This window comes from Felis catus, chromosome E2, assembly GCF_018350175.1.
Source record: "Felis catus isolate Fca126 chromosome E2, F.catus_Fca126_mat1.0, whole genome shotgun sequence".
In the NCBI taxonomy this organism is placed as follows: domain Eukaryota; kingdom Metazoa; phylum Chordata; class Mammalia; order Carnivora; family Felidae; genus Felis; species Felis catus.
In genome coordinates this window covers 32,374,520-32,444,608 of record NC_058382.1, presented here as the reverse complement: position 1 = coordinate 32,444,608, position 70,089 = coordinate 32,374,520, and the positions used below count along the sequence as shown (strand labels likewise).

The 70,089-nt window shown below is 49.9% G+C and overlaps 1 protein-coding gene and 2 long non-coding RNA genes across 5 annotated transcripts; 1 reads left to right on the top strand and 2 right to left on the bottom strand.

Moving 5' to 3' along the window:
- Window positions 1–23,403: 23,403 nt before the first annotated feature.
- IRX5 (iroquois homeobox 5) lies at window positions 23,404–43,171 on the bottom strand. 2 transcript variants are annotated; one of them, XM_023245199.2, is made up of 4 exons: window positions 42,698–43,171; window positions 41,226–41,631; window positions 40,279–41,058; window positions 23,404–23,518 (listed from the first exon to the last, which is right to left on the bottom strand). In XM_023245199.2, exons 1-4 carry the CDS (start codon window positions 42,944–42,946, stop codon window positions 23,454–23,456), a joined length of 1,500 nt encoding a protein of 499 aa, XP_023100967.2. In that variant the 5' UTR covers window positions 42,947–43,171; the 3' UTR covers window positions 23,404–23,453. The 2 variants fall into 2 exon arrangements, with proteins under 2 accessions (XP_023100967.2, XP_023100968.2); XM_023245200.2 differs by lacking the exon at window positions 23,404–23,518 and having other exon boundaries at window positions 39,714–41,058; window positions 42,698–43,167.
- A 1,816-nt stretch (window positions 43,172–44,987) lies between these two features.
- LOC102900068 lies at window positions 44,988–56,214 on the top strand. Of its 2 annotated transcripts, none has more exons than XR_002738450.2 (3): window positions 44,988–45,389; window positions 50,668–50,734; window positions 55,936–56,214. It is a non-coding gene; the product is annotated as an uncharacterized LOC102900068 (long non-coding RNA). The 2 variants fall into 2 exon arrangements; XR_891177.3 differs by lacking the exon at window positions 44,988–45,389 and adding an exon at window positions 45,538–45,677.
- A 635-nt stretch (window positions 56,215–56,849) lies between these two features.
- On the bottom strand, window positions 56,850–59,200 carry LOC123382270. Its single transcript, XR_006590397.1, has 3 exons — window positions 58,991–59,200; window positions 58,172–58,362; window positions 56,850–58,016 (listed from the first exon to the last, which is right to left on the bottom strand). It is a non-coding gene; the product is annotated as an uncharacterized LOC123382270 (long non-coding RNA).
- Between the last annotated feature and the right edge of the window lie 10,889 nt (window positions 59,201–70,089).

Here is a 70,089-nt window from a genome sequence, read left to right as displayed (position 1 = left end):
TGTCTAAAACGGTGTCAAAGGAGCCAATTTTCCTGAACGGGGACCATTGACAAGAGGTAAAGTTTACAGAGGACTCCCGCAGGCTTGCCGGGGTGGAAAACAAGGGCTGGGGGTGACGCAAGCGCCCAGCAAAGCGTGCTAGAATAGACTAGAAGAGAGGCGCAGACCTCGGGCTTCTTGAGGGGTGGATCTTCTTTGGGACGTGGAAGTAAACAAGGGGGTCGGCTCACAACCCGCCCAGCGTTATCAGGGAGGGGCCCCAGCCCAGGTTCAGGGAGCACCTGCCCGGCTCCCCTGCTCTCTCTCCTCTCTCTGGACCGCTTACCCTTTGCGAGCAGACGCCAATCATAATTTGCCCTGCCAGCCACCTTGCAGAAGTGAAGAAGCTTTTCTGGCAGAGAGAGAGGAAAGAGGTGTCGAAAGTAAGTGGCTGCTTCCAAGGCCTTCCACCCTCCACGCCAGCCATCAGTGGCAGCGCAGGTGACCTGTGTGCCCAATTCTGGGCAGAAGGAGCCCACAGGCACAGGGTTGGGGTGAGCGAAAGGCAGGCCGGACTGAGGTCCCCCTGTGAAGTTGGGGTCATTCTCTCCCACCCTACAGGGAAAGAAGATGAGGTCCAGAGAGCTGTCAGGCATTTCAAGCTCATGTTTGCTAAGTGGCAGAGGTAAGATCTGAACTCAGGCCAGCCTGGCCCCAAACCCAGGAGTCTTACATTGGGCCAGACACGTCTTAATTCTGACTCCACTCTGCCTCAGCAAACGCTGGCCAGAGCCCCGTGAGCAGGAACCTCAGCCGACTGTGACCTTCCCGCGGCCCCAGAGCGGTACCCCGTGCCAGCCCCGTTGCTCCTGGCCCTTTCCAGGGCCCAGACCTGAGCCCTACAGGGCAGACGCCGCCTGCTTCTGCTTCTATGAATAAAGCTTCAGAGAGCATTTTAGGAACCAAAACCACCTAGCAATCTTCCCTGCCTTTTTAAAAACAAAACAAAACAAAAGAAAACAAAACTCTAGAACAGATGTTCAAGGAACATCTCAGCGAGAAAAGCAGGCTCGCTTGGATCACATACAAGTGTCCCAGAAAACAGAGAGGTCCGGGATCGGGTTCTGGACACAGACTTCCCTCAACGTCGTTTAATTTCCCCCCAAATTTCAATCCGTTTGATTGATCATTTACCCCGCAAGAGAGGTGTCAATATGCATCTTGTTACTATCCCCTTTGCCTCTAGAACTGGTTGGGTGAGAAACTCAGGGGTTAGGAACAGACGCACTTGGGTTTGAACTCTCAGTCCCACCGTTTTCTAGCCCCGTGATCTCTGGTCTCTGATAGTCCCCACGGCGGGTCTCAGTCTTCTCGGCTGCAAAATGGAGCTAACAATCCTTGCTCTGCCTCTCTTCCATGATGAGCGTGAGATTCCTGGAAAGGAGGAGACTGTAACATACCATAGGGTTTTCCTGCTCCCTCTGACGACTTGTAGCTGTCCCAGGACAACACACAAATATAAAGCAATTGTGCGTCAAAGATTTTATTTAACTCATTAATTAAGGAGGCAACTGTCAGGGATTGCACCTGCTCAATGGAAAATCCAAAGAACCACAGACACAGGCAATTGGGACAGCTGGAATGAATTTATAAATAAATGCAAAAATAATCTACCCATACGTCATCCATCAACTGCATTCGGACCAAACAAAATTCGTTTGCATTCCTACGGACGAGAGGCATTTGAATTATTATTCACGTTCTACAATTTTCAAAGATGTAAAAATAGCTCAAAGACCGAGACGTGCGGGGATGATCTAGAAGAATGAGCCACACAGGACACACTGCGTTTTGGTTTTTTTTCCTGTTTCTTTCAAAGCCTTTCACAATGTTTCCTGACACAGTAACGTTGCCCTCCCGGCACCTCCCCTCCACTTCCAAAACAGAGTAGCAAAGAAATGTGTGTCTCTTGAGCCACTCAGATCAAGGTGGCAGGGAAATTTCACCTTAGGGATGAGTTTCAGTTAATCAATAGCAGCTAACTAGAGAGCTGTGTGGAGGAGACTCTGAGGTTGCTCAGCATGGAAGGAAATGGGTCTGACCTGGGGGGTGAGGAGCGCACAGGACTCTCCCATACCTGCCCCCCACCCCCTCCTGCATGATCCTCTGTGCTCTCTCCCTTTCTGGCTGGCCGGACTAGAAAAGGACACCAGAGTGACATTGGGAGTCAAGTGCTCTAAAGGAAAGAGCTACAAGAGGCAGGGTGCCTGGGTCCCTGGATCGCGGGAGAACCTTCCAATCAGAGATACTGGACACGAGTGAGCAATTCACCTTCTTCTGTATGAAACCGCTGAGGCTCTGGGTTTGCGTGTCGTAGCCCCCGGGATTACCTTACCCTCTACAGCCTTCGCCTACCTGGATTTGAACTCTCGTTTACTTGCTGTGTGATCTTGGAAAGGTGACTTTGCTTCTCTGAATTGTGGATTCCTCCAGTGCACAAAGCGAAGATTATGACACAACTTAGTTGGGAGAATCAAACAAGAAAATGTATATGGTAGGAGCCCATGACCTCTTATTTTACCCTCATTCATGAGGCTTGATCCCATCCCTAGCCCCCCTTTTGGGCTGGTAGTGACAGAGCTGGGAAAGCCTCAAAGGGGGTCTGTTGGGGGCACAGGTAACAACCTGTGTAGGGAGCCCCTTTCCCTTTGGGGAAGCAGAGTGTCTTGAGGATGGGTCACGGCCGCCATTTTGAAGAGCTCAAAAATGCCTGTGTATGGACACATATGGGAATATTTTTTTAAAAATGTAGGAGAGAGAGTAATCAGGAGGATAAAGATCATCCGTGGTGGTGGGGGGTGGGAGAAGGCAGAAACCATCCCAGTAAAGATCTAGGTTTGTGAGGACCTTCATGAAATAAGGGAATGGCCACGCTAACCACTCCCGACCTTTATCTCTGTTGCCTTGTCTTTTCTGAGAAGTAGCTGAGCCTCAATTAAGACACTTGACTGTTGCAACTAATAAACGAATCCCGCACAGTTGCAGGATACAAAGCAATATGCAAAAAATCAGTTGCCTTTCTATAAACTAACAACGAACTAGCAGAAACCTCAATTAAGGAAACAATCCCATTTACAATTGCATCAAACGGAAAAAAATGCCTAGGAACAAACTTAGCCAAGGAGGTTTAAAAAAAAAAATACCTCCCTGGAAAATAGAAGGCATTGATGAAAACAATTGAGGACACAAATAAACAGAAAGGTATTCCATGCTCACGGATTGGGAAGAACTAATTTTGTTTGAAAAAAGCCCACGGTACCCAAAGCCGTATCTACAGACCCGGGGCAATTCTTATCAAAACTTTGATGGCGGTTTTCACAGAAATAGAACAAACAAGCCTGACGTGTGTGTGGAAGCTGAGAAAAATCCCAAATCACCAAAGCAATCTTGAGAAAGAAGAACAAAGCTGGAGGTGTCCCAGCCCCCGATGGCAAACTATGTCACAAAGCTATCGCCATCAAAACAGAATCAAACCGACACCTAGATCAATGGAACAGAACAGAGAGGCCAGAAATAAACCCACGCATATACAGCCAGTTAATTTATGACCAAGGAGCCCAGAAGGGGGGTGGCGGGGAGAAACAGGAACTCCAAATGTTGACACCCTAATCTGGAGCCTTTGGTGTGGCAAACAGCGATGAGGAGGCATGGCGGGAGGAAGGGGCCATCAAGGGCTGGTATGACTGTGAAATTAACAAGTGGCACCATCAGCTCCCCCAGCGTGGCGCAGGGTGCTTGTACAGAAGCATCTAGAACAAGGGAGCCGTTGGCCTAGCACTGATCAGACACCTTCGGGGCTGCTGTATCATCATCAGCGCCATCGCTAGGAGGTTCGTCTTCTTCGTCCTCATCATCATGACTCCCATTACTAGCATTAATATTCATTACTACGACCTTACCAGCTGGCACAGAGTGAATACCAAGGTTGCCGAGCTGGTAAGAGGATGCTTAAGCGAGGAAAGGGAAGAGCTAACAGCTCTGTCAGCCATAAGCACGCAGGTGTCTTATTCCCAGAGAAGAACTAAGCTGAGCCCAGTTGCCTGTAATCCGGGACCAAGGGTCACCTGGTACCACGTGACAGGAAGCAGACACTGCACAGGCTGGTTCCAGAGTATTGGTGCTTCTAGCTGGGGAGACTGAAAGGGCAACTCCCTTCAGAGCGAATTGTAGGGGAACTTTATGAGGAAACGTAGACTAGAGGATAAGAAAAACTTGGGTGCCAGCCCTTACTGTTGCAACTCCCTCTCTCTAGGTCTCAGTTTCCACTTCCGTAAAATGGAATGCCAGTAATCCACATTTCCCAGGACTGTTCTAATGGTTAAACGGAGGCAGGCATGCAAAACATCTGCTGGACCAAATACTGTCTGCTGTCATTATTGGTACCCTTTATCAAATGTTATTACTCATCAGGAGATTCCCGAAGCTGGGATTGGAGCTAGGAGCGTGGAGATACCGGAAGTGGAAAATGCTGTGTATGGTCATAGCTCGTAGGACCTCAGCTGGCTTCATTGTTCATGGACGCGCCTCTCCTGTTTGCACGTTCTTCAGATGAGTCCTGGTGTGATGGTTAGTTTTTTGTCAATCTGGCGAGACTGTGTGTGATGACCGATTGTTTGGTCAAACATCAGTCTAGATGTTGATGTAAAGATATATATATAGATATATATATATATATAGATATATATATATATATATATTTAGATGTGATTAACATTTGCTCTCAATTGACATCAAGTAAAGAAGATGAGCCTCATCCAATCAGATGAAGACCCTAAGAACAAAAACTGAGGTTTTTCAAAACGGGAATTCTGCCCTCAGATCGCAACATAGCAATTCTGAGTTTCTAGCTTTTGCGCTCAAGGTTGAAACGTCAACTCTTCCCTGAATCTCCAGCCTTGCCAACGTGCCAGCCCCCCACAATCATGTGAGCCAATTCTTTAAAATAGATGTGTCTCTCTGGAGATTATGTCTATATCTATATCCATACACTTACATAATATAAACATGTATAAATAAATTTTATTATCATAAGTATATTATTATATAAAATACATAGTGTGTATACTAGAGAGAGAGAGAGTTGGGAATGCTCAGGAACCTGCAGGAAGCACTTTACTCTCAAAAGATGAGACTAAATGGAGCCTGAACCCCCAATGAATGTGGCTGCCTTTGGAGAAAATACTGGCTAAACTGTGCAACCCGTGCAGACTTCCAGTCACATTCCCTTAATATCATGACCGTGATAGTTGGAGTGACCATGAACTCTGCGGTAAGACCTGGTGATTTTCCGAGCGACCTGTCTTGCAAGCCACACTTTCTGCCTTCAGATGAGATGGTTGCTGCTCCAGTGGAGGTGGATGGAACCCACAGGTAGAAAGTAGAGTCCTTCCCCTGCACGCTGAGTGGCCACCCACAGACATGGGGACACACATCACTCTTGTGAACAGGTTTACAGCCAGTGACGGCTTCTTGGAACGGAAGCTCCACAGTTCCAAATGCATCTATCATCTTGTCAACCTCCCTGGCTGTTGGGGGAAATTTGAGAACTGACTTTTTAAATTTAAACATTCAGAATGGCTCACTCTTAAACTTGGCCACTTTGAAGTGGAAATGTACTTGGCACTCGGAATGATCTTTTACATCGGTGGCTCAAAAACTCTATGCTCCAGCCACTGAGACGTGCCATACTCTCTACCAGTCTTGCCTGCTTGTCACAGAGACTGCATTCCCAGCTGTGTGAGTCACTGGGAGAAGGAGAAGATTTGGAATGACTGGGACAGGGACTTGAGTTCTCCATCTGAACGTTCCTAGCTGTCTGACGTTGAGCAAGGTACTCAAACTCTCTCTACCAGAGTCCTTTGTCGTGTAAAAATGAGATAACAGCGATTGTACTCCCTACCTTACTGAGTGTATCAGTCAGCACAGGCTAGATCATGCTGCATAACAAACAGTTTTGAAATCCCAGTGGTTTAAAACAAAAAAGAGTTATTTGCTCACTAATACTACATGTCCATCGCATGTTGGCAAGGAGCCGTGCTCCCTAACATATTCATCCACATAGACTGACAGAGGCACCAACTGGAATACCACTGGCCATCAAGACAGGGTGAAACGAAATGTGGAGATTTACGAATTAACTCTGAGATGCTTCCGCCCAGAAGTGACACACTCATTGGTTTGGGTAGGCTGCAAAGTCACACTAACTCTAAGGGGAGAAGGAAGGGCAGTTCCTTCATCCTTCTGGAAGGAAAGTAGAACTGGATACTTGGACTACTAACCACCAAACCAGAGTCTGGGGAGAAGCATGTGGGAGAATCCCTTCGATCAGAGGGGGGCTTTGGAGACTGTGAAGAGTTTTCCTATTCATTACTGTTCTCAGAATATTCTGGTCACCGAAAGGGATGAGCACCTTACAACTGAGAACCGCCACACAGTCCAATGCCGTGCTTATTTTTGCATTTACAGTCACATTAGTGCCAAGAAACACAACTGTCGGGGCGCCTGGGTGGCTCAGTCCGTTAAGCATCCGACCCTTGCTTCCGCCTCAGGTCAAGATCTCACAGTGTCGGGAGTGGGAGCCCCACATCGGCTCTGCAGTGCAGACCCCACTTGGCATCCTCTCTCGCTCCGTCTCTCTGACTTTTCCGCCACTCGCACTGTCTCCGTCTCTCTCAAAATAAATAAATAAATAAACTAAAAGAAAAAATACAGCTGTAATCACGGAGGGCTAAAGAGAAAAGAACACAGAGAAACTTCAGGATGCGGTGGCTGCAAATGAGGACCAACCGACAGATCACGGGATGCTTCTAGAACTCCAGAAGAGCATTGGCGTAGCCGTTAGCGCCACATTCGCATTTCAGGTGGTGCTTTGGCTCGGCAAAGCAAAGCTATTCTTCATCTGAAATATTTTTATTTTCCAATTTGAATGCCAATACTTTGAAATTTGAACGCTACTGCCTTTTTGGCTAAGTTTACCTTTAACTCATCAGCGCATTTGCATTATGCAGCTATATGCGGGCCACAGGGTAGTTTTACATTTGTAATTTGCAAGGGACGCTAGCTGATCTCTTTTGCCGCCAGGGTCTGCTTCCAAATGGAGAAGTTTGACACCGCCAGTGACTTGCTTTCCCGGCCTCCCTTGCAGCTAGAGGACAATCACATGACCTGGGCCCACCAATCAGATGCGCTCTCACCAGATTTGGCTAAGAAGCTTTTTTTTTTTTTTAATTTTATTTATTTATTTATTTATTTATTTATTTATTTTAACGTTTTTATTTATTTTTGAGACAGAGAGAGCCAGAGCATGAACGGGGGAGGGGCAGAGAGAGAGAGGGAGACACAGAATCGGAAGCAGGCTCCAGGCTCCCGGCCGTCAGCCCAGAGCCCGACGCGGGGCTCGAACTCACGGACCGCGAGATCGTGACCCGAGCTGAAGTCGGACGCTCAACCGACGGAGCCACCCAGGCGCCCCGGTTTTGGTTTTTTTTAACGATGTTATGGGGACTCCTTTCTTACTCTCTGGTCTTGCTGCTCTAGGGAGACTCTTTCTTTTAAAATAGAAAGACTGAGGATGTGACAGAGGAAGGCACCTGCCAGGGTCCCCCAGTGGGTGAGCCCAGACCAGGACCCAGACTGCTTGCCTTCAGGCTTCAAGTGCCTTCCAACGAAGCGGCCCAGATGGGGGGCACACTGGCCCTCTCTGGGGCTGTGGCAGGTGGGAGGGACATGACCGTGACCAGGAGCCGGTAGTGGAACCTCGTTAGGTGCCTGCACCCCTCTGAGCATCCTGGCAAGGGGCACCCCAAGACCGGTCACTAGGGTTGCTGGCCACCGACCCAACAGCCAGAGAGGGGGTGGGGCGAGAAGCCGTGGCCCCCGGAGCCACCAAACAATCGCCCCGCAGTCCGCAGCCCTCCTGTAAACAAGCTGTTGTGCCTGAGAGAACATGTTAATAGCAGGCCCTGCCATCCTGCCCTCTCTCTATGTCGGGGTAGGTCTGCAATTACCGTCTTAACCGACTCAGATATGGTTCACAAAGGGTAGACATTTCCCGGAGCTGTATACAATTTCTGCAAACGTTCTCCCCGCCCCCCCCTCCTCTTCTAGGGCTGGGGGGCTCAGGCTCCCTCCCTCCAGCAGCCCTGCGAGGCCAGTGGTGAGGCACGCTCAAGAGAACATCACTGCAGAACCTCCCTTCCTCGCCCATAATACATCCATGGTGCCAAATTGGTCAGGCTGGAGGAGGGGGAGTTACGACGCAGAAAAGTCCCCGTCAAATGTCCCTGGCCAGACCTTCACTGTGCCTGGACTTCCTCCGTCAAAAAGAAAGCTTTCGGGCACGTCTACACGGAAAGCCGATGGTTCAGAGGCCTGGAAAGGCACACGTTCAAAAGTATATCTGTCCGGGCATGAGCCGAATGGCGGGCAATGGGGATCGGGACAGGCCTGACCTGGGTCTCTGAAAAGCAGTTCTTGGAACACACAACCCCCCACACGCCCCCACTGTACACCTCGCAGGCCCAGAAACTGGTGTCCTGGAATGAGGAGAGAGGCTGGGAAGTAGACAGAGCGGGAGCCAAGGAAACTTCTAGGCTGTCGAGAGATCCACTGGGAGCGCCTGAATCCGACCTAATCGTCGCTTTCGTTCCTCGCCCGTAAAACGGGGGTGAGAACTCTACCAGTCAGGACAAGCCAGATCATCCTGAAACCACAAAAGCTCAGAGGCTTCCAACCACACGGATTCCCTTCTCACTCGTGCCCCAAGTCCGTTGCGGGTCAGCCAGGAGTCTTTGCTAGCGGTATTCGGAACAGTTACGAGCTCAAAGGTTGCTGGTTGCTGACCTGGAGGGACAAAGAACGGCGAAGGTCTTGCTCTGGTCGGTGAATAACCCGTGTCCCTTCTGTCCACACTCGTTGGCCGGAACCCATCCCCTGACCCATCCAACCACAGGGAACCAGGAAGTGTAGTCCCACTGTGTGTCCTAGAGGGGGAAAGTCCAAAATACCCGGTGGCCAGCATTCGTGCCTACCGCACCAATCAGAGGATGTGCTTCTAGGGTCGTTGAGAATATCAAATGATTTAAATTCACGGTAAGTTCTCCAGAAGTATAGGCTGACTGTTTGGGGACGACGGTGGTGGTCGTGGGGCTTCTCAGTAGTTAAGAGTATTAAAAAAGGACCCCAGGAAGCAATCGCTGAAGGTACAAACGCCATTGTAAACTGCTATGAAAATGACATGAGAAAATCCGATGTGCCGTCCAGAAAGGGTAAATCCTGGCGCTCCCACCAAGTTACTGTGTGATCTTAGGAAAGACGCCGTCTGTCTCTGATCATCTGATTCCCCTTTTGTGCAATAACGCTCCTGGGCTTGCCACCGGAGAATGAGCCTGGGGTTCACGGGACGTGAAGCAAAAGAGTCAAGGGGTTGGCTTTGGCTCACCCCAGGACTCGGGGTGGCATCTGCCCCTTCCTTGGTGCTGAGCTCAGGAAAATCCTTGACATCGGAGCTGTCTGCGCCAGGCTTATGAATCTCAATCCCTAAATTATGGGTGACAGTGGCTTCTTAAAGAGGAAATGAATTGTTGCAACACAATCTAGCCATGTTGTATCGATATGATTAGCTAGTTATCCATGGAGTGCAGTAATTTGCTTTGATTTTTAAGTATCCGTTAGCAGCCAAGTCCTAATGAGGCGGCTCTAAATTGATTAGATACTCCAAGATACAGCACGGTTCACAGATTGTCTCAGAAAACTGTCAAGATCCCGAGACTGGCATTTCATCGGATTTAATGATTGCCGGAGAAGGTGTGCATCCCAGCCAGATACAATCACATTTGTCAGCGTGATCCTTTTAAGCACAATTCAATTAAAGTGTTATTCTCTAATTTTATTAGAACCACAGCCCAGAGCTAATGCAAGCTCCTGATATTGCGTCAGGAGGGGAGTGTGCACAATTTAATTTCCCTAATTGGAATTTAGTGATCTAACATGCTTTTCATATCTTAATTCTGGGGATAATCTCCAGTTTTTGCACCTGCTACAATTCCTTTAATGGAAACGCGGGATCAGATGCAACCAGGTTGTGCCCGGTGTGGAATCGCCGGGTCACATCTGCCTCGTTGAAGGGAATTTGCACATCTGGATCCTTTGCTTTGACCTGGTCCTTTCCCGCTGATCTTGGCCTTGCCTTTGATGAGGAGCTTCTCTAGCCTGCATACGATCCGCGTCGCCAACCCAGGCCGGTGGTCTCAGAATGAGGCTGTGGGAAGAGCATAGGCTGGTTTGGGATCTCAGCTCCATCAGGGACCCATCCATCCGCTCGATCAATACTTGGTGGGCACCTACTGTGTGCCGGCACCGTGTGAGGTGTCGAGGGTATACACGCGAGTGAGTCAGGCATGATCTCTGACATCATGGGACTCCGAGCCCGCTGGGAAGAGGGTCAGAAAATAGCAATCACATGAATCACAGGACAATCGCCCTTGTGATAAAAGATGTGTAGAGAAAGAACAATGTAAAAGAGACCTTGTTCTACTCTAGGCTTGGTTGTAGGGAGGGCCCCCGAGGACTTAATCCAAGACTCTGAGGAGTTCCTGTGGCCTTGGATGAGGGCCAGGGGAAGTGCTTGGAGCGCCCAGCCCCCCCCCCCCCCGCCCCAGACAAGGCCTATCCTCCAAGTCTTGGGCAGTATCCCAATGTTGGAAGAAACTCGGCACGTCTGTGGAGCCAGGAGTGGGCCACTTAGTTTAAATGAGGCAGAAGGCGCCAAGAAATTAGATCTGAGAGGTCGGTGGGGGCCAGATCCTATAGGACCTTATAGGTCTCCGTTGACATCTTTTGTCCCCTGCCCCGGTGTGGGAAGAAAATTACAAGGTCACCCACTCACAGGTCAAGATGGGGAAGAATATTTTATTCCTGACATTGTTTAGCGTGGCCGGGGCTTGGTGATGATACAAGGCTATAAGAAGAAGAAAAATAGCTAAGATGTACTGGGCTCTCATGTCTCCTGCTTTTCTTGGCCTTGTCGCTGGATTCTTTTGATGGCCATAGGAGGGCGCTGCGATTGAGTCCTTGCTACGGATGGGAAAACCGGCTCAGGGAGGGAGGTACCTTGTGCGAGGTCATCGGTTAGTCAATAGCGCAGCAGGCTGGCTGAGCCCTGGCTCATCCCTCCCCAGCCCTGAAGCGCGGGGCCTGTGAAACGGGGGAGTTTCCAGAACTTCACTTGGGTCAACTTAGATGTCTAGAGCCCTGTGGACCCCGCACACCCCCTCTTCAGCTCTAGACTGGCCTAAGTCAGTCTGGCTCTGGCCAGCATTCAGGGGCAGGGCGCCCGGGGCCTCCCTCATTCCTGACACGGCCACTTCTGGGAGCCGTCCTGGCAACATCAGCAGCTGCTGGCCTTGGTCGGTCCCAGAAGAAATGATGCCCTCACGGCGGTCACAGCTACCTGACGGGCACCGGTCAGAAACGGCTTCCCGTTGGGCTCAGAATCAAACCGCCCGTCCTCTCTGTGGCCCGCAAGGCTCTGGAAATTTGGCCCCCGCTCTATCTCCAACCCTCTCTCCCAGCACTCTCCCCCTTCTTTGCTTCGGCCACTCTGGCCTCCTTTAGGCTACCGCCTTTCTTCTCAAGACCTCTGAGCTCCCTGAACCCTCCACCTAGCACATCCCCTATCTAGAATCGTCTCCCCACAGATCCTTTTTCAAATCTGAGCTCAAACATCACCTCTCACACGGGCCTTCCCTGACCGGCCAGCCGAAACTGTCCCTCCATTCTGAATCCTGTCCATCCATCCGGCACCCGTAACTATGAAAAATGATCTGCCGTACGTATTTATTCGTTTATCGTCTCTCTCCCCTGACTAGAATGTAGTTCCATGAGGGCAGGCCTAGTCTGTCTTATTTTATCCAGCACCTGCTACAGTATCTGGTCCACAGGAGATGATGCATAATCGTTGAATGAATGGATGGGTAGGTGAATGGCTGGCTGGCTGGCTGGCTGGCTGGCTAGAAAGATGAGGACGTATATTGACGGATGTCACAGAAAGAGCAACTGAAAAACCATAGACTACCAGGTCTCGAGCCATCTTCAGAAAGAAGCTGAAGTCCTGAGAGCAGAATTGACTCATCCAAGCCCGGAAACCCGGCTTACAGTAATGCTTTTGATTCTGGCCCCCCCCCCCAAAAAAGCTGACGAACCAGAGGAGGTCCAAGTAATAAAGTGGAAGGAGGACTGGAGTGAGACTCAAGCATTTTGCCGAATGGACTCTCGTACCCATTCACGTATCTAGCCTCATATTCCTGAGTCAACTTGCCTTTGTCCCACGTGACCACCCCCCAACCTCGGCTGCTTGGTTAAAAGAGGGTAACTGATCCCAAAGCTGCAAATCCCCTGCGGGGGGGCAGTAACCCTGTCTAAGCACGTGAGCTAAACCAGTCCCATGTCCTTCCCGGGGATGGGACCCAGGAAACACCAGGGGAAGGAAGGGTTGCAGCAACACCGAATCATGATAAAGAGCAGAGCCGCAGACTAGGACGTGCAAGCGTGTTTCATTCGGCCTTCAGAATAAAAGCTTAGAACTGAGATTAGCGGCTAACATGTGAAAAGCAGGCATCATAGAGAAATCTGGATACCTGCCTTTGCTGGAGAGATCAGATCAGGCAGTGCTAGACCCACATGCCTGTCGGGCCACCACTGGCAGGCACTGAGCAGCGACTGCTCCTTGTATCTGTCACTCAGAGAGCATCCAGGAAGACCAGACCCACGCTAGGAGTTCAGCGGAGGGAATTCAATGCAGGTATTTAACTAGGAAGGTGTTAGAAGAGCTAAAAAATCAATGAGGAGACGGTGACGCAATCCTGAGACTAGCAACTGGGACAAAAGGGACAGAGGGAGGAAGCGATGTTATCACAGCTCAGGCATAGAGACTCCTGGGAGAATCTAGAACTATGGAGGGCCTGCCCTACAGAAGTGAGGCTTGTGGAGAGAGGTCGTGAGCCGGAAGGAGGAGGAGTTATCGGCAAGAGAGAGAAGGGGAGAAATACCCTGACTTCTCTCTTCTTCTCAACCGCGCCCCCGCCCCCCCCCCCAGTCTCCCACCAGCACCTCCCATTGGCTGAACCTAGCCGGAAGCCGGTTGTTAAAGGATCATGGGAAATGTAGTTTACAGGGATCCACCCTGCGATGCAGCACCCGGCCGGAAAGGGAAGGGGGACCGGTCTGAGAGCAAACAGGTGAATGAATGACCAACCCACTCTTCCAAGGGCAGAGGTGTTATCCGCCTGCCACCCGGCCCACGGCACCCGTTGCGTTAGCTGCCTGGACCCACGGGCAAGTGCGTTCGTGACCCACGGCGTCGAGAAAGGGCCTAGACGCCAAGCAAGGGCGAGTTGATGTTGTAAGACAGCAAACGCTCTGAGAAAGCAGGTCTGAGAGCAGGGGAACAACTTCCTGGGAGGCTGAAGAAACAGCCCGTCCGCGAGGCTTCAAGGGTGGTAGAGCTCGTGACCGAAGGCGGGAGCCTCGCTTCGATTCCCGCCCTTCCGGAAGCTGTCCTTCTCTCTCTGGTTTTTGCCTGGGTGCCCTCCACAACACGAGGCCCCTTGAGCGAGGCACTTTCTTGCCACCCGTAGAACCCAAATGGGACAAGCAACTTCGAGCTCTGTCGCGCTTCCGATCTCAGGACGTCTGCTTCCTGATTATTTTCTTGGAAGTTCTGCGATCATGTGGGAAGCGGGCAAGCAGCCATTCCCATTTGACAGATGGGAAAGCTGAGGCCGAAAAGAGGGAGTTTGTCCAAGGTCACACAGGGAGTTGCTGGCCTAGCCAGGACCTGCCCCGTGAGGCCCGGTTCTAGGACTTCGTGCCTCATCGCCTTGCCCAGGGTATCGCTACCATGAGATCCCTCCTAAGCGCTCAAGTCCCCTTCCGCTTCCGGAGGTGGCGCTGCTAGCCTGAGGCCGTCAGAAGGACTTGGGTTTGGTCAAAAAGTAAGACCTCCTGCCTCGAGCCACCCAACACAAGGAGCGAGGAGAGGAGACGAAACCCTTCAGAGACAGGAGGCAGGCAAGAAGCATTTTCTGGAAGTAACCAATCACGACCAACCCCTGCCCGGGTAGTGCTTGGTGCTAAATTACTTAAATTAACTCCGTTCATCCTCCCAATAACCCTATGAGGTTGGCGGGGCGGGGGGGGGGGGGGGGGGGCAGAGGTGACAGTATTATAGGGAGACGGAGTACCTGAGGCTCAGAGAGGCTAAGGAACTACTCTCGGTACTGCAGAGATAGTAAGTACCCAGCACTGAGATCCAAGGGTAAGATCCAAGGGTAAGACTGAGATCCAAGGAGGAAGCGTGGTTTGCCCAAGGTTTAAGACTTGTTAGCGGCAGGTTAAGAGGCTTGTTCTATTTGGGTCCCGGCCAGACGGCACCTCCCATGCCTCACATCCGCATCCCCAGGTTGAGACATGAGCTGATGGATACAACGACAACGAATACAGGATGTGTACTTGTAAATGTATCAGCTACTGTTCTAAGTGCTTTACAAGTATTAACACATGTAATCCTTACACGAACCCCATGAAGAAGGTGCGACTTAACTGCCATCACAGAAGGGCACGAAGGCCCAGAGAGGTTAGGTGGTTTGCCCGGGATCACACAGCTGGGAAGTGGTGCGGTCTGGTCCAGAGTCCTTCTCCTTTTCTGTCTTATCTCCTAGACAAGAGCCCCCTTGAGGCCCGAGGGGCCCTGAACGCTGTACAAGAACGGCATCTAGGGATGGGGGGAGGGACCTAGGGGGGACACTGGCCTCCTCGACTCTGAACCACACCAGATAAATAGCGGGGAGCCCAGATCAAGGGTCAGGGGGCACTCTCGGCTGGGACAGCGAGGGACTCAAGAATGAGACGCTCGTGTCTGACGCCCCCCCCCGGCCCCCGCCCCAGGGGCCGGGGTCACTAATGGAAACCCACAGGGTGTATACCCAACGGGAGATGTGGCTGATGGGGAAGGTAGGCCTGTTGCTCTGCACAGGGGTGATCTCACCGTCAGAAACCATTAGGGGTCAGGTTTGTCTGTGAGCCAGGCTGGGGGCCGGGGCAGGGGAGCAGGAAGATGAGAGGGGGCTATTAAAGCAGCAGGAGAAACAGACAGAAGAGGGGGGAGCGGGGAGGGGGCGGGAGTGAGATTCAGAGAGAGGGGGAAGAGGAGAGAGGCACATTGAAGCAACTGGGGGGGGGGAAGCGGAAGGGGAGAGAGTAATTGTGAGCGCGCACTTCTCCATCTCCCCCTCCCCCACGCCTCTCATCCCCTCCCTCTTTTCCTCCCCCCACTGAAGTGGGTGACCGTCATCCTATAAATAACAAACGGAATGAGACTGGCGACCTGGCGGATGATTGAGGGAAATGATTACATAATTGTCTTCGCGAGCACGGGGGGCCGAATTACAATGATTCTCTCCAGCCCTTCCAGCCCAGGATGGGGCTGGGGTGGTGGGGGGAAGGGAAGGGGAACCAGGTCACAGGCCTGCTGGGGGAATCACCTCTCAGGCTCTCTCCTGGGTGGTGAAGATTCATTTTATCTCATCATCGGGTCTGGCTGTCCTGGCCAGGTAAGTGCTCACGACAGTGAAAAATGATATGTGGCTTCGAAAAGGGCAGCGGAAAAAAAAAAGGCAGGTCTCCAGCCTCCATCCCGGAGTGGGAGCCCAGCAGCCAGCACCCGGGAGGACCGGGAGCCCAGGAGGGTCCCCTGAGACCCCCCCCCCACAGATTCTGTTGCCCTTTGCCCCACCGTTTTAGGGCAAGGAGCCTCTGCGACTCTTCTGGACCCCAGGAGAGAGAGGCTCACCCTTAATGGCGCCCCTGTTCCAACAAAGCTGGGCAGGGGGGAAGCCAGGGTTTTGACGCTCCGTGAGCTTCATGTGATCAAAAGATAAGCCCGTCCCCCCCCCCCCCCCCAGAAGAGCAACTTGGATAACAGGCTTTCTTCCATGACTCGAAATCCCAAAGGCAGACCTTCTGGTTAGAACTCCTAGCTACAGGTGACCAGCTCCTGTGAAAGTCTTTGCAGATCGTGACTGCTGGGATGTCTTTTGGCTTTTGTCCTAACAGAAGCTTCACACGGCGTAAGGCACCTTCCTTCCCTCCTTCCTTCCTTCTCTCCTCCCTCCCGTGTTTCAGCGAGCATTTACTGAGCACCTGCTCTGCCGAACCCTGTCCCAAGGTCTGAGAACGTAGCGGTGAAGACGAACGAGGCCCCCGCCTTCATGTCGTTTGTATCCTGTAAGAAATGACAGACCATAAATAAACCCACAGACAATAGCATAAATAGTGTTCAGTGCTATTTATTTAAAAAGGGGGGTCATGGGGGGGGTGGGGGGGGCTGGCGCCCGACAAGGCTGGGCAGTAGGGAAGGCATCTCGGAGGGGGTCCGTGAGGGGGGTGGTGGGTGGGAGGTGAGGTCGGGGTGGCAAGACGCAGGGTAGGTTCGTGGGGGACCAGTGCGACTCAGGGTGACGGTCTTTGGCTGCTGGGTGGGAAGAGGACCCAGGTGAGCCGTGTGCCAGCTGCAAATGGTAAACCGGGGGAAGGGGGGGCCTGGGTAGATTCTGAAAGTAGAGTTGGTCAGATTTGTTTAGAAATTAGAGAAAGAGTAGAATTATCTTTTTTCATGTTTGTTCATTTGTTTTTGAGAGAGAGAGAGAGAGAGAGAACCCGGGAGGGTCAGGGAAGGGGGGAGAGAAAAATCCTAAGCAGGCTCTGAGGTGTCAGCATAGAGCCCGTGCGGGGCTCGAACTCACAAACCCCAAGATCATGACCTGAGCCCAAACCAAGAGTCTGGCGCTTAACTGACCGAGCCACCCAGGCGCCCCTAGAATTATCTTTGAAAGATGACCCAGTGAGCGCTGGGTGAAGGGCAGGCAGGTCCCCACCGGGGGGTGCAGAAGTGGAAGCCCTCACCCCCTAGCTAGGCGGGCGCCTCCACGGTGGGAGAGAACACCTTGACCTTCCCCCCGGAGCTCTCTGGTGGCCAGTGGAGAAGAAGGCACTCCGCACAGAACACTTATTCTTGCCAGCCCTGGCGGGGGCCTCTCTGCAAAGTGCTATAACCCCCTTTTTGCACGAGGAAAAAAAAAAAATATGCCTCGATTTCCATTGATCCAACCTGAATCAATGCTTTTAAAAAATCTCACGCACATTTGGCTTAAGAGCCGAAGCATACATTTTATGTTTTGACATGGTGTCATCGATCGGAGGCACGCGTGTGTGCCCCACCTGCCGGAGCCCCCCGCCCACCCCGGCAGCCGGCCTGGTCGCAGTGCGTCCTTAATGGCCTTGCCCCCGCCTGCACCTTCCATGCCTCCCCTGGCCCTCAGCACGGGGCCCTTTCTCAGGTTTTTTGAAAGGATCGATAAGGTGCTGAGGCCCCCCGCTGCGGCCTGTCACTCACACTCCACCAGACCATAAATTATGTATCTGACTCTCTCTCTGGCTCCGGCTAATTTCTATTGCACGCGTCCGTGGCCCTGCGATGGTTGACTCTGCCCAGCCTCGGAAGCAGGGGTGCAGTTGAACTTCAGCGAGGACGTGGGTCGGGGCAGCGGGCTCAGGAAGAGGGGCGGTAATGGGAGGAGAGGGACGCGGCCGCTGCCAGCCGGAAGGGATGGGGGGGGGGCGTGGGGGCTCAGGGGGGGTACTGAGCTGTCCTGGGGTGTTTCCAGGGGGCAGGGGGCCATCAGGGGCCAACAGCAGTGGCTCGGGGGAACCCCGGGTGGCTCAGCGGGTTAAACGTCCCATCTCAACTCAGGTCGTGAGTTCAAGCCCCGCATCAGGCTCCGCGCTGACAGCGTGGAGCCTGCCTGGGTTCCCTCTCTCTCCCCCTCCCCCTCCCCCTCCCCACCCCCCGCCTCTATCTCAAAATAAATAAAACTTAAAAAAAAACAAAAAAAAGAGCAGTGGGCTGGAAGGCAGGAGGTCCAGTCTCTCCCTGTTTACAGAGGAGCCAACCGAGTTCAGAGAGGTTGAGTCGGTGGCCCAAGATCACACAGCTAGAAGTGAGGGAGATCTAAACCCAGACCTGCCCAGCTCCAGAGACTGTGCTCTTTGTCCCTCGGTCCCGCTCCCCTTGTGGGTCCCAAGGCCCCTTCCTGTTCTCTTCCTCTTTGATTCTCTTAGAATCTGTTCCCATGGGCTCTGGGCTCTTCCTTCCCCGCCCCCTGCCCTCAGGGCCTTCCCCCCCTCAGGGGTCCCATCAAGACCCCCTTTCCTACACCTTCTCGCCACTTCAATCTACATAACCACCACGAGTTATGCGTTGGTATGACAACGGCGCCCAATGGATTGGTCTGTTTTCCCCACCTAAGTACATTTTGGCAATGAAACACAGAAAGGGATCTGAGCCAGAAATCCAGGCCCAGAGCAGGTCCTTCCCTCCATTTTCACCTCAGTTTTCTCATCTGTGAAACGGGTATGAAGTCATGGATGTTTTATGTGCCTCTTGATGGACACGATGAGGAGGGAGAGAAATGGGTCATTCTTCAAGATCAAAGTGGATAGCCAGGGACTCGAAAAATTTGAAGCTCTAAAACACCGACATGCGAAACAGATGGCTACAAATATTTTCAAACGTGCAGTGTTTTATTCCCACTCGGGGGAATAGGACTCTAACTGATGCTCTGGGTGACACTAAAAAGGAAATTGGGAAGATAATCTGGCTCTGCTAGGTGATAGTCACCTGTCTACTGGTCCCGGGGTTCCACTGAGGCCCGGGGCAGCAACTTGGACAACGAACAATGTTTCCAGCCTGGGAACAATCACAGTCGCCCCGATCCCCATTCCACTGCTGTGAGTAGTGTGTCTAATGGACACAGTCCCCAGACCTACCAAGCTCAGAGCTGACAATATCTGTCCGCGTCTCGCAGGGACGAGGGGTCTCCGGCCGGGAGCTGAGAACCAAGCCCAGGCACTCATGCATTTGATATTCATCCACAGGCACACTCATTTTGCGAGTCATTAGTATCTGGAAATTACTTGGCACAGCGCCTGGCATACAGTAGGTGCTATATAAGTGCACGTCTGCATCGTGTATTCATCATTCGACTCACTCACTACTCAGTCACAGCACTGGTTTGCACAACACCAGGGGATGACCCTTATATGTATCAGGGGCCTTGCTCATTCTCTTTCTTTTTTTTTTTTTTTTTAATGTTTTATTTTATATTTGAGAGACAGAGAGAGAGAGAGCCTGAGCAAGGGAGGGGCATAGAGAGGGAGGCACAGAATCGGAAGCAGGCTCCAGGCTCTGAGCCGTCAGCACAGAGCCCAATGTGGGACTCTAACTCACAAACCGCAAGCTCATGCATGACCTGAGCCCAAGTCGGAGGCTCAACCGACTGAGCCACCCAGGCGCCCCGTTCCTTCCCTTTCTGAAGCCTGACCTTTGGCCAGGGCCTTTGGGCCTCGCAGATGAATAAAAGAGCCCCCTCCCAAGGATCTCACAGTCTGCAGCAGGGGAAATGAAGATGTCTGTAAACATCAATAATTCCAGCCTAAGGTGGAAAGCAAGAAATAGCCCTTGCAAGATAAAAATAGACAGAAGAGGAGGAGGAAGGGGAGGATAAGGCGGGGGGAGGAGAGATCTCAGTTGCCTTCAGGGCTCAGGCTGTTAAAGTCAATCAGAGGCGGAAAAAAAAAAATCTAGAAATGCCTGCCCCACCTGCAGGGGGCAGCAGTGAGCCATCTCCGGGCAATTGCATGAGTGCCTGGGCTTGCCTCGGGAACGGTAGTAGGGCCGGGATCACCGGGCCTTCTGACTTCTTTCTGGAGAAGCGGGAAATCCGGATTTTGTTGCCATCTTTTCCGATTTTTAAAAACGGAGCGCAAGCCAAACAAAAGGGCAACCAGGTTGCAACCCTGCAACTGAGCTTTGCAAGAAGCTCTGAGCTTTGCAAGAAGCAATCAACTCCTTCCCGGGGAAGGCTTCATGGTTGGTGGGGGAGCCTGACCTTGAGGACGTGGTAAGAGTGATGTGTGACGTGTCAGGACAGGTTTAACGGGGACCCTAGAGGGAATCCATTTCATTTCTCAGATCATTAAGCCGAGGCCCAAGGGACTGGTTCCTTTGGGCTGCTGGTTAACGGGGAATGGGAAAAGGGGCAAGAGTTCTGAGGGGTAGGTTGAGGACAAGCTGCAGAGAGCCTTGAATGCCAGGCTAAGGAATCTGGCTCCAAATAAGCGTGGATGCCCCAGAGCTAACACTTCGGGGCGCTTACTGGGTGCCAGGCTTCAGGCACCCCCTCGCGGGATCTTCGCGGGGCAACGACCGTCTTGCCCCATTCTGCAGACGAGAAAACTGAAGCCTGAGAACGTGGAAGACCCATGGCCAGGCTCCCATGGCCAGAAAATGGCAGAGGGGCTCCTCACGCCTAGGCCTCGCCGCCCCCAAGGCGTGCGCGCCCGACCCCCGGGTTCCACCGCCGGCGAAACGGAGAGCCAACGGATTTTCAAAAAGACCTTCCGCCGCCTACCCGTATTTTTTAAAGCCTCTAACCCATTTACTCCCAGGGCCCTGTTTTGTTTTATTGACTTGAAGATTAGGTTTCCACGTTTCTGGAGGACTCTCTCCCCGCCCCTTTTTAAACACAGCTGTCTTTGAGGGTGGGGAGGAGGAGCGTTTTAAACAGGAGTTGTTTAACTAATTGCCAATTATCTCTGAATAGGGTATGGTTTCCAACAGCTGTAAGGGATTTTGGTCCCCATCCATTGCCTACCGTTGCTGTACTTGGAGTGTGTTGAGATATTGTTGGCCTCTGGCTTCAAAGAGGCGAACCAGTGCCTCACTGCACCCCCCCCCCCACTCCGCCCGCCTCCCCCATTCCTGCAGACTGTCTCAGCCCCGGTTTGTACCGGCTGGCTGGCTTGGGAGGCCCTGACTGCTCCCGACTGTAGGAACATGTGCAGAGATTCTCTCTCTCCTTCTCCTCCTGAGTGTGAGTGGCTTGGTACCTGTCGGGGCAGAATTCTCCCCCAGGACTCAGGGCCTGGGCTGTCTTTTTTTTTTTTTTTTTTTTTCAGTCTGTGTTAGCGTTTCCCTGAATGCCAAGGGTTCTTGCCCAACGATGACGCCAGACTTCACCTCCTGCCTCTACCCCATCCAGTAGGAGGCTCAAAAAAATACCCCCAAAACCCAAAAACGTGAATACGAAACGCCAGAAGACCCCAATGCAGATGGGTGACGTTAATTGTCCCTTCTGGCTCTGTCTGCTGGATTCCTGGGAACGGGCCGAGGGGCAAACCTTTGTAAATGTTAATCTCCTTATGCTTAAGATATCACACTGTCTTTGATGTTCCCAAACATGTTGACTCCTATCTTGTTCGAGGGTGTGTGGCCCAGACAGGCCAAATGCTTGTTTTGTCTTTCGCTTTCCTCCAGGAGGGCTCCGTGATAATATGTTCACCTCCAGCTGAAATCTGAGCAAGTCCCTCTTCAAAGACAGGTTGGGGTGGAGGGGTGGGCAAGATTCGGTGACACTTGGGGCCACTACACCCCCATCCCCAGGAACCAAACTCGCTTTCTCGCCCAAGACCCGCTGGATTGGAGTGGGTGACCCTGTCCGTTATAAACTCCTCCCACCGAATAGAAAGGAGAAAGAAGACTCGATTTTTGAAAAATCCATTCATTTCTGCACAGTTAGGGCCATGCTAGTTGCTGTAACAAATAAAACCACTAATGTATATATAATGGCTCAGATGCAATGGAAGTTTATTTATTCCTGACGTCACGTCCAAAATGGATGCTCCTGGTCGAAGGTGGCTTTTCCTCCAAAAGATGACTCAGGAATCCACAGATTCCTCGTCTTGAGGTTCTTGGTTTCCAAGGTTCTTGGTTCCCAAGGTTCTTGGTTCCCAAGGTGGTTGTGTTCATCCGCAACAAGCTGTGAAGGGAGAAAGAGAGTGCGGGGAGGGCACAGTCACTTCTTAACGACGAGCTCTCGGAGGTATCACTTCCTATCAGAGTCCGTGAACAAGAACTCGGCAGGTGACGCCGCCTAGAGGCCGGGCTGGGAAATGTAGTTCCGGCTTGTGGCTGCCGCCACGGACCGCCTAGACCAGGGAAATGGAAGCGTGGATGGGGGGGGGGGGGGGGGGGGACAATCAAGCTCTCTGCCACATCCTTGAGCTGTGAGGAGACGGCTGGGATCTAGGCTGAGTTGGAGACAGAAGGTATAGATTTGGCTTTCAGAGTCTGGCTGTGTCCTTTTAGGCGAACCCTTTTACCTCTGAGAGGCTCAGTTTCCTAATCTGTAAAATGGAGCTAAGGCAGAATGGGAAGGGATCGTCAGCGTGACCGTGTCAGATGCTATCGAACATTCCACCTGCAGTTGCCCAGTAAGTTTGGATGTAACAGTGTTCTAGGGACAATGTGATGGAGTTGATAATGTACATGGATTTCAACTTGCCCTGAGTGGGGGGGCGGGGGGGGGGGGGGGAGATTCGTGTATGGCGGCCATCGGCTAGAACTGAATGTTGAAGAGGCATCACCGCGAAGTATCCTACAGTCCCCACCCCTCCTGTGGGGTCCGCTTTGCTCATTTCCACACTGTCTGGCCCCTGTTGGCAGGTAAGTTTGAGACTCCCGAGCAATCCGAGCGTCGTGCATGCCGATGACGATGATCACGCTCGAGCTGCAGGAATGTTTTCCTCCCACTCTCCTGCTTCCCAAAGAACGAAGGCATTGCCAAGCCTCCTCCACCCCGGCTACAGGATCTTGTGCCTTGGCTTAATTAACCGATCGGCTCTAGAAATGGCTTATTAAACAACGAGGGCCAACGTATATAATTTTTTCTTAATTGTTGACGTTTTAAATCTTGGCAGAGCGTTATGCGATGAATACCACCGCGCAAACTTCAGGGGTTTGTCAGTTTTCATAATATAATGAATGGAGAAGGCCTGCTTCAGAGCCGTGTGAGTCCGGTAATATGATTAGGAGGCTGGCCTGCTGAGGCCAGCGCCAGGGAGGATGGCTGGCTGACTGCTGTAATTGATTGGTGCTGGCACTGAGGCCAGGGGGCAGGGCTCTGTTGGGGCAGGCTGGTTATCTCCCGCCAATGTCCACTTGGATGTCACCGGGAAGGCAGTAGACGAACAATCATGGAAACCTTTACAGGTCTGTTGACAGAAGAGAAGTTAAGAAATAGAGTTATGTAAGGCTGCCGGGCAGAGCAGGGCAGCAGTGGAAGGGAGCGAGAAAGAGGGAGGGAGCTGGGCGGGGAAGAAGGGGGAAGAGAAGGAGAATAGTTCTGAGTGTACTGGCTGGGATACGCTAAGGTGCGCCGTTACAACAAATGACCCCCAAATCTCAACGGGTGGAATCAACAAAGGTTTATTTCTTGCTCACGGTACAGATCCATCGAGGGTCAGCAGGGCTCTCTGCTCCACATTGTCCTCAGTCTGGGACCCAGGCTGATGGAGCCTCCGCCGTCTGGGACGTCATCATGGGAAGGAAAGAGAGAGAGAATGGTAAATCATGCACTGACTTTTAAGGAACCCCACCTAGAAGTGAGACGCATCGCTTCTCTGCACGTTTCGTTGGCCAAGGCAATCTCGCACCACCCCTCGCTCAGAATTCCCGGAACGAGCGCAATCCTACCGCCTGCCCGGGAGGAAAACTGGAGAGGCTGTGAACAGCCTCCTCTGAAGGGTAGCTCTCAGGGTTGCCGGGAGTCTGAGTCTGGAAAAGATGTGTACCAGTTGGGTTGCATTGTTGGGTCCCATATGGCAACTTCTTTGGGTTGCACTGAAGGTGAAATTCAAACTACATAGGAGGGAATTTAAGTCACAAACCCTCAAATCCAGCGGTAGGTCTGTTTGCCTTCAGGCAAAGCTTAATCCAGGGGTTCACAGTCTCTAAAGTCTGTGCGCTTTCCATCTCCCAGCTCCGTTCCCTTCCACGTGGACTCTAGTCTCGGGTTTCATGGTACCGGGGTTCAAGTCCAATGGGAAAAGAGAGCTTCTGCCTCGCTTCCATTTTAGTATTTAATCCTAAGCCTCAATCTCATTGGACCACACTGGGTCATGGGCACACAGCTGAACCAGTCACTGTATCCCGGGGGATGGAATGTTTGGAATGACCCACATCCTATGGCCAGCCCGGGAACGAGGCTCGGATTCACTTCATCAGAATTGTATGGACCGAGGGGAGGGGTGGGGTGGTTCTTGAGGAAAACTCAGGATGCTGGGCTAGAATGGGTGTTCAAAGACATAAACAAATGAAACAATACGCGCCCACTGCAGGATGTGGAGATGCCCCCACCCGGTGGTTTTCCAAATGTTTTGTAGACGTGCTTTATTTGCTATAGACATTAGGATTCCACCTAAAACTGTGTTTAGAGCCAGAATAAGAGGGCTTCTGCTTAACAGGGGGGGAGGAGAGGAGATGAAACATCACTGCTTTTGGATCCCACCTCCTCATTTTGGAAGAGACGGAGATTCAGAAAGATTAGGTTTCTCCTCATGTCTCATTGGCCAGAACTAGTCACATGGGCACCTAGCCGCGAGGGATGCTGGGAAAGTAAGCATCTTGCAAAGGGGAATGAGATGACCCAACCGGCCTAGTCATAAATAGCACATCCCCTAAGGCTGGGCACATTGCCACCCCCAAACAAAGTTGGGGTTCCTTCAGGAAAAACGAAGGAAGGAAATGGCCCTCAAGGAGCTGTCAGCTATGGAGGCATGAGCCTGATCTCACTGACAATTCCTTAAGGCTACAGCTGACCCTTGTGCCTCTGTTTATGCCTTCACTGATCTATGAAATTTGCCTGCAATTGTCTCCTTCATTTCTCCCCCCCCCCCAATCCTACGAGATAATGAATCATACATTGACTTTCAAAGTGTCCACCCAGGCTCAGTCGGTTGAGCGTCCGACTTCAGCTCGGGTCACGATCTCACGGTCCGTGAGTTCGAGCCCCACGTCGGGCTCTGGGCTGATGGCTCAGAGCCTGGAGCCTGCTTCCGGTTCTGTGCCTCCCTCTCTCTCTGCCCCTCCCCCGTTCATGCTCTGGCTCTCTCTGTCTCAAAATAAATAAACGTTAAAAAAAATTTTTTTTAAATAAAAAATAAAAAATAAAGTGTCCACCCAGGGGCACCCGGCTGGCTCAGCCAGTAGGGTGTGGGGCTCTTGATCTCAGGGTAGTGAGTTCGAGCCACACATTGGGAATAGACTTGACTTTACAAAAGCAATAGGAGCATCTAGGTGGCTCAATTGGTTAAGCGACCGACTCTTGGTTTCGGCTCAGGTCGTGATCTCACAGTTCGTGAGTTCGAGCCCCACATCGGGCTCTCACTGACAGCACAGAGCCTGCTTAGGATTCTCTCTCTCCCTCTCCCTCTGCCTCCCTCTCTCTCTCAACATAAATAAATAAACTTTTAAAAAATTAACAAATTAGAAATAAATAAAGTGTCCATCTGCAATGGACTTATCACTGATTGCGTCCCTTTTACAGATGGACAAACTGAACTGTAGAAATGACTTGCATACTCAAGGTCACACAGCTAGTATATTTTGCTGACCCTTTACCATATGCCTTTAGCACAGAGACAGCCAGAGTGCTGAGGGAGGGGAGAGCTTCAAGAACAGACCTTTTACTACATAGGGATTGACTATAGAAAGGTGGGGACAGAGTGAGGATGTGGGCACGCCAGGCAGAAGGAACAGCATGTGCAAAGGCCCAGTGGCCAAACAGGGCATAGAAATGGACAACAGTTTTACAGGTTTAGAGTATAAAGTCTGAAGGAGCGTCGTACTTAGGAGTTTGAGCCTCGTGTGAGGCCCATAGAGAGCCACTAAATATTTTAGGTGAGGAATTATATCATCCCATATGCAATCTATCTTCAGTGGGGGAAAATCAACTAACTGTAGGACCAGGACAAGAGCCGGGGGGCCTTTGGGAGGTGGCAGTGATCAGTGGCCTGGACCACAGCGCTGGTGGCAGAAATGAAGGGAAGTAGAGATTCAAGGGAACAACGGGAGATGTGGAATCCCAAATCTGAATCCAGATTTGCTAACTGGAGGTGACAATTTGGAGAAGTTGGAGAAAGCTGAGGCTGCGTCACAGCTTTCTAGATGGTGGTGCCATTTACGCGGGTGGGGCAGGTGGGAGGTAAACACGGAGGACTGGAACCCAGGCGGCCTGGAACCCAGGCGCGCATTCTTAATCACGACGTGCTCCGGACTCGGGACGCGGGACTGGGCCAGGGGCCTTCAGGGAACCCTGATCAAAGCGAGGAAACCTCTCTCACTGGATACGGGGACGCTGGACTTCCCAAGCCGTCACACAGCCAGCTCTGGACCCTGCCTCAGAGCCACCAGGGGCCCTTGCCCCTCCCTTCCACCCAAGGTAAGGCACCTGAGCCCTCAGGCTGGCCTCAGAACAGATTACCAGGGGGCCTGATATATAGAGATCCTGATAGAACTCTGGTGTGCACTTTATTGCTTTCTCGGTCTGTATTCCCAGCATCTCACTTGCCCGCTCTCAGCCCCATAACCCTGAAGCTAAGCCTCCGCGCCCCGCACAGTATTGTATGGAAAGGGTACGAGGATAAATGATTTAAACGCTTGACAGATTCATCTTAAAACCTCTGTTGAAGAACAAATGGCCCCAAATAGCTGCGTCAGATGGTTTCCAAAAAGGAAAAACCAAGAGTCAGGACCGTCCTAAGACACACTGCAAAGCCATAGTAAGACCGAGGGTACAGTACTTGCTTAAGACAAATAGACCACGAGGGGCGCCTGGGTGGCGCAGTCGGTTAAGCGGCCGACTTCGACTCAGGTCATGACCTCGCAGTCCGTGAGTTCGAGCCCCGCGTCGGGCTCTGGGCTGACCGCTCAGAGCCTGGAGCCTGTTTCGGATTCTGTCTCCCTCTCTCTCTGGCCCTCTCCCGTTCATGCTCTGTCTCTGTCTCAAAAATAAATAAACGTTAAAAAAAAATTAAAAAAAAAAAAAAGATAAATAGACCACGAGAGACTAGAACCACTCCGTGTTTACGGAAGCATACGTGCAAGATGAAAAGCCAGCTCAAAGCTCACAGAAGTGTGGGCTTTCTGGAATCATGTTGTTTCCATTTCAACAGACTGGCACTGCGTAGGTGACTAACGAACATGTCGGTCTTATAGGCAGTGCTAGAATGAGTGACTTCCTAAAACACCCTGCAGACTGGCTCCCACTTATTCCAGCCCGACTCCTTCCGGGACACCGATACTATCATCATTACTTTCCTGTGGGGCAACTCAGGCTCTGAGAAGTTAAGACCTTTGCCCAAGGTCACACAGCTAGGGCGTGGCAGAGGTGGGAGGCCAACCCAGCTTTCTCTAAGCCCAGAGCCAGTACCCTCTGCTGTCTCTTCCTCAGCAACAGCCTCACGTGGAGAGAAAGTAGTATGGGCTGGAGCCATTGAGAGAGCCTAGAAGCTTCTAGAAGCCCTGGAGCTCAATCTCTGAAGCATGAGTGGATTTAGGCAGGTGACCGGGATGGATTGTTCCGAGCCAAAGAAACCAGCCCAGGAAAAGGGCTTGGGGAAGTGAGGGTTCATTTAGCCAGTGGGACCACGGCACAGGATACTCGTGATGGGTCTTGGGAGACGGAGCCCACACAGAAGAGAGGGTTCAGACTGATGAAGAGTCCCAAATGACAGAGAGGAGATGAGACTTTTGAAGTCGCTCTCCTGCTCTACAACCTTCTGTAGCTCCCCTGGCTACGGCCTTTTGGCTAAGAAGGGAAGAGTATGCAGATGTGGGGAAAGACTGGGGACAGAGAGACCTACTAGACGTCACAGTCCAGGAGGGAGAGCACACGGTGTGCAGGGGAACGAGAAAGGAAAAGTGTGCATTTTGGGACAGGATTTTGTGTGAAGTCCCCTCCCCCTCCCCCCGCCCCCGGCATCCTACTACCCTCATCAAATTAAGGGTCACTGCTTCCCTGCAGCAGCAGACAACATTTCAAGTTTAGCGATGAGCAGGTGCCTTCTTGTACCCACAGAAGTGAGCCGTGGATAGCCGGGAAAACATCTACTGCCTAAAGCAGCAAAAAAGCAGCCAACAACTCCCTCCTGGTTCCATCTCAACTCCCCCCCCCCCCGTTCCCTCTCAACTCCCCCCCCCTCCCGGTTCCATCTCAACTCCCTCCTGGTTCCATCTCAACTCCCTCCTGGTTCCATCTCAACTCCCCCCCCCCCCGGTTCCATCTCAACTCCCTCCCCCCCCCCGCCTTGTTCCATCTCAACTCCCTCCTGGTTCCACCTAGCCACAGAAAATAAGGGTCAGGCACTCCTGGGGGCTCGTAACCGCACTTTGACACCTGCTCAGGCAAATAAACCTTTCAGTGCCTTAGTGTCTTCATCTGTAAAATGGAGGTAATGATAGCACCCATTCCATAGGTTTGATGAGGCTCCCCCGAGATCACGTATGTAAAACCTTTAGCATAATAACTGGCGTATACTAGGAGCTCAGTAAGGTAGCTATTATTGTTGATAACAAAATAATTGTTTAGGGAATATGTTAGCCTCTCAACCATGTGATTAGCGGCTTTCAGCAAAAGAATTGGTGTCAAAATCTCAAACATCATGTATTTTATAGCCATTGCCCTGCAAGGTGGGGGCACGGGCCTTACGACTTAAAAAAAAATAGACGTCAGAAGATGAAACGCATTCCATTCCATCCCATTCAAGAAGCTATGAGTTGCCATTCTTCCTGCCATGGAGATTGCTAATTATAAATGGATGGGGAGATAGATGGACAGAGAGTGAATCACGAAAGCTAAATATGCTTTCTCTCTTTGAAGTACTGATTGCTATAAAAAAAAAAAGGAAAGAAGTTTACAGAGAGAAAAAAATTAAAAAAATAAAAATAAATAAAAAAAGGAAAGAAAGAAAGAAAGAAAGAAAGAAAGAAAGAAAGAAAGAAAGAAAAAGGAAGGAAGGAAGGAAGGAAGGAAGGAAGGAAGGAAGGAAGGAAGGAAGAAAATGGAAGGAAAACCGGTTCCCCCTCCGCAAGCCTCTGCTTGTGTGACAGAGGTCCAGTGTCACCTCTAGGAGTTTTTCATTACTCAGCGGTTTTTGGAATGAGTGATTGATGTAATTAAGGTTATTGGTAAAGAAAGACTCAGTTACCAAAGACGAGATGAGTCAGCAGAATGTTTAAGTAATGAAATAATGTTCCGAGGAGCGATTCTTAAAATAAGGTGGTTGGTTTTTTTTTTTTTTTTCTTTTTCCTCCTTAACTCTAGACATCTTAACCATTGCTGGGCAGCAAAAAGAGGGGAAACAGTTAAGCCGTGGGAAAACCACACCCCGCGATTTTAGAAATTCCCAGGTGGAGTCGCTTGCCATTAAAAGACACCATATTTATTGAGTAATGTGAGGTGAAGGTTACGTTCATGGAGCGTCAACCATGTGCTTCGGTGAGCTTGGCCCACATGATCTCATTTAACCCTCGCCTCTGAGGTAGATTCTGTTGTTATCCCTGTTTTCGAGGCGACGGCACTGAATTTCAGAGAGGGTCAGGACGTTTCACAGGGTTGCACAGCAGGCAAACGGCACAGAAGGCGACGGAGGCCAGGCAGGCTGGCCCCGGAGCCCACCCGTTCAATCACCACCGCGCCTCCTGAGCCTCGCTGTTTAGATTTCTCAGCCGTTTAATCCGGCTCGCGGATACACTCAAGGTAACGGAGCACCGCCAGGATCTGAACTCACATCTGTCTGGCCCCAGAGCTGTTTCAAAATTCCCATGTGTGTGGGAAAGTGCAAACCAGCGCGTGGGCATGGGATCCACTCATCTGTTTTCATTTCCACTAACATGGAATACTCTGGACACACGAGGCTTTAGGCTCTAGGTGGGTGAAGGGGACTGGGGCTGGGGCAGGGGAGGTGGGACCGTCAGGATCATATGTGATAGTCCGTGCAACAGATGATGAAGGCTCAGACCAGAGCAGTAGACAGGAGGCTGTGAATGAGATCCCCTGGAAGGATCTATTGGACCTGGGGTGGGAGGGCATCAGAGGAAAGAGAGGTGTATTGGGTAAGTCCTTCCAAGGAGGGAAGGGGAGAGGGGAGGGTTGACCCGGTGAGCAAGCTGTGCTGAGGGTCCTCCCCCCACACCGGGAGAAAAAGGGGGAGGGGCAAAATGTGGTGGGGAGCCTCGCCTTTGAGTGACAGTACAGCGAGGTCCCAACAGTCCCCCACTTAGCAGCAGTAAACGGGTTACCGTGTGTCACCGTGGGTGGCCTCAGGAAAGAGGAGAGTGGGATGGGAGCCTCCCACTTGAGAGCAGCCGGAGAAAAAGGGCACGTTGGGACTGCTAGGGGCAGGAACCTGTCAAAGAGGGGCGGCATCTACCCCCCTCAAGTCCGCCGACCCCCACAACTTTGTTCAAAGCTGGAGGGCCCGGCCCCCTTTTCTTTCCCTGAAGAAGGGAAGAAGGTCCAGAGTCTTTTGTGGTATGGGAGGGTATAGTGGGCTGTTGGCCTTGGCCACTCACCCCCCCAAAAAGAGTGACCCGCGCTCAAGAGAAAAGGGGCTTAGGCCTTGCAGTTCCGGTGGCTTAGAAGGAAACGGTTCAGCAGGTTTGCAAACGTCCTCCAGGTTTTGGTCTCGCCTCCTCCAAAGCAAGTGTGGAGAGGTGGATGACAGCCCAAGGGATTTATTAAGAAAGGAGCACGGGGAGGGAGAGGGGGGAGACGGGGGAGCAGGGTGGGCCCGGGGAGGTAGCCATCCCTGGTTGTGTCACCAACCAGCTTCGTGAGCTCGAGCACGCTGAACAAGTCAGGGCCTCCGTTCTATAAAATGAACACTTAGAATTTTCCAAAGGGCGGTAAGCCCATCTCTGGGGCCACGCGAGATGACGTTAGTTAGGGCGACGTGACGCTCGTGTGGCCCACATCACTTTGAAGGCAGCCCGCAAAGGAGTCGCGTGGGGTTGGGGGAGCCCCTGGGAGCAGCCCGAGAGCCTGAGAGATGCTGGTCACCTTCAAAGCCCAGGGGACCAAGGACTTCATTGAACGAATTCGCTTTTTATAATTGTCTTCTGTCGATGGCAAATGACACTTGTTTTTCCATTACAGCGGCGGTATAAATATTCCTCTCAAAATAAGTCAGTGGAGACAGAACCCAAAGGAAGTCATTACATTCACAGTAGTTGCAAGTGTCGGAGGTTATGACAAGGACTGGAGGGTGGGAGCACCGAGGGTTTTGAGGAGCACTGGGCAAAAGCAAGGGGCCATTCCTTGCAGACCCAAGTCCTGTGGAGCCTTCTCAGACATCCCTTCTACCTGGTCTAGGACCTGTCAAGTGTTTACCAGATTAGAAGGGAAAATTAAAAAGGAAAAAGAAAGGAAGGGGGAAAAAAAATCTGGAGAGAAAAACAACTCCACCGACCAAAATAAACCAGGCCAATGATCTTTCTACCACACTCTTCAGGAGAGCAGAGAGGTGGTGTTTATTCTAAATGAGCCCTTTTCTCCAAGTTGCCACTAATCCACGCTTTTATGTGATCCGGGAAAATCGGTCCTCGACGGCCAATGAACGTCTTCGCACGTCTGAGTATTTGGAGAAAGAGTCACCTATTACCACAGGGTTGGGATTTAGAAGGTGGATACAAATAGAGAGCAAACGAAACTAACAAACAAACAAAAAAACCTCGTGGTTTGGGATCTAAAAAAAAAAGTCTCAGAAATGACAACTATGTGGTGAGTCTGATGTCAAACCGAGTTAGCGGGGAAGGTGTCTAGGATGCTATGGAACTGTGAGGGTATTTGGAATCTAGGGCTAGCAGATGTCTCACTCTGCTTGAAAGATGTCAAGACGCTGTTCGTAGGGGCCTGTGGGTTCCCTTGGGGACAAAGCCACTGGTAGTTTTAAAGAAAAAGAAAAAAAATGCCCCAGCTGACGACCATATATCTACTACAAGGAATCAAGAAAAGAATTGAAAACAAACACACAAACAAACAAACAAAAGGCAGTCGAGCTGAGACATAAGGAAAGAGAGAAGGAAGGAAGGAAGGAAGGAAGGAAGGAAGGAAGGAAGGAAGGAAGGAAGGAAGGAAGGAAGGAAGGAAGGAAGGAAGAAAGGAATTCAAAAATCGCGAAAGATCCACGAGATTCAGGGCCTTGCCCCCCACTCAAAAATCTCTATTTGATAGAAGTTGGTCTGTAAACCTATGGGCACGGGAACATACGTTTTTGCTTGAATTATTTGGATAAGGGTGGGCGGGCAGAGTCACTTCCAACAGAAGAAACAAGCAAATCTTTTCAGACAGCAATTATTTAGGGAAGAAAACCTTCCTCGGTGGTGGTGGTGGGGGGGGGGCAGCAGTCTTAGGTCCTCCTTGTCGTTGAGTGTCTGGGAGAGAGAGCACATGCCTAGCTTCTCCCTCATCCGTACTTCACACAGGGAGTCCTGAAGAGGCAGCCGTCCTCCAGCAGCATCGGAGGAGGGCTAAGATGTTTCCTGGCCCAGCCTAAAAATATCTCCCTTGACAGCCTGTCACAGTGTCTGAGATTGCACCATTATAAATTCATTCCTCTCTGTTAAGGCATTTTGTTTCCAGCTCTCTGTTAAAATACAGATATCCCAGAGAATTTAGCTCGGGCGAGGCACCGACAGAACACCGCCTACGCGTGAAACGACCTGGATTTCCAGCTCGGTGCTGCCTGGAAACTCACCTTGTGAGCTTGGGCGAGTCGTTTTCACTCTCTGAACCTCAGTGTCTCATCTCACCAGGACCAATAAAGCCCCATATAACCTGAACCCGGCTTTGCCTGGGCCTCATCATCTCCCACAAAGATCTCCTGGCTGTGGCTCAGGACTGTTCCTGCCTCAGGATCTTTGCACTTGCTATATCCCTTCTGCCTAGAAATCCCCCCCCCCTCCACTCCAATATCATCATGGCCTATGCCCCAACCTCTTTCCGTGTCTGCTCAAGCATGCCTTGCAAAGGAGGCTTCCCAGACTGCCCTCGCTAGGAGAGCACACTCCCTTCTGTGTCCTCCCCTTACTTAATTTTTCTGCTAATGCTCATCACCGGGACACTGTGAGAAGCCAGCATCACAGGCATTTGTTCACTTCCTGTCTCCCCCTCCAGGGTCTACGCTCCAGGACGGCAGGGGCTTTGTTTTGTTCACAGCTGCATCATCAGCCCCTGGAACGGGACATCTGGAATATTGTAGGTGCTCAATTAGCATCCCTCGGAGGAAGGGGACAGAATAGTTGAAGCAGAACTACACTGACCTGGAGGCTAACCTAAGCATTCCACTGAAGAGGTCAATGCCAAGGTCTCTCCTGCACTATTTCCCCAGGGCAGGATGTCCTGGGGAACCAAAGGCAGAGCGGACTCTGCGGGGGAGGGGTGACACACTGAAGGACATCTATGTGCCACTCACTAGAATCCTCACAAAACCAGGGGTGATGCAGGCCTCCTTTGACGGATGAGGCCACTGAGGTTCAGAGAGGTTATCTGATCTAAGACATGCAACTTAGTAAGTTGCAGGGTAGTACTGAGCCACTAAGGCCCAAGCACCCAACCAGGAAGTTGCAACAGCCTACCCCTCCAACCCCACGATGCCTGGGACTCCCCGGTCACACTCTTCCTAGCTATTAAGAGCCTGAGGCTGGAGAAGCCTCTCTGGGCCTGCATCCACAGGAGCCGGGCCTCCCCGGAAGGCCTGAGAAGCCCGCCCGCTGGGGACGATGGTGGCAAGACTGGAGTCGCCCGGAATGCAGGCTTGGCCAGGAGAAAGCAGCTAAGGTCAAGGAGGGCGCCCAGGGCCAGGGCCAGGCGCCCGGGGAAACCCTTGCAGCGCTGAGCGCCCCCCTCCACCACCTGCCCCCCGAGGCTGAACCCCAGCTGTGTCGAGCGCCGCCGCCAGGCCGCCAGTGCGGATGCGAGCTCTCCAGCCCTTGTTTGATGAGCAGCGGCCAATAAATTCATTAATCATCATTTTATGCCTCATCAAACCCCCTCCAAGCCCCTCCATGGGAGTTACACAAATTAGCCCCTGAAAAGACAGTAATTTCAGTATAGCGAGGTAAGTGCTTTCTGATGGGCTCCGCGCACAGAGCCCTCCTGACAAGCCAATCCATCAGCGCGTCGGGGATGGGGCGCGGCCGGGCCGCCCAGCCTCACCCGGCCCAGCCCCGGCCAGCCTCCCCTGCTTCGGCCTCCCAGCCCTGCCCAGCCTCGCCTCCGGGGGCTACCTGGCGAAGGTCTCCGACTAGGGTGCCCCTTTCCCTGGTTCCTTTACACCCATGCACCGCAGGCTGGGGCGTCCGGCCTCCAGTCCTCAGCCACCTCGATCTCCTCCCCAGCCCTTCTGAACAGAAGAGAAATTTGGCGGAGGGAAAAAATCCCAGGCCCCAAATTGGGTAACGAACCAAGGATGGCTGAGGAGGATGCGCTGGGGCTGAAGTTCCGAACTCCAGCCCCGGGGAGGGGAGAGCCAAACGGCCCTTCCCCCCCCCCAATGTCTAGATGTCGGGGTCCCGTGACCCCTTGAAATTATTGAAGGGCTGTGGGTATCGCGTGAGCACGTTTTGGGGGGCGGGGGTAATCCATGGCTCCAATCCATTCCTGACGATTCTGAAAGAAATTCCAGGCTCCAAGAGAGAGCCATCTGGGAACAGAAAAGGGGGTCCTTCCGTATAAAGGGCGGCTCCGCCGGACCCTGGTGGCGGGGATGGGGGTGGGGCGCGCCTAGCCTTTCGCGTGGCCCTGGCGTCTTTCTCTCCGAAACCGCCTCCTGGAGTGAAAGATAACGCCAGGAGAGGAGAGCAAGAAAGGATTTTTCTATCGAGTGGGCCGGGCCGGTTTGACTCCAGCACGGAGAGGAGGGTAAGAGAGGAGAGGGGAAAGAGCCGGAGAAAATTGTGGCGAGGAGTGGGGTGTTTGGAAACGCGAAGCCAGCGCCGCGCCTTCTCACTTTCTGATCCTGGAGCACAGAAGGTCCCACGGGCGCCCTGCCCGGCGGGCAGGGCCCGTGGAAAGGAGGTCGACGAGGAGCCGCAGGCCAAGCGGAGCCTACCGGCCGCCGCGCTATGACCGTGGAGAGCTGGAGCGCCGAGCGACGCGCAGCTCCTCCTTCATTAGCTTCCCCTCCGCGGCGCTGCATGCCTCGGAAAATAAGTTAGCAAACGGGGAGCCGTTTATCTCTTTTATCTTGGGGCCTGATCCAATTAAATAAGTGCACATTTACATTTGCATCCATCAGGCGGGAGCGCGGAGAGCCCGGGGTTTGCTCGGAGCAAATAAAAGCAGATTTCACTGGGAAAAGTGGCGTCTGGGCGCGCTGGGCTCGTCCGGGCGCGGGAAACGAACGCAGCCCGGAGGGCGGCCTTGGGGACCCGGAGCTGGGGCCTGCGGCCCACAGGAGGCCAGAGACCCGCTCAAGGTCCGAAGGGGTCGGCCTGGGCAGGGGGTGCAGCCAGAGCTCCAACCCCTCCCCAGAGGCGATCCTCCGTTAGGCCACAACCTGGGCCCCGCCTCGGGCCCTGGACTCCAGTCGCATTTAAACGAAAACGAAAAGGAGACCAACTCTGGCCTGGTCCCGGCGGGTGACCTGCGGAGTAGGTCTAGGGACAGTCCCGCAGCTTTGGCCAGTTTGGAAGGCGGGCAGGTGGCAAGGTCTCACTCAGGCCCGATTTTCCTAGTCGGTGGCCGAAGTGAAAAGGGATTCCAAGAGCCAGGCCGAGGACGCGCCCCCGCTTTCCCCCAAGATCTCTGCACCAGGGTGAGACCAGTCAATACTAGCGGTTAGCGCTTCTGGAGGGGCGACAGGGGACGCCCAGGCGAGCGCCCCTTGCTTGGCCACGCCGACCTCATTAAAGATGCTTTCGAAATAGGAGGGTTTTGAGAATGAGAAGGTAGTTTTGTTTGTTTTTCCTTTTCGTATGGATGTCCAACCCTCAGGTCAAAGGGCAGAAACGGTTTTGGGGGGGGGTGAGGTTGCGGGGTGGACCCCAGGTATGCCAAACCGCAGGTGAAACAAAACCGCGCGGGGTGCAGAGCCCCGACGTGGAAAGGCCCGCAGAAGCGGAAGGGCGCACCTGAAGCGGAGCGGGGACACTGGCTCACTGCCTGGGCCGCGCACTGCTGCGGCCCCCCCACCCGCACACTTGTTTCAGCCGTCGGCATGTTTCTCAATTGCCTGCTGCCTGGTTTCCGGGACTGTGCCCCAACCGTGGCGGGCATCTGGAGGGTTAAAAGTGTTCTGGTTGCGGGCCCTGCTCTCCAGATCTCCAGTGCTAACTGGGTCGTGGGACCCGCGCCGCAGAGTGGAGCGGAGGAACAGTTTCAGTTTGACCCGCTTGGGGTTCAGAGCTAAGACCCTGCTGGGGGTGGGGGGCACAGCCGGGTCTTGCCTAACTCCTCCTCTCTGTGAACCGTGTGGCGCCCGGGGACCAGTAGGCGGCGCCCTTCCTAAACTGCATCCGCGTCCGGCTCCCTCTCGGGAGCGCAATCGCATTCCTTTCACTTTGGGCGCTTTGCAGAGCGCTCTTCCTTGCCTCTGCCGGCGTTGGCAGCTAGTTGTGGGGGACAAGTGGGCCGGGAGGCACGGCCGGTTCTGAACATGCACGTACGACCCTCCCCTCAACCCTCCAGGCTCCAAGAGTTGCGCACCCCTCGCAGAAGGACAGGCCCCGAAAAGCTTGCAAACTAGAAGGCCTCGACGCAGGCCCTACACCCAGGCCAGGGAACAACATTTCGGGCCCTAGCACCCCCAGCCGAGGAGCAGGAAGGGAAGCAAGAAGGTCCCCTTTCTGCGGTCTCTCCTCAGTATGCGCTTATGCGCCCTCCGGGATTGACTGGGCTGTTGTCTCTTCCACCCCCAAGTCCCATGAATTGATTTGGCCCCCATAGAGGGGTAAGGAAAGGGACCCAGCTCGTTCCGGTTTGGCGCTGCTTCAGGGGGCTGACTGCCTAGACCCCACGCGGTGATCCCGCTGCCCTCGCTGCCTGGGGTCCAGCCCTCGTAGCCCCTAAGTGCCAAGCTAAACGCTCCTCGAGGGGGCCAGAACCAGCGCAGTCCCGCGCAGGTGGCAAACGCCCGCGCGGCCCCAGCGCCCAGGTGTCTTTGGTGCGGCCTCGCGCAACTTCCGCGCCCCAGTCCAAGCCTGCGAACAAACCTCGACCCCACTGCAACGCCGGAAATTCCCCCCTCGCCCCAGCGCCTCCAAGACTCTGTGCCTTTGAGACGGCCAAGCGGGGCTCGAGGAGGCACTTGGGACAGTAAAGACACGAAATTACTTCGGGGATTAAGCGCGGGAGACAGCTCCTAAATACCTAAACCTCGGACTGCCGGGCAGGCTCCCCCACCCTGGAAAGTCTCCGGACACCAGAAGAACCACTGGCCACGAAACCCAGCTGTGCAAGGAGAAAACCCCAGACTTTAATTGGAGGCTTGTATTCAAGATGAAGGGCGCAAAGACACCCGTGGACCCTGCAGAGGCCAAGGGCAGGAGGGATACGGACCGGGGGCAGCGACTCGGGCACCAGCCTTCCGGCCCCTGGTGGCTTCGCTCCCCGGCCGGGAGGCTCCTCGCACCGCCCCTCGTTGGGGAGAAACGCCGCGGGCTCCCCGGTGCGCGGTTCCCGTTCCCAGGCAGCCCCGCGGGCATTCGGCTCCCAGCCCCGAGCCTCCGCGATCAGACTTGGGAGGCCCGCGCCGCGCCATTTGCATATTCCCGGGAACACAAGGAGGCCTGTGATTTTCTTTTTAAAATCGTTGGGCAGGGTTTAGGGCCAGCGCTTCCAAAACCCCGCAGAGTTGATGTCGTCCTTAAACTCTCTCTTAAGAGAAGGGGACTGGCCTATTCTTCTGACTTTTTTAGAAGACAAGGTGGCTCCTGGGGCTGCATATTCAACAGGGGGGGAAAGCTGATTGTGAACCGGGCTGTCGGCGGGGTGGGTGGAGGGGGCTGGGGCGCGGGGGGCGGGGGTGGCGGTCGGTCGTGGGGCTAGTCATCTCTGGAATTCGATTGTTTAAAAAAATCATTTATAATTAAAGGGACAAAATAAAATACGATCGTCTCATGCATATTTAATCATTCACACTTCCAGCTTTGAAACCACTTTCCCTGCGTGAATCTTCTCACTAATTTAAACTCTTAAGTCGACCGCTGTTTGCAAAAACATCTGGACAAGGCAGTTTTCAAACTTGTTTTAAATTCGAATAAGCTAATGGAGCCCCGTCACAGGTTAAAACAAACAAAACAAAACAAAATAAAAAAAACATAGCAAAAGTTAAAACTCTGGTGAAAGTTTGGGGTGTGTTAGAAAAAAAAAAACAAGCAAGGTTCAAGTAATCTTGAGCAGAAATGCAAATATGTGCATTCTGATTTAGCCTAATTAAACCGGTGTTATGTGCAAACACATTCTCTCTACACTCAGGCTCGGGCTTAATAGAGCAAATTAATTCCCCTCGCTGGAGTATGTTTTTCCTATAAACCCTCCCCTCCCCCGACCACCGAAAATTTCCCACGAAGTAAAAACACGCCCGCGGTTCCAACTCTCCCGCGCAAAACGGAGACCATAACACCGACAGTGTTGGCGGGCTTCGGGCACAGGGCGATGGCTCTTCCTCATTTGGGATTGAGACTCATCCTGATGTTTCATTTTGAGATGAAATATGCGGGATTCAAATGAGAAAATAAAACCTCAGAAATACTTTTGTAGCTACTCGGACTCTTGAATCAGCGACAGGAAAAGTGCTAACGCGACAAGCCGGATCGAGTCCACAACAGCCTCATTATCTAGGCAAGTGTCCTCGAACTTTTGAAGGCCACTCGTCCAAAAAGGGGGCTCGTGCGGGAGCGGGGGAGGGGGGGGAGTAGGGACGCCCTCCGGGCCCTTCGGGGCTCCCCTCACTGCCCCCAAGCGACTGCGGTGCTCCCTCCCCCACTCCGCCCACTCTCTTCCAGTCTCCGACTCTGCAAAGTGCAGGCTTGTAATTCAGGACAAGTGTGACACCTACCTGTGAAAGGGGGGAACCGTCCCCTAGACGGTCCCGCGGCCCCAGCCTCGCTGCTGCGCGGGGATCTACGGGGCCGCCTCCCACCCGCACTGGCGCGGCTGGAACGCTTACTAATTTAATCAAATCCAAGGAAGAGATCAATGCCCAGGCTTGAAGGGGTAGGGAAAAGAGTGACTTGGGAAAGCCTTCTCCTTGGCATCCCCTTACGCTCCCCTCCCGCCATTAGCCCATAGCACCTTTGAAATAGTAATAAGGGCTAAATCCGGCATAAAATCGAACTCATTAGCAAAGTTCACCAGCTGATTGCTTTGCATAAAACACGACACTGATTGGAAGTAATTAGGTTAAGCGACGGACCTCGGATGGTGCGTGTCTCTAGCAGGCTTTCTCCCTTCTGGGCACACACTTGGGTCGCTCTCCTCCTTCCTCCAGGGTCCAATCTCCCCCAAACCGCCGCATCAGTGATCCAAATCTGCATTCCCCTCAGGGCCAGGGTCCCCGGGGCTTGCCGCCTAATTACGGTTTCCCCCCCGGCACGCCGAAGTTCTATGGAACCTTTCATTGCCCACTTGGGGGGTGGGGGGGAAAGTTGCAGTCTCCACCTTTTGTCCAAGGCGATGGACAGTTTATTGAGGCTTCTAAAAAGTAATGAGTGGCTCTGATTATGTTAAAATCTCTTTTAATTAAATATTTTGCATTTTACAAAGGCGGCTGCAGTTTCTTTTACTTTTTAAATCTAAGAGTATAACCTGTTTCCTTTCTGTAATAATACTTTAGCTCATATCCAGAAAAATCAATAGGTGTAAAAAATTAAATTAAACTTGTATTTTTAAACTATGAAACAGTTTCGGGGGAAACACAAATGTATATATTTATATTACAAAAAAAAAACATTAAATGCCTGTACAGGTGTCTTAATTTCATAATTTACTTCAAAGATATTGAATTATCAATTTAAATACAAAAATGCTACATTAAATATACAGAATAAGATTTAATACAAATCCTTTTTTAAATTTTTCTTTTCGGTTGGTTAAGACATTTTTGTGTGTGGAGATGTTTACATTTTTATGTTACCCATCTCCGAGAACTATAAACTTTTTAATAGGAGGGGTAGTTTTGTTTCTCTCTCTTGGTGATGGAAAAAAAATAACTGCCAAGGCCATGTTTCTTAATAAATTAGGAAAGTCCGGGACCGACGCAGCCCGCGTTAAATGTCGGACATACCTTTCTTCAATTCATAGGGAGAGTCTTTGCACAGATCTAGCTGGGACTGGCTCCGCAACATTTTCGGGTCTTTAGCCAAAGCGTCCGCTCGGTTCAACACGGTCTGGTTTAATCCATTGAAATGCGAGCCCGGACCGGTTGTGGGGCCCGGCCCTGGCCCTGGGTGGCCGTGAAGGTGTCCGAAGGAGCCATAGTTCGTGTAGCCGGGATAGAAGGGCGCCGTGTAGTAGAGAGGCCGGGACAGCACCGTCCCGCCTGGAAAGGGACACTGCGCCGAGGGGGAGCGCGATGGCGCCGGGGCCGGCGACGCGCGGCTGCCTCCTAAGGCTTGCCCCGCTACCGGCCCGGGGCACGGTGGGCATGGGGAGCCTTCGCTTCCGCCGCCCCCGTCCTTGACCTTGTCCGAGGAGGTGGCGATCTCTGCCAGAGACCACAGTTTGGGCTTGGCGAGCACCGCCTGCGGCGGGGGCGGTGGCGGAGAGTGTATGACCGAGGGCCCGCCGGGACCGGGGGGCAGCTCTCCCGCGGCCGGGTGCGGGCCCGGAGCCGGCGCGCCCGAGGGGTAGTGAGGGGCCGGGTCCTCCGCCAGCCGCGCTGCCGCTGGCCCGGCCGGGGAGGGCCCGCCGGCGCGGGGGGGCCCAGGCAGGGCGTCGAGACGGCCCTCGGATGGCGGCTCCTTAAAATCCGAGTCGCTGAGGCTGCCCTCAGTCTCCTTGCCGGCGGGGGTGGGCGGCCCCTGCAGCCGCTCGCAGCCCGAAGCCGCCTTCTGCTCCGCTCCTCCTGCGGGAGAAACCCCAGGCCGTCAAGGGGCGCGGAGGCCCAGCGGCGGGGCCCAGGTCCCCGGCCGCAAAGGCAGAGAGACCCTTGCCCCCCACCTCCAGGCTCCCCCCCCACCCCCACTTTCCTCCTTACTCCAGCTCAACACATCCTTCCCCGCGTCCACCAACCTGCTTCGGGGCCCTCGGAGTCTCCCTTGTCCTCCGGCTTCTGGGGCTCATCCTCGTCGTTCTTCTCCAGATCAATGTTCTCCTCCTCCTCCTCGTCCTCGCTGCGGTTCCGCGGCGTCCACGTCATCTTGTTCTCCTTCTTGAGGCGCCGGCGCGCGTTGGCGAACCAGGTGGACACCTGGGTGAGGGTCATCTTGGTGATGATGGCCAGCATGATCTTCTCGCCCTTGGTGGGGTAGGGGTTCTTGCGGTGCTCGTTCAGCCAGGCCTTGAGCGTGGCGGTGGCGTCTCGCGTGGCGTTCTTCCGGTACGCGGGGTCCCCGTACGGGTACGAGCCCAGCGGCGCCGCGTATGGGTGGTACCCCAAGGAGCCTGCCATGCCCGGTGTGTGATCGTAGGGAGAGCCCTGCGAGGAACAGGCAGAGAGAAGGTGAGAGTGGGCCTTGGTTCCCAGTACCACCTAGAGGACCGAAGCACACTCTCCCTGCGCCCAGGGGTCCGCGAGCTGCGAGGCCCGAACTCCGGGCTTTCCCTGGGGTAGGGCTGCCGGGCTCAGACCCAGGGGCAACTCCTCCTCCTCGGAAGGCAGCGGGGGCGCCAACTCCTGACTCCGGTCCTCAGGGAGCCCTTGAAGCCGTCCTGGCCTCCGTGGCACCCTGTAGGCCCCCGTCTGCGGGGGCAAGTCCGCCCCCCCAGGCGCAGAGCCGGCCGCCGCGGCCAGGCCCTCCACCCAGAGGCCTGGGCAGCAGCGGCGGCTCCCCACTTCGTGCCCGGGTGGCTGCGAGTTAGGCGCAGAGAGGGAGAGCACGGGAAGTCAGGGCATTTTTACCCCCACAGAGAAAGGCAAACGAAAAGCCAAGCCTTGCCCCGGCACTCCCACCCCTCCAAAAATGTTACCCCAAACCGAAGCCACGGCGCTTTTCCAGAAAGTGCACCCGGCCGAAAAATCCCGGATGCACCGCAGCTCGGCCGACTTTTCAGAAATTTAATACCTCCAAATCGGATTGCGAAGATAGGATTACGGATTTGCAACATTTTGGAGGACTAATTAAAGGCGAGGCCAAACACATTTACATAGACTTAGCACGCTTCTGCTCAGATTTCTGGTCCATTTCTTTTGAACTACTTTTCCAAAACGGCAAAACCAAAAACACAAAATGAAATAAAATGTGCAGGACGGCCTGGAGCTCACGTTTGAACCAACTGCTGCACTTTAATTGCAGCGACCTCTCCCCCGAAAAACCCTCGTCGCCAGCTCAGCGACCCAAGCAGGAGGCGGCTCTGCTCTCCGAGCAACTCCTGAGCCGGAGGCCCGGGCGAAGCCGACCGAGACAGTCTCTCCCAAGTTTGCAGGGGCCGCGAAGCTTGGCGGGGGCGGTCCGCGGTGGCGCCGAGGCCCGTGTCCCCCGCAGCCCCCGCCCGCCCCGCGCGGCCCCAGCTGCCCTTGCCCGCCGCGGCTCCCGCTCACTCACCACGTACGAAGAGAAGGCGGCGGCGGCGGCTGCCGCGGGGTCGGCACCGTACTGGAGGTGCGAGTTGTAGCCCGGCGAGGGCGCCGTGAAGGCGGTGGAGCCGGCGTAGGGCGAGAACGCGGAGCCCGACGACGAGCGGCCGAGCTCATCCGTGCGGGGCCCCGAGATGACGCTGGTGCTGTACGCCGGGCACGAGTAGAGCGCCAGCGAGGCGGACGGCTGGTACAAGTAGCCCTGCGGGTAGGACATGGCCACACACGGGCATGGGGCGCGCCGCGCCGCGGCCGCCAACGAGCCGGGCGGCGCCCTGCGAGGGCGAGCGGGCGGGCACCTGGCCTCCGGCTGCCCCCGGCTGCCGCTTCTCGGGCCCCGGCTCCCGGGCTCCGGCCCGCGGCGCCTCCTCGCTGGCTTCCCGCGCGCCTCCGGCTGCGACTGCCGAGCCCGCTCCTCTGCGCGCCTCGCTCGCCCCGGCTGGGTTTCCCCCCCGCCCTCCCTTGCTGCTTTCTCTTTTTCCCCCTCGCTCTTTGCACTGGGGGGCTCTGCTTTTGGCTTCGCAAAGGTCCTGCCAAGATGCTAAGTTGGAAATTGAGGATTCTGACGCCTTGTGCGCGCCTGAAGCTCCTCCTTCCCGGGGTGTAGTCGGTGGGAGGACTGGCAGGAACCTCTGGGCGGCCGCAGCCAACCCGGCCGCCAGGCGCGCCTCGCCCTCTCCCTCTTCCTCCCCGGCTCCCTCTCCCGCTCGCTGGCGCTCCCCTCGCCCCTCCCTCGCGCCCGCCTCTCCACCGCGGCCCTCCTCTCCCCCCTCCTCTTTTTCTCCCCCCTCCTCTCCCGGGTCTCTCTCCCTCTCTCTCTCTCTCTTTCTCAGACTCTCGAGCGCCGGCCCCAGGATGACAATCACATCCCAGGCGCGCCGATCTCTTCCAACTTTCCTTCCCTGCTAAGTCGGGGTGGAGTGGCAGTTCCGACACAAGGCGGGCCCCGGTGGGCCAGTCCGGCCGCCCCGAAGCACAAAAGGCGACCAGGCGGCGGAAGGCGAGCCGGCGAACGCTTTGCTCTGTGCTTGCCACAGTAAGCCGCGAAGTTAGCGGATTTCTTGTTCGCCAAGAAGCTGGGTTCCGAGGCGGATCGCCGCCTACTCTCCCCTGGCTTCTCCCCCCCCAGCCAGGGAACCAGAGAGCGAGTTTGGAGACCTAAAATGGAGGTCCCCGGGAGAGACGGAGGGATGCCCGCGTCCAGGGCGCAGGGAGTGCGAGATGATTGTCCCTTTCCGCCAGCAGCAGCAGGTGGGCGAGAGACAGGCCTTGGACATCTGCACGTCTCCGGCCCGGCCTCCCTGCCACCAACTAACTCCCTGCCAAACGGCGAGGGAAGGGGGAGGCGGGACGACGGGGGTAGCCTTTCTCTAGAGCCGAGGTACTGGGCAAGAGCTGCCAGACGGAGAAGCAGCTATACCGGAGTCGGTCTCCGGACCCCACTACATACCCTTCCCGCCCCCGGCCGTGAATGGCCGCCTCTTTCTCCCGGCTTTCCATCCGCAGCTCCCCCTGCCAGGCCGGTGGTGGTGGTGGACTGTGCGGGTCCCCTTACTCTTAGCACGCACTTTAGCACCCGCCCACGCTCCATTGTAAACGCTCCGCATTGCCCAACCCAACCCCTGTTTGTTCAGCGAGGCGCTGGCAAGGCAAACACACACAACTGAGTCACAGGCAGAATTCTTGCCCACGACGGGCCACACAGAAGACAAAACAGACCCCCTGCCTGTCTCTCCACCCCGCGCCGCCACAAGCCACAGACGCACTCGAACTCTGGGACAGACAGGGGCGCTGGTGAACCAAAACAGGGGCGGGCACAGTGTTGGGCACCCCACTGGAACTCAGTAGATCAGGGACTTCGTGGCCTTTTATAAAATTGGGCCACACGCAATCCGAAGCACAACCACACAGCTTCCCGCGATGACTTTCACAAGTAGGATACACTTTATTTCCGGAGCTTCAGTCCCCGCACACTAACCCACTCTGTACCCTCGGACACACTTGGCGGCTGGACTTCACGCACGCGCGCTAACTCCTCCCCTCCGTCAGCTCTCCCCCTGGCTCCGCCCCTCAAGTGGACATTCGGCGAATCTCTCGGTCAGCCCCGCCCAATCCCTCCATGCCTCCATCCCTAATTGGACGCTGGCCTCTATTGGCTCCTCCCCTCGGCGACGCGGCCCCGCTTCCCTCCGAGTCACAGCGCCGAGGGGGTGGGGCTGGGCGGGGCGTCGGCTCCCTATTGTCATGGAGACGAGAAGCCGACGGCGGCGGAGGCGGGCGCAGCCGGGCTCGGTTGCCTGCGAGCCGGCTGAGACTGAGGCCGAGCGGCCGGGCCCGCTCGATCGGGAGGGAGCGCGCAGCTGGCCAGTGGTGGCTTTGCGGGCAGGCAAGGGAGCTGTCCTCTCGGGCTCCAACTAGGCCGGGTGGTCGCGGGGAGCGTCCCCGCCCCGCTCCCTTCGCTCCCGCCTCTCGCGGCTCTGGTGCTCCTTAGCGCCCGCCCCCGGCTCCGCCCGCCGCCGCCGCCGCCGCCGCCGCCGCAGCCGCCGCAGCCCCTCGCGCTAACTAACGGTCGGTAGCGGCCCGCGCGCGCCGCCCGCCGGGGGCTCGCGCCAGCCACGAGGGAGCGTCCGCGGCCCGCGCGCCCGCGCGGCGGAGGCGAGGTGAGTCCCGGGTCCTCCATCCCGCCGAGTGCCCGCCCCCGGTCGCGGCCGGGACTCCTGCCCCTCGAGCGGCGTCCGCGTCCCTTCGTGGACCGGATGGACGCGGCGGCGCCCCGCGCGCCGCCGGGCCCCCGGCGGGCATGGGCCGGGTGAGTGTCGGGCTGGCCTCTCCTGAGGTCCCGGTCCGCGGGCGGGCGCGCGTGGGCGTATCCCCTTCACCCACGCGCGGCCCCTTCACCCTTCTCGGCTCTCGTCCAGGATGCCGTTTTCTGAAATGGAGCCATGGAGGTTTGTGCCACCGAGAATCGGAGTCTGTCACACAGACAACCTCATTACATCATTCTGCCACTCTGGGCTGCTAGGCTATCCGCCCCCCCCCCACCCCCCCACCCCCCTTTCCTTTTACTGTCTTGTTTTTGGTGTCAAGGACTGGAGAGAATCCTGAAAGATTTTGAAGCATTTGGAATTTATGGTTCTGTTGCTGTGGTTGTCACCTCCGCTCTGCGTCAAATTTAAGACTCATTTCTTTAAGGATGTCTCTATTTTCTGCTTTATTTGCACATTGATGGCTCTGCTGCTCGGCTGACCACAGCCGCCTGGCCCGGCGTCTCAGACTTGTGTTAATACGTGAAATGGAAGAACTGATCATTAGCAGGCAGATGGGATTCAGATAGCATCTGGCGGGTGTTCTTGGCGTTCATGTGAAAGTTTTCACGTTTTTGTTGACAAACACGAGGTTTTTACCTTTTGATCTTGGTCGTGGTGACGGTTAAGGTCCCCTCTCCCTTCCCTTTCTTCTCCCGTTTGGGAACCTGCTTTCTCGTTAGCTGTGGTTTCACTAGTCTCTGGTCACTGAAGCTTTCTCCCCCAGCAGAGGTGGGAGCTATCTCCCTCTTATTTCAGATGACCAAGATGACTCTTTTTCTTACGGGGCGGGGCGTGGGGGGATTACCCTTGCGTTTGTACCTTTCCTGAACATTTAACTCACACTAGGGGTAGATGTGCCCTGATTGTTTTTTGACGTAGGGCTTAAAAGGAATTCTGCTCTTAAGCCTCCCTAAAGGTTTATTGGTTTGTCGTGTCCGCACGGATCCAGTTATGCCTCACTCTTTACATTTAAAGCTTTTAAAATAAGATCCACAATTGTATTGCTAAGACCTGGCCGCAGACCTTGTTTTTCGAGTTGGGGCTATACAGTTGTCCTTGTGCAAATCAAGTGCAAAAGAGGTGATTCCTGTTTATTTGGCGTCATAGCTGTTTACAGTTAAAACTTTAAAGACTCCGAAAAGTAGGTCTGCTGTATTTTAAAGGTCTCATCATTCTTGTGGGGGAGAGACACAACACCGGCACCAGGAAAGGCAACAGATTGCTTCTGTCATATCGCTTTGCTGTTTTGGAGTGTACTTAAAGGATTATGATTGATAAGGCTGTCTTGCCAGTGAATGTTGACACAGGTGTGCATCGTTATCTTCATTAAGATCCTGAGAACACGTTGTCTATAAAATGGTGACATAAGAAGGGCGGCATGTTTTGGTACAGTTTTGCTTTGGGAGAATTTAATTGCACTTGAAACGCGTCTCTGAGCTTCCAGATTTTGTGAGCACTTTGGCAACAGAAGTTTCAGAGAGGAAGGGTAGGTTCGTGTTAAGTGCTCTGGCATGTGGCAATGCTACTTGTGGCTTTTTGGCCAGTGCCTTTGTCAGCTTTCTTTGTGCCTCATCTTTGTGGAGTGATGGTCACTAATTTCGAAAGAAAAGCACAAATGGGACAGCCTCGTGTGAAGCACACATTTATTAGTGTGCAGAATCAATCTATAGACGGAGGCGCGCTTAATGTGCAGAATCAAGGATCTAATTGAATTGTAAATGTATGAGAAATTCATGCCACTTTATATTTGGGGAAAACCGTCTCCTAGAATGTTTTAATGGTGTAAAAGAGTTTCTCTCTTCATATTATCAAGTACTTACTTACCTTAGTTGTTTATGGAATGCCTTTTTTTTTTAATTTCCAGAAATAGAAACAAACAAACAAACAAACAACTGTTTTGTTTCTTCCAAAATGTTGTCCGCAAATTCGAATTATGAGCCAGTGGAAATAGTGCATTTAGCCTCTTATTAGCTTAAGGATCTGAACCATAACCTGGGTGACCACTAAAATAATATTACTCTCCTTTACTTCCAATTTCTGAATGCAAAAACACTAGCAAGACGGATGCTGCAGATTATATTACCCTTGGCTTACCCAGCACCTAATACCCTTTAACATAAGTATTGCATTAAGATCCCCGCCCCCCCCCCCCTTTGTAGCTCATGATTTCCTGGAAGCTGGCTGTCCATCAGTGTGTGTGTAAGATGTGTGAGTGTTTTTCTTTAATATTCAAACTCAATGTGGAAAGAGGCAATGACAGTGGAGGAGGCCAGAGGCGTATGATCGGAGAAGCCAGGTGGAGTCACAGCTCCTTCGTGACTCCAAGGATAATTAGCTGGCTAGAATTACATGGTAAAGTAAAATCAGAGAAAGGCTTATTTAGATGTGTTTGCTAAAACTAAAAAACAAGAGCATTAATTTTGACATAATTGCTTTCCTCATCCCCCAGCTCTCCCCCTGAAGACTTTTGCTCTGGCAGCTCAGATCAGCATCCCTGTGCTGTTGTCCGTGTATTCTTTTCAAATTTTATATGCTGTGTTAAAAGAAATCAAGTGCAATCGTGAACTAATTGCCTATTGTCTGTTGTAATGAACAGCACCAAATACGTGTTCACATATTTTTGCATTATAGAAACCTTAGGAAACATGTAAGTTGATAACAGGCAAGTAAATGCAATCACGTAGTCGTCAGTGAATTAAATTAAACGTGGCCTTTAAAAATAGAAATACGAATCAGCTCTGAGATAGCACGGCCTTTTTTGTGGTGTTAATAGCTCACTATCTGTGTGTATTTCCCTACAATTTCTACATCCGATTGGCTCCTTTATTTCTAACACCTTTTTGGTATATCATTAGCTGTTTTGTAGAGAATAGTTCTGCTTCAAAGATGCAACCGATGTACCTCCAAGAAGACGTACGATCCCGGAATTGTTTTTTTCTTGTTCAGTAATGACTGTGGTTTGCTGTCACAACACAATTCTGAAGTGTGATACTTCTAACTTACGTCCACATAAATGTGCAGAATTTTTATAGCTAGAGTATACCTAAGCACCAGTTTAGCTTGGCAAATTAACTTAGACGCTTCAAAATTGAAAACCAGTATATTCTAATGCAGTTTGAGTTTAAATCTTTATTAGTAAGGATGCACTTAACATTTGTTCAGGAGAAGGAAATGTAATTTTCTCCTGCAGTTGTCATTTACGTAATTCATTTTTTCCAGCCTTTTCTCGGGCTAATGATATTCCACACCTTGATACAGCCTTTATTTGTTTATTTGGCATAATATGGAGTGATACCTTGGAGGAAATTAGATTAGGTATTCATACCTAATATCCCCAAAGTATTTAACTAGCCTGCTGTGTTTCTTTAAACAGAATCATTTCCATTTTTGTGTGCAGGTTATAAGTATGATGCTTCCCTAATACACTCAGATGTTTTCAGCCAAGTTGACTTCTGAACTATGGGTTTCCTCCAAATGTTGGCTGAATTTTTTCCTTACGTATCCCCAAGCTCATCTGCAAGTGAATGTCTGCAACACAGTGTGTGCGTGAAGTAAACCCAAAATAGCCTCCGTGTTGGTTTTACCAGAGTATTTATATTGGTAATAGGACCTAAGTCAGAATACAAAGAATGTCACTTGAGGCCTTTGATTATTAAAATTTTACTAAATGCATTAAACATTCAGTAAAATAGAAAAATGTTTGGTTCGTGGAAATACACTGAGTAATTTATTTTTAATGATGTCATTGGATGGGGAAATTTATAAACTCGGTGCTTTTCTTGAAAGTCAAGACTGGGCTTCTATTTGATAGAAATGGAATCGTTATTTAAAGGAAATGATCTGTTTATGCCAAATTAGAGTTTTTTGATTATTTTCATTACCCAGCTCTTTTAAGAATAAATTTAATGGGAGTATCAGCTCCAGGCATGAATACTAAACCCCTTTAATGCAAGGTGTGTGTAAAACTTGTCATTTCTCATCAAAATAGGGGCTGCTGAATACAAGCAGATGAGAAAAGCAGGGGAAAAAATTGTTTTGCAGAATATTTGTGTCGTCTATTGGGGAGAGCAAGGGACTGGATTCAGTGATAAAGAACATTTTGCTAATTAAGTAAGAAAAATGGTTGTATGACCAAAGAAAAAAAAGACTAAAGAGAAGGCAACCCTAGTGAGTACAACAAATGCTTCTCTGAAAACTTTCAGAGAGGGTAAAGTGACTTTTAACAGAAGATAAAGCACTATACAATTATTTTTAATTTTTTTTTCAGCGTTTATTTATTTTTGGGACAGAGGGAGAGCATGAACGGGGGAGGGGCAGAGAGAGAGGGAGACACAGAATCGGAAACAGGCTCCAGGCTCCGAGCCATCAGCCCAGAGCCCGACGCGGGGCTCGAACTCACGGAGCGCGAGATCGTGACCTGGCTGAAGTCGGACGCTTAACCGACTGCGCCACCCAGGCGCCCCAATATACAATTATTTTTAAATAACACAGTGCATTCCCCTATCTCTGATTGGGTCTTACAGAGACGAGGTGTCAGGTGTGACCAAAAGGGGACGCATCACAACAAATTCGAAAATACACAACCCATATGTAAGGAAAATGTTAAGCAGTGGGCAGCCTGATTCCTCCTCTCTGTTTGCCTTTAAAGCCTAAACTTTTGTGTTGTTGTTTTTATCCACGTGTAAAGTTGTTGAATTTAAAAGCCAGAGATTGGGCGAGTCCCCCCCCCCCCCCAAGCCTAAAATAGGAAAAATCTAAACATATATGCACATTGGTTTTGTTTTCTGTTGTCAGCCAAGATTTATTATGAAGATTCGTATTTCATGTATATTAGTGCTGTCCAGATGTCCTGAAACTCGTACCCCTTTTATATCACATGGGGGGGGGGTCCCCGGTTTAAAAAAAAAAAACTACGAAGAAAACACGTCCTTTCAACAGTAATGAGTTCTGGTTGATTCATTGAGAAGGTTGTACTAAGTGACCTCCAGTGGAAATAGCGAGGGTATGCTTTCTGAGAGATGTGTCATTCAGGAACAAAATCAATTGAAGTATTGGTAATTAAACTGTAATTCCATGAAGGAAGGAAGTGGCGGGAAAGACGCAGCTAACTATTGCTGTTTTTCTTTTTAAGAATCCGCAGTTCATAATGGAGCTAACTGTACTGGCTGTCGGAAGGAGGAGATTCTGAAGATAGGGAGGTAATATTATCTCTTTTAAGAGAATACTTTCCTCTGTAATCCTGAGCCTTTATTACATATAAGAACTTTATCTACCAGACAGCAAAGTCTTTAAATGCGGGGTATGGAACGATCTGATTTGCCCGTGCTGAGTTGTGAGCTGCCGCTCCCAGGGCTGCGGGCTGTGCCGGGAGAGCTGAGAAATCTCAGCCAGGCATACTCAGCACCCTTAAAATAGCTTCTTTCTGAGAATTAGAGCCGTGATGGTGGCCTCCCCAGCGCAAGCAGACATCATTCTGGTTTGTGGCTGGTGTGCGTGCGTCCAGCGTGTTGCTTCGCCGTCTTCCGTGTTGCCTTCTCTGCAGGGCGATATACTGCCAGCCTCGACCAAACTCGGAGCGGGAGACTTGGCGGTTGACAAGTGGCTCCAGAGCTCTGCCAGGGAGCGAGCCGGGCCCAGCCTGGGCCGCTCCAGTGCAGGGGTGCGCGCGCGCGCGCACACACACACACGCACACACACGCACACGCACACGGGTCCTGTTCCTCGTTCACCCCTTTCCGTCCCTTTGCATTTTCCTCGTAATCCCGGGCTACGGGTCACATTTTCCTTTTCCTCTCACTAGGTTGGCTTGCTGCTTCCTCTGCAGCTGTTGCAGAAATTCACACGGAATGGAGGCCTGGGTTGTGTTCTGGATGGTATCTTTGATAATTGACCCGTGTGTTATTTTTTGTCATTCTCAAACATCCAATGTTAGGGTTAAAGGACGAATCTAAGATCCTCGAAGAACAAAATTCGTGCTCGGTTTGTATCAATAAGAAAAGCTTCTGTCTTCTCGAGCCGGGTTGCCATGTGGAATATGCAGGTGAAATTAAAAACGGGGTAAAACCCTTTTATAAAAGACCAGTGACTGTGTCTGAGAATGTTTATATAGGCTTAAGTTGTGGAATGGTATTTCTATCTGTTTTCTTTCCTTCTTAAGACAAACGATACACTTTTCTAGTCACCAAAAATATCTACTTCCTGAATTATACTTATGGAAGGATATTAATGGGACAATAAGGGGTTTCATGGTGTCCGTCCGATTATATAATTAGGAAATCGGTAAGCAGTGTGGTAGCTGAAATCAAGTTCTTCCATGAAAGGGGCTAGTGTGCATCTAAAAAAAAAAAACAAACCTGCAGAAAGAAGGCTCTTTAATCTTTAAATCGTACGATGTATTTGGTTAACACAACAAGAAAGGGAAGTATACCAATCTCAGATTCTTGTATTGATGCCTAGGTAGAGGTTGTAAGCCAAGGAAGCCGTTAAAATGCCGCCTGGAAAAAAAATGGTGATATCAAAGTGATTACTTGGAAAGCAGTTTACATTTACAAAACGATTCACTATTATGACCTTGACCAACTTTTACACTTCAGACACTCGGGTTATTACTTCCGTTTTTAAAATATCAGTCTATAGCTGGTGTGCAGAACGCAAGGGTATTTTCGAATTGACTAGGTCGTGCTGGTCGGCTTAAAATCAGCTACAGTATTACAAAGTTGAAATGTAATATGTATTAATAGAAGGAAAATATAAAATTTAATATCCGGGCAACGGAGACCTCTAAACCTACTTTAAAAGTATAATCTTGACATCTATGACACTATTTTTTGTCTTTGTTATATGGGTAGAATTATGGATGTTCTACAATCCAGATGTCTTATTTATTAATGCTAAATTGTATTCTCCGTAACGGACATTTGAAATAAAAGGTGTAGGTGGGAGAGTCAGATTTTGAGGCACAGGCTAATTTTTTACTAAGCATTAGTACGGAGAAAAGCCGCCTTGATTAATGTAGGCCTGTGAGAGAGGGCAGGTGAAAGTGTTTTCAGCTGAAATTTACTAATGCAGCAACCATTTAAATTAAATGTTTGTTAACATAACAGCGATGGCGTTTTCTCCTCCTCCTCCTTGTGGTTTTGTCCAACTAGATGTTACAGTGGCAGTTGCACTGACTGTTAAGTGTTTAAATGATGACACCATTATGTGAAGTGATTTCGAAATGAGAGATTTCAGCCAAGAATTACATCTGCTCCCATCTCCTTCAAATCATACTCTCTGGCAGTACAGATTATGATTGATTTGTTTGTGACAGATTGCAGGAAACAGTCATTGATTTTTCAATATTTTACCTTAAAATTATTTACAGTTGTAACCATGGGGAGGTATTTCCATGGGCTGTCAGCCCTTGAAAGACTGGGATAATATTCCCTGCTCTCTGACAAGACAAATTACCCGTAATGAGTGCAGTAGCTGAAGGGTATACTTTTATTTTAAAATATGTCAATAACCCCAGTGACTAAACGAATATTGATTTAGCATAATGAAGCCTGAGTAATGTGAAAATGAGCTTTTTCCAGGAGCCTGGTAAAGACTTTCTTTTTAGCTGGTTGTAAGAAGCTTTTCATTCTTTTCCACGAGCTCGTGGAGATAAGGAGTTTTCTATGCAAACCTTCAGGAGTGATAGTGTTTGTTTGTGATAACAACCAGGGGCCAAATATTTTGCCCTTCCTCTTATCGATCCGTTTTTCACATCTTATGTGGAGTCTTACCTTTAGTCATGGAAGTTGATTTGCTTGATCTTCTCTTTTACCCGACTTCGTATTTTATTTTCACAGGTGCGACATATTTTGCATTAGCACCTCCAGTACCGAATATTAAAATATAACGATGTGTACAATCATTCGTGGATGACATGATAATTATCTTAAGACATTTCAAATGGGTTATTGTAGTATTTAATGTGCCGTATTTTATGGTAGAATAATTCCCAGTCCCTGGACATCAGCTTGCTTTCAGTGGGAATGAAGATTAATTTACTCAGGCATCAGTGCATATTTTCGTTTTTGTCCGACTCCCCCCCCCCCTTTTTTTAAATGGAATTCTCAACTTTTTATGGATGAAGATCCCATTACATAAGGTCTTTCAAACCAGCAATAATAGGAGAGAAGTATATAGCTGTATCTTGTAGTCCATCAAGGAGCCTGAAGACTGGGTGCGTGAATAAGTATCTTCATATCTAACTTGGTAAGGAGAAAATAGGGTAAACATTGCTGGTAATACATAGCGGAAAAGTCAGTACTTGAACAAGACGTCAAACTGATACTCATGGGAATCCAGTGTATTTTCGGAGAATTAGTAGTAATAGAATCTTATTAAAAGCAGTAGGCAAAGTCCCTTTAAAAAGTAGAAATGAGGGGCGCCTGGGTGGCGCAGTCGGTTAAGCGTCCGACTTCAGCCAGGTCATGATCTCGCGGTCCGTGAGTTCGAGCCCCGCGTCGGGCTCTGGGCTGATGGCTCAGAGCCTGGAGCCTGTTTCCGATTCTGTGTCTCCCTCTCTCTCTGCCCCTCGCCCGTTCATGCTCTGTCTCTCTCTGTCCCAAAAATAAATAAATGTTGAAAAAAAAATTAAAAAAAAAAAATTATCTTCGTTATAAAAAAAAAAAAAAAAAAAAAAAAAAAAATAAAAAATAAAAAGTAGAAATGAGTTCCGATTGAAAGAAAATTCAAATGGCTCTTGGGGAGTGCTAGTTCTCTTGCAGGATGCCATTGGAAATGTTACAATAAAAGGAAAAATATAAACATCTCTTTCGATGGAAAAAAGGATAGACTCTGGAACAAAAAATTATCGTCGTCCCCCCCCCCCCCCGCCCCGCCCCAAGAATTTACCTAAGGGTGTGGAAAAGAGATGATCTTTGTCCTCTGTCTCAGTTTGCTCTACAGTAGACGCGATGCTTTAGAAAATACTCACCCCGTGGTTTCGGATGCTGTAAGATTGGATTTCTCCATCCCCGCCCCCCAATTCTTTCCCTCTTTCTATAAACAGACCTTTGAAAATAGAAATGTGAGGGCTACACCATCATCATATATGAAACCGGTAGCCCAAATTCTTCAGTCACTAATTTGCTCTGTACTTTTTTTGAAGTTGATGTAGCATCTGTTCAACTTACCCGTAGACAAGGCGATGTCTGTAAGGTATGCCTTCCAGAAAAAGAAATGAATATAGATTTTATTTTTCCCTCAGTAATTTTTTTTAAGGAAAGCGTATTTTTTTTCAGACAAATCGAGGCTAAGGAAAACATCTATATTGTTGTTTAGTTTATTTTGGAATTAAATAATGAAGGTATTGTCGTCAGCACCTCTTGACCCCATCGTGTAGTTTACACGTTGTGTTCATCTTACAGTGTGTGGGTATAGCTCCTTACGTGAATGAAGTTCTGATAAATACGTAGATAGAGTGGAGCTTTTTCTGGGGAAATTACTCTCTTCTGGATACTAGGCCCTTCTCCATGTTTATTTCCCTTGAAAAAAATACCCTGCCGTTGTTCTTCTTTAGGGAAAAATTATTTCCGTAGAGTGTTTTTAAATCATGCAAGTCATTGCCTGGGGTTGGCTAAAACCTTTATTTTTTGAAAGATTTAAAAAAAAAATCTTTCTCGTATTTGTATCTATTAAGATAAACAGTTTACTATGCTACGGTGCATACCAATCTAGTTAATTTTTTTTTTTTCCAGAATTCATTTTGCCATGTTTGGTCTGACCTTCTATGATAGCTTAATGTAGGAACAAATTAGCATATAATTCTATTTTCCATGTGACCTCAACCAGTCGCAGAACCATACCACCACTTTTGGAGGGCAATTCGATAGCATACGTGGAGTGTAGCATTAAGTGTTTGCAAACGTCCAGCGCATCCTGGCTAACGTGATGTCGAAAATGTCGAAGTTGGCAGTTAGAGGAAATACTCACCCTTATTACTAAGGTATTAAAACGCCTCCTAAAGGTAGCTATTTAAAAAAAGATTTTTTAAATGTTTTTATCTATCTTTGAGACAGAGAGAGACAGAATACGAACAGGGGAGGGTCAGAGAGAGAGAGGGAGACACAGAATCCGAAGCAGGCTCCAGGCTCTGAGCTGTCAGCACAGAGCCCGACGCGGGGCTCGAACTCACGGACGGTGAGATCATGCCCTGAGCCGATGTCGGACGCTTAACCGACTGAGCCACCCAGGCGCCCCAAAGGTAGCGTTTTTTAACTAGTATACGTAATTGATGAGCGATTTGTCTTCTCCCAAGCACAAAGCAGCATGGCAAAGTTCAGTGCGGTGGGTGAAGTTTGGGATACTAGACATTGACAAGGACAATGATCATGACAACTAAATGGATTTTTTTTTTTTCTTTCAGATTCAGCTGTCGGTCTTTGAAATTTCCTGTGGTCTGTTCAACCTGGATGCAGAGGACATGGAGCAATCAAGTACGCAAGAGGTCCAAGCGTGTTTTGGATGTTCCCCTTGATAGACTGCAGTATTTTTCCGGTTAAGACCCTCAGCTGTCGTGCAGAAGAAGGTTATTCTCTTCTTGGTCCATCCAGTTTCCTTGAAATGCTTAGTATTGTAGAGTATCACCAAACAGTTTCTGTTTTCATCCAAGCATAGAAAGAATAAAATCAATTCTATACGTTGACTTCTTTTCCAAAATGTCTTTCTTGGATTGAATGGATGTTTCTACTTGAAAAAGAAGGTTCCAAGAAAAATCCCTGTCTCCATCATAGCGACTCTCCCAGCAGTCCAACATCAGTTTCAAACGTAACTCTGTTACGCTGAGGGGAGGAAAAAAAAAAGGCTTGCAGGGTATCCATTCATATATTTCACTGCTCTATATTAGTCCCCCTGGAATGGAACATTCTCCCCCAAAATAAATTAGCTCAACTCGGATACCAGAAGATGCCGCCTTAACTGGCAGATCATTTGTTACAGTGTTTGAATATTTGATTTACGTAAAGAAAGGTGCCACCCGGTGCTTTCGCAGAGTTATTTGGTGGCCTTGCCATTGGGAAATTCCTTGTCGTGGCCTGGGGCAGCGGTAGGAAAGTGGGAGGATTCCTCTGGCCTCTGCGGTGTGTGAGGGTGTAGTCTGATCAGAGAAGAGTCCTCCGCGGGGGGACTGGGGAGATTCACGGATGCCGGTGACCCCCGTGGAAATGTGGGCAGTTACTCTTCTGCAACTGACCCAGTCCGTACTTCATCCACTTTCCGTATTCTGATTCCGTATTCTGATTCTTTGCCAAGAATCAGAGCTCTCGATAGCGCAAGGTAAATTTATTAGGCTAGAACAATTTCTTTTTCTCAAATTTTTAATAAAACTTTATTTTATGAGATAATAGATGTCACATGCAGGTGTCCTACTTAAGGGAGGGGCTCCTTGTACTTTTCACCCCCGTCTTCCCCAATAGTGACATTTATAACATGCAGTGTCACATCACACGACCTGGGCATTAACATCGATAGAGTCAAGGTACCTAACATTTCCATCAGTACAGGGAGCCCCCATAGTACCATTTCATATCCAATCACCTCCTCTCCTGCCCCTCTCAACCCTAGCAACCGCTCACCTGTTCTCCGTTTCTATAATTTTGTCTGTTCGAGAATGTTCTAGAAGTGGAATTATATAGTATGTTACCTTCTGGGCCTGGCTTCTCTCAGCACATTTTTCCTAGAGATTCAACTCGCACGAATCAGTAGTTCTGTTTTATTGCTGGGTAGCATTCCGTGGTGCGGCAGCCCCGCACATTGTCTAACCACCAGTCAGGACTTCGGGGTGGTTTCCGGTTTCTGACCCTTTTGAATAAAACCGCTATAAACATTCGTGTACAGGTTTTTGTGTGAACATCAGTTTTCATTTTTCTTGGGATAAATGCCCAGTAGTGCAATTGTGGGTCATACGATAATTACATAGAGCATTTCTTTTTGTGACTAGACTCGATTTTGTGTGTGTGTGGAAGGAGAGACCAGGTGGAGATCGACATTTTTGCGGTGTTTTTGCCTTAACTGGATTTGCGTCTGACTTGAAAAATATGCAGACTCTCCTGAATAACCTTTAGCCAGATATCAAAAGCATTTTTCCACAACCTAGATTTTGCTCTTATTTTGAGAGAAATACTTTCGAAAAAAGTTGCTGCCCCCCCCTTTTTTTTTTTTTTTTTTTGCGAACAATTCATATGTAAAGGGATGAAGATAGGTATATAGTCTAGAGAAGGTGCCGCAAAGCTGACGGGTCATTTGGAGAAATTGAGGGGTGGGGGATTTTCCAAGTGTTAGCAGAGACTTGGGGCTCGAGGATGTGTCGTAACAGCTTCCGAACTGACGCACTTGCACCTTTGTCCCTGCGACCTGGCCTGCAGTTTTCAGTTGTAGAATCAATTCATCATCTTAACCGTTTGTATTCATTCGCATTGCATTTCACGATCGTTTAATTCAACTCCAAGACTGGTGTGGGAAGAAAAAGAAGGAAATGAAAACCAAAACGTGCCCTTTCCTGATACACGACCCCTAAAAATCCCAGCTACTTTATACGGGGCTGACTGGAAGAAACCGCCCTCGTCCCAGCGCTGGTGGAAATCACACTGTTCTGTTATACTTACCTTGACGTAGTGAGACATGTACAAAACCACGGATGCTGTATTTTGGGGGTGAGCCAATGAAAAGGTTTCCCAGGACGATTCTTACTCTGATTTGCCACCATTATACATGTGGACTTTAGACCTGTCACCGAAGACGGAGCTCCATTTCCTTTTGTAGCGACGCTGGGGGTCACGCACTGGTTACAATGATCCTGCTAACAAAAGTCAGTATTGCAAATCTTTCGCTTTTTCGAGTGAGGCACTAGGCTCAGGGGACCCCAATCTGTCAATGCTTCTAAATACAGTTTCTCTCTTCGGCCCTCATGTTCATGACCACAGTGATATAAATGACCTAAGACGATACAGTAGTCCTTGCCCTTAAAAATGGCCTGGAGGGGCTCCCGGGTGGGCTCAGTCGGTTGAGCGTCCGACTTCGCTCAGGTCACCATCTCACGGTCCGTGAGTTCGAGCCCCGCATCAGGCTCTGTGCTGACAGCTCAGAGCCTGGAGCCTGCTTCAGATTCTGTGTCTCCCTCTCTCTCTGGCCCTCCCCCCATTCATGCTCTGTCTCTCTCTGTCTCAAAAATAAATAAATGTTAAAAAAAAAAAATAAAAAAAAATGGCCTGGAAAAAAGAGAGCATGCGCACATGCAGTCTTTAAATACCAGTAGTCACTCATCATCAAGCAGGTACTGACACGCCTCGCGTTCTAGCGCTGGGACCCTGACAGTAAAGAAGGCAATATAACGCTCCCCCCCGCTTCTCTTAGTCTGGTTCTCATAGTGCATCGCTTAGGGGGTGGGGACAGGGGAAAAACTAAAAAGAAACCGAGACACCAACATGACCGTGCCTGCCTAGAAATCCAGAACCTTCGGAACTCGGGAGAAGGCCCAAGACCGCTGGAACTGCTGGCGCGGGCCTCACAGAAGATGGCGGACTTGAACTTCGCAGGAGCGTGTATTGTACACGCGGAGGAGGGTATCAGCAAGGAGACGGAAATGAACTCTTGTGTGGTTTGTTGAACGTGGGGTGGAATCTGGTCTGGCTAGAATTTCCTGGGGGCATCGGACGGGTACGTCACTGCCCAAAAGTCTGTTTAACAGCTTCCTATGTTTTCGGAACTGGCCAGAAACGAGGCATGCTTTTTTTTTTTTTTTTTTTTTTTTTTTTTTTTTTTTTTTTTTAAGAGTAATATTTAAATTTAAAGATGTGGGTTTGAGGGGAAAAGCAAATGGATACTCTTCCTCCTAAAATGGGCTTGGACCTACGTTTTAGCGTGTAGGCCTCCATCTGTTTGTGGGTGTGTACGTGTAAAACAATATTTTATTGTCCTCCCTTTGTGTTTGATAAGGAATCAGAGGTTTGATACTTTTCCGGTGTCTGAAATGCGTAATCTATAAAACTCTCCTACTTCTTAGAGTATTAGTTTGTTTTAGGCTTCAAATAACAGAAGAACTTAAAGTTCTTTTGGAAGAGCTCCAAAATGAAAACTGCAAGATCACATCTAGATAAAACATTACCTAAAGAAAAGATTTATAATGCAGAGAGGGAAATGACGGCTTTACCCAGGGACTCTTTTGAGTAAGCTAAGCAAATGCAAGTCTTTCTGTGCATCATTTTTTTTTTTTTTTTAAGTGCTCCTGGTGGTAAGAGAGTTAAGAGCCTTTTCTAAGTATGCACCCAAGGGGCGCCTGGGTGGCTCAGTCGGTTGAGCGTCCGACTTCGGCTCAGGTCACGATCTCCCCCTCTGTGAGTTCGAGCCCCGCGTCGGGCTCTGTGCTGACTGCTCAGAGCCTGGAGCCTGTTTCCGATTCTGTGTCTCCCTCTCTCTCTGACCCTCCCCCGTTCATGCTCTGTCTCTCTCTGTCTCAAAAATAAACATTAAAAAAAAAATTTTAAATATGCATCCGATCCGTTCATGCTCTGTCTCTCTCTGTCTCAAAAATAAATAAACGCTAAGAAAAAATTTTAAATATGCATCCGATTTTAGGAAGCTAAAATAGGAAGTTCTGCTAGCACTGAGGCCCCTTTAACTGGGGAACTTGAAAAAAAGAAGAGACCTAAGGATCGTTACCTTTATATAAATCGTAGACTTGAGCCAAGTGGTCATAAAAGACATCAGCATTAAGATACTCGGGATTTTATGGGTAATGATATGGATCCCGATAAAGCCAACTGCGTGGCGTTGCCGATGAGGAGGCCAAAACGAATCGTGTTTTGCAAAGGGGCTACACTAGGTCAGCGACTTCAGAGTCTTGAGTAGGCATGAAGAGGAAGCATTGCAGAATCATCTGGTAATACTGTTTAGCAGTTTAAAAACTAAAGAGAGCCGTGCGATTTCGGTCGGTGTCTTAAGAACATTTGTTGCAAATACTGGAAATCATAGGTTGGGTCCCACTAGACTTCCCGACTCTGCCCTGATTCCCTGTACAGTCGTTTAAAACGCCAGGCACTTTGTAATGCTGCCTATAATTGTTTATATGTATATCCTCCGCAAAATGTTTCTAGAGCGACTTATTGCTAGATTACCTTAACCCACTCGCCATCTTTAAGCTTTTATGCATGAATTCACTAAAGTGTGAGTTGCCAGATACGTTGGTGGAGTATTTTATTTTTTCCAGGAGCCTTCTTATTCAAAGTACCTTTCAAACCCAATGCATAAAAATTGCAGGCCATTTCCTCTCGCAGGCTTTTGAAGCCGGACAAGACTCGCTTTACATATGAAGAAACTTGAGTCCCAGGAAGATGACATGACCGGCTACAAAGTAATAACGAGGATCTTTAGAATCCAAAGCAAACGCGGCCTCTTGAAGATGCCTGTCCCCGCTTCTGGAAATTCAATTTAAGGATGCTTGTATCACAGCCCTATTCTTGGTGCATCTTATTCTACCTATGTCAGAGATAAATGCCGCCTGTGTAAGTCATGCCGACGCTGGGGCGCCAACTGTGGGCATAAGTCGCAAGGTCAAGAGTGTTAATCTCAGAACTGAATTTTCGCCAATAGACTATTGCATTCTTGCATGGCTCTTTCTACATACCTGCTGTACTTGAGCGTTGTGATAAATCCAGGGAACCAAATATGAATATGACATATTCCCTGAACTCAGCAAAGCGGGCACCAGGCTCAGGCCTAGAGATGAATCTGTGGACAGCACATCGTGCTTGCTTCTGGAGCTTTGTTCGAGCTTGGCCTCTGTGGTCGAGACGGGGCAGAAACAGACCGTTTCAGCGCAGCGGGGTGGCAGGGAAGGCCAGATGCCGTGGGACCACAGGGGTACAATTCCTAACCGAGCCTGCCCCAGGGTGGACAAGGTCAAGGAAGGCCTCCTGGAGGAGAGGGCCATTGGGGTTGAGCCCCAAAGGAAGAGAGCCCCAGGCGCGGGGAGCAAAGACCAGGAGAGCCGGGTGCATTTGGGAGCGTGAGAAGTTTGAGAAGAGCAGGAAGGGTGTGTGTGGAGATGGGAAAGAGAGATGAGAGGCAGCAGGGCCCGGGGCTTCAGGGGACGCTTCATCTGCCTGGCGAGGAGGAGTTTGGGCTCCATCGTAGGTCCCCCCCGTTCAGGTGTGTATTTTAGACATCCCGCCTTTGGTGCTGGAAGGGGGGGGAAGTGCGCTGGGGGGCCAGTGAGATCGGGTGGCGAGAGACTAGTTGGGTGACGGTTGTGGGTATGTGTTCGGGCAAGAGGAAACAGTTGCCCGAGCTCGGAGAGTGGCCAGGGGAGGGGAGGCGTTGAAGGATTGATGGGAAAGACTGCAGTGCCAGGAATCAAAGGGCTTGGTGACTGGTCTCCTACGAGGGTCAAAGAAAAAACATGGCAACGAGGGTGTCCACAGGACCTAAACCATCAGGTCGTGGTGTTGGTGTTCTGAGACCGAGATCCCAGGAGAGTAGGTCTGTCAGGAAGAAAAGGCGCGGGGTGGTCCCGACAGTCGGTTTCGAGGCAATAGTAGAATAGCCCAGGGGTTTGGAACTCACAGCCTATCTAGTAAGTAGGCAGGGAACATATCTCTTCTTCCAACAGTGGTACAATTTTTTTTCCCTCTTAATGAGAAAATTTCTCAAAAAGTGTGTTTTCTTTCACTGTTAAATTGTGTGTGTGTATGTGTGTGTGTGTGTGTGTGTGTTCAAAAGCAGGTGATACAGCTGTGAAAATCAAGTCCGAGATGAACTGCTCAATATGACTGGGAAATGTTGGTTTTGCAAAAGACGGGGTTCCAAAATAGGTCAAGGAAGTGACGTGAGCGTTCCCGGCCAGAGTTGTCTCCGAAACGTGAACTGTACTAAATTTCAATTATGCATAGAAATTTTAAGGTGGAGATACAGCTGTGAAAATCAAGTCCAAGATGAACTGCTCAATAGGACTGGGAAATGTTGGTTTTGCAAAAGACGGGGTTCCAAAATAGGTCAAGGAAGTGACGCAAGCGTCCCGGAGTTGTCTCCGAAACGTGAAGTGTACTAAATTTCAATTATGCATAGAAATTTTAAGGTGGAGAGAGGCAAAACATTTCCAAGAAAAAAGGCACTGGAGAATATTCTTGTTTTGGGAGGCGTGATGAGTTTCGATTGCAACGTACGCTTCGGTGATTAGTACGGACTCTTCTCTGGCTCTTCTCACCTCGGGCGTGCGAGCCGCGGGTGCTTACTGAGCGCCTGCTGGGGACTGGAGACTGGACAGCAGGGGTCACAGAGTAGAGACCACAGTGGCCATGGTCCTTCCCTCACAGAGTTTCCAGTCTAGCTGGTGGATTGTTAATCCTGAAGGTAGCTTTTTATGATGTATCGGCTTAACGTAATCGTTGACCTACATCATGAGGACAACTCAGGACTCACAAAGCCATGATAGCGAACATTTACACCTCCGGAGGGCGCTGCCATGTTCCCAGGAGGAAAACAAAAGAGAGTTCAGTGCCACCTTGACTTTCTACCTGATGAGGTGGGGCTGCTGGGAAGCAGAGGCCGGAGCAGGTACGGACCATCGTTCCTGACTCTTCCTGAGTGGTTACGAAATAGAGAGTTATAACTTGTTTGCTCAGAAGGGTGAGGACAAAAATAGTTGAGCTTGAATACCCAGATTTTAGAGTTAGAAGGGAATTAGAACTTGGTACTTACTCCAATTTTTGCCTTTGAAAACCTTGACATCCACTGAGAAGCTGAATTAATGCACGTTTTGGTTGTAAAACCAAAGGAGATCGTTTTTTGGAGCAAACCACAGCACGTTATTTCTATGCCTCTTCTGTGCCCAGCCTTACTTGCCACTGTCCCTCATTTTCCAGAATGGGTCGCTTGTCTCCTGTCTAGCTAACCGCTTGCTTTCTCTTTTCCCTTTTCTCCCGATTTCCGTCTTCTGGATCGTAAACATCTCCCTTGTCGCTTAATTTCTTGCCCTCGCATTGCTCCAGTTCTAAAATCTTCCCTGTAGACTCAGTCTCTCCCTCTAAGCCCCACTCAGAACATTTCCCCTCCCTAATTGGTGCGCTCGTAGAAAGATGTGTGTGTAGAAACGCGGCTTTGCGTTCGCTCCCTCCACTCCCGCTGTCTCACTCTCCCTCCACTCTCCATTCATCACACGTGATCTGGTTTTCAAGTTACTCAAAAGCCTGGATCTGACGGTTTTCAATCTCACTGGACCCAACCATGCTGTGCATGTAGCAGTGTCTCTGGTTTTGAGATGCTGCTGTCCCTGGGTTATTTGGCCTCTGCCGCTTTTGCTTCTGTAGGCCACCTCCCTTGATGTGACAGTAAACACCAAGTTTACCACTCTCCGAGGTGCTGCCTTCCCTTCAGGACGGGCTCCCTTGCTGGAACCCTGGTCTCAGATTTTCAGCTGTCTCCTGGGACAGCTCCCGATCACCCCTCCTCTGTTCTCTCTGCCCCGAGCCTCCTTCTTTCTATGCCCTCCTGAACATTTTGTATCGGTTCATGACATCGCTCTTGCCCTAGTTACCAAATCAGGTCAGTGTTACTTCATGCTTCCATCAGGTCAGGTCAGTTTTACCTTCCAAAACCTCTTAAATCCCACCCCTTAGTCTGTCCCCGCGATCAGGTACTTAGGGACACAGGGCAGAGGAATCAAGGTCTCTGTACTTAGAAAGGCCACAGTCTACACAGTGCAGCTCGAAGTGTGGTCCACAGACTGCAGGGCAGTTTTAGGAAGAGGCAGAGATTTCCCATGTACCGCCTGCCCCACACATGCACAGCCTCCCCCCAAACCAACATTCCCCACCAGAGCGGAGCATCTGTTAGGATCGATGAGCCCACATTTATACACCATGGTCACCCAAAGTGCATAGTTTACAGTACAGTTCTCTCTTGGTGTCGTGCATTCTGTGGGTTTGGACAAATGTATCCACCATTACAGAATAGTTGCACTGCCCTAAAAATCCAGTGCTCCACCTTTTCACACCCCCGCCCCCTCCTCACTAACTCTCGTCAACCACTGCCCTTTTTTCTGTCTCCATAGTTTTGTCTTTTCCATATATCATAGTTGGAATCACCCAATACGTAGCCTTTTCCGATTGACTTCTTTCACTTAGTAATACGCATTTAAGATTCTTCCATGTGTTTTTAGAGTTTGAGGGCTCATTTCTTTTTAGGGCAGAGTAATATTCCATTATCTGAATGGAGCCCAGTTCATCCAGGACGTCTCGGTTGTTTCCAAGTTTTGGCAATTATGAACAAAGCTGCTATAAACAGCTGTGTGCAGGTGTTTGCATAGACATACATTTCCAAGTCCTTTGGGTAAATACCAAGGAGCTCCTTTGCTGGGTCGTACAGTAAGAGTATTTAGTTTTACATTCAGTTGCCAAACTGTCTCACAAAAGTGCTTGTGCCATTTTCCATCCCCATCCACAATGAATGAGAGTTCCCGTTGCTCCGTATCATCACCAGCATTTGGTGGTGTCAGTGCTTTGGATTTGGGGCGTTCTGATAGGTGCGTAGTGGGAGCTCATAAATGTTTTCATTTGCAGTTCACTGATGACGTATGGCATATAGATCTTTTCATATGCTTACTTGCTACCTGTATATCTTTGTGGAGGCCACTGTTCACACCTTTGGCCCACTTTTTAAGTTGGGTTGCACATTTTCTTAGTGACGACTTTTAAGAGTTCTTTGTCTATTTTGGATAACAGCCCATTATCAGATGTGTCTTTCGCAAATGTTTTCTCCAAGCCTGTGGCTTGTCTTTTCATTCTCTCGACAGTGTCTTTCACAGGAAAAATTTTTAATTTTAGTGAAATCCAACATTATCGATCCTTTCTCTCATGGATCGTGCCTTTGGTGGTATGTAACAAGTTATTATCAAATCCGATGTCATACAGGCTTTCTCCTATGTTATCTTCTAGGAGGTTTATAATCCTATGTCTTACATTGAAGTCGGTGACCGATTTTGAATAAATTTCTGTGAAGGGCTTAAGGTCTGTGCCTAGATTCATTTTTTTTTTGCGTGTGGATGTCCATTTGTTCTAGCACCACTTGTTGAAAAGACTCCCTTTGCTTTATGTATTGCCTCTTCTCCTTTATCAAAGATTTGTTGACGAGATTTACGTGGGTCTGTTTCTGGGCTCTCTATTCTATTCCATTGATCTGTTCATCTAGTCGTTTACAAGTGCTTTGATTAGTACCTTTTTAGTAAGTCGTGAAATTGGGTTGTGTCAGTCCTCCAACTTTGCTCTCTTCTCTCTCAATCTTGTGTTGGCTAGGCTGGTCTCCTGCTTCTCCAGAAAAATTCTAGAATTGGTTTGTCTGTGTCCACAAATAACTTGCTGGGATTTTGTTGGAGATTGCGTGGAATCTATAGATCAGGTTGAGAAGAACTGACATCTTGATAATATTGAGTCTTCCTATCCATGAACATGAACTATCTCTTCATTTATTTAGTTTTTCTTTTATTTCCCTCATTAGAATTTTGTGGTTTTCCTCCTCTAGAACTTGTACAATACATACAAGTTAGATTTATACCTATTTCATTATAGTTTCAAATTCCACTTACTTGCTGCTGGTATATAAGAAAGCAATTAACTTTTCCATATTGAACTTATATCCTGCTGTCTTGCTGTAATTGCATATTAATTCCAGGTTTTTTTTTTGTTGTCGATTCTTTCCAGTTTTCTACATAGACCATCATGTTATCTGCATACGCAGTTTTATTTCTTCCTTCCCAGTCTGTATACCTTGTATTTCCTTTTTGTGTCTTATTACATTAGTTAGGACTTCTAGTACAAGGCTGAGAAGGAGTGGCAATTAGGGACACCCTTGCCTTCTCCTAATCTCAGTGGGAAAGCTTCTATTTTTTCACCACGAAGTATGATGTTAGCTGCAGGGGTTTGTGTTGACATGTTTTTTCAAGTTGAGGAAATTCTACTCTGTCAGTTTACTGAGAGTTTTTATCATGAATGAGTTGGATTTCATCAAATGCTTTTTCTGCATATATCGATAGGATCATGCGATTTTTTTCTTTTTTAGCCTGTTGATGTAACAGATTACATTACTTGATTTTCTGATGTGGAACAAGCCTTGCTCACCTGGCATAAATTCCATTTATACAGCCATGGTGTATAATTCTGCACCCGTGTTATGTAATTCTTTTTATACATCGTTAGATTCAATTTGCCAATATTTTGTTGAGGATTTTTGCATCGGTGTTCATGAGAGAGATTTTTTTCTGTAATTTTTTTGTTTTTGTTTTTGTTTTTGTTTTTCTGTAGTGTCTAAAGGTCTTTTTTTCCTTGGGTATTATGGTAATATTTCATAGAATGAATTAGGAAGTTTTCCATCTGCTTCTTTCAAAAGAGACTGTAGAGAATTGGTATCATTTCTTCCAGTTTTTTTAATAATTTTTTTAACGTTTATTTATTATTGAGAGGCAGAGAGAGACAGAGCATGAGCAGGGGAGGGGCAGAGAGAGAGGGAGACACAGAATCCGAAGCAGGCTCCAGGCCCTGAGCTGTCAGCACAGAGCCCGACGCGGGGCTAAAACTCACAAACCGCGAGATCATGACCTGAGCCGAAGTTGGACACTCAACCGACTGAGCCACCCAGGCACCCCTGGTATCATTTCTTTCTTAAATGTTTGGTAGAATTCACCTATGAACCCATCTGGCCCTAGTGCTTTCTGTTTTGGAAGATTATTATTTTTTGATTCAATTTCTTGAATAGATATAGGACTATTCAGATTGTCTGTTTATTCTTCTGTAAGTTTAGGCAGATTGTATCTGTTAAGGGATTGGTCTGTGTCCTCTAGGTTATTAAATCTGTGAATGTGACATTCATGATGTTTATTATCCTTTTAGGGTCATGTATCTATATGGATGTCCCCTTTTCATTTATGATATTAGTAATTTGTATCCACTCTCTTTTTTTCTTAATTAGCTTGGCTAGACAATTATCGATTTCATTAATCTCTTCAAAGCACCAGCTTTTGGTTTCATTGATTTTCTCTATTGATTTCTTGGTTTTAATTTCATTGATACTGCTCTAATTTTTATTATTTCTTTTCTTTTGTTTACTTTGGAGTTAACTTGTTCTTCTTTCTCTAATGTCCCAAGTTGAAAACTTAGACTATTGATTTTAGAGTTTTTGTTTTTTCTAATATGTGTATTCAAAGGCTATGAATTTTCCTCTAAGCACTCCTTTCCCTCCACCCCACAAATTTTGATAAGTTGTATTTTCATTTTCCTTTAGTTAAAAATGTTTTGAAATTTCCTCTGTGATTTCTTCTTTGACCCATGTGTTATTTAGAAGTGTGTTGTTTAATATTGAAGTATTTGATTTTTCCAACTATCTGTTATTGGTTCCTAGTTTAATTCCATTGTGGTTTGGGTGCATCTATTGTATGAGTCTTATTCTTTTGATTTTGTTAAGGTGTGTTTAATGGCCCAGAATGTGGTCAACTTTAGTGACTGTTCCATGTGAGCTTGAGAAGAATGAGTATTCTGTGGTTGTTGGATGAAATAATCAATAGATGTCCATTATATCTAGTTGGTTGATGGTGATGGAGTTCAGCTATGTCATTACTGATTTTCTACCTGCTGGGTCTGTTCACTTATGATAGAAGGTAAAGTCTTCAACAATAATAGTGGATTTATTTATTTCTCTTTGTAGTTCTATCGGTTTATGCCTCACATATTTTGACTCTATTGTTAAATGCGTACATGTTAAGGATTATTATGTGTTCTTGAAGAATTAACCCCTTTTTCTTTATGTCATGTCCCTCTTTATCTCTGACAACATTCCATGCTTTGAAATCTGCTGTGTCTGAAATTAATATAGCTACTCCTGCTTTCTTTTAAGAAGTGTTTGCATGGTATATCTTTCTCCATCTCCTTGCCTTTAATCTGTATGTATCTTTACATTTAAAGTGGGTTTCTTATAGACAATATAAGCTTAGGTCTTGTATTTTTTCTTTTCAATTTACTATTTTTTTAATCCATGCCTACTGTATTTGCCTTTTAATTGGTATATTTGGACCTTGATGTTGAGGCTAATTCTTGATATTGTTGAATTCGTATCTGCTGTACTCGTCACCGTTTTCTATTCGTTGCTTTTGGTCTTCGTCCCTGTTTTTGTCTTCTACTTTTTTTCCCCTGCCTTTTATGGTTTCAATCGACCATTTTATTTTATTTCCTTTTCCCTCCTTTCTTAGTGTATCAGTTATACCTCTTTAAAAAAATTTTTTTTAGTGGTTGCCTTAGAGTCTGCAAAGTACATTTACAACTAATACAAGTCCACTTTCAAATAACACTATAGCACCTCACAGGTAGTGCCAGTATCTTATTATAACAAAATAATCCTAATTCCCCCTCTTGTCGCTTGTATCATTGCTGTCACTCAGCTCACTTATACATATGCATACATAAGCATATATGTGCATACATAATTTTTATTATTATTTTGAACAAACTGTTATCTGTTAGGTCAAGTAAGAATAGAAAAATAGGGGCGCCTGGATGGCTCAGTTGGTTAGGTGTCTGACTTCTGCTCAGGTCATAATCTTGCTGTTGGTGAGTTGGAGCCCCACATTGGGCTCTCCGCTGTCAGCGAGGAGCCTGCTTCAGATCCTCTGTCTCCCTCTTTCTCTGCCCCTCCCCCGCCCATCCTCTCTCTCCCTCTCCCCCCCCTCAAAAATAAATAAACATGTATTTAAAAAAAAGAATAGAAAAATTAAAGTTTTTATTTTACTTCACTTATTCCTTTTCCAATGCTCTTCCTTTCTTTATGTAGATCTGAGTTTCTGACTATATCGTTTCCTTCTCTCTCAAGTTCTTTAGAACATTTCTTGCAAGGCAGGTTTATTGGCAACTAATTATCTCAATTTGTGTCTAAGGAAGTCTTTGTTTCTTCTTTACTTTTGAAGGACAATTTCTTAGGGTACAGAATTCTAGGTTGATGGGTTTTTTTTTCTGTCAACTCTTTTTTTTTAATGTTTATTTATTTTTGAGAGACAGAGAGAGACAGAGTGTGAGTGAGGGAGGGGCAGAGAGAGAGAGAGAGAGAAAGACACAGAATCTGAAGAGGCTCCAGGCTCTGAGCTGTCAGCACAGAGCCTGACATGGGGCTCGAATTCACAAGCCGTGAGATCATGACCTGAGCCAAAGTTGGACGCTTAATTGACTGAGTCACCCAGGCGCCCCCACTTATTATTACTTTAAATATTTCTCCTATTTCTTCCTTTTCCTTCTGGCATTCCCAGTAAACACATGTACACCTTTCATAGTTGTCCCACAGTTCCTGAATATTCTGTTCCAGTGTTTTTTTTTTTTTTCAGTCATTTTTCTCTCTCTAATTTTGGAGCTTTCTATTGAGAGATCCTCAAGATTCTTTCCTCAGGCACATGTCCAGTCTACTTATAAGCCCATCAAAGACATTTTGCATGTCTGTTACAGTATTGTATATTTCTAGCATTTCTTTTCGATTCTTTCTTAGAATTTCCATCTTTGGC

What these genes read in the sequence shown, in the direction of transcription:
- IRX5 (XM_023245199.2), bottom strand. Translation starts at nt 42,946, where the DNA reads ATGTCCTACCCGCAGGGCTACTTGTACCAGCCGTCCGCCTCGCTGGCG. An exon ending in CTCCGAGGGCCCCGAAGCAG is followed by an intron (nt 41,059 to 41,225) that starts GTTGGTGGACGC and finishes TTTCTCCCGCAG; the next exon opens with GAGGAGCGGAGCAGAAGGCG. An exon ending in TCCCTATGAATTGAAGAAAG is followed by an intron (nt 23,519 to 40,278) that starts GTATGTCCGACA and finishes ATGACGTCCCAG; the next exon opens with ACGGCGGAGGCTCCATCAGC.